This window comes from Mauremys reevesii, linkage group 6, assembly GCF_016161935.1.
Source record: "Mauremys reevesii isolate NIE-2019 linkage group 6, ASM1616193v1, whole genome shotgun sequence".
Lineage (NCBI taxonomy): Eukaryota > Metazoa > Chordata > Testudines > Geoemydidae > Mauremys > Mauremys reevesii.
This window is the reverse complement of record NC_052628.1, coordinates 117,923,222-117,983,134: the sequence shown is the minus strand read 5'-3', so window position 1 is coordinate 117,983,134 and position 59,913 is coordinate 117,923,222. Positions and strand designations below refer to the sequence as shown.

General features: G+C 53.5%; 2 protein-coding genes across 5 annotated transcripts; one reads left to right on the top strand and one right to left on the bottom strand.

Moving 5' to 3' along the window:
• Positions 1-9,318: 9,318 nt before the first annotated feature.
• LOC120407516 (ras-related protein Rab-17-like) lies at positions 9,319-54,990 on the bottom strand. 3 transcript variants are annotated; one of them, XM_039543139.1, is made up of 6 exons: positions 54,743-54,990; positions 53,246-53,371; positions 49,760-49,853; positions 47,157-47,301; positions 33,188-33,290; positions 9,319-9,364 (listed from the first exon to the last, which is right to left on the bottom strand). In XM_039543139.1, exons 1-4 carry the CDS (start codon positions 54,932-54,934, stop codon positions 47,282-47,284), a joined length of 432 nt encoding a protein of 143 aa, XP_039399073.1. In that variant the 5' UTR covers positions 54,935-54,990; the 3' UTR covers positions 9,319-9,364; positions 33,188-33,290; positions 47,157-47,281. The 3 variants fall into 3 exon arrangements, with proteins under 3 accessions (XP_039399073.1, XP_039399072.1, XP_039399071.1); XM_039543138.1 differs by lacking the exon at positions 9,319-9,364 and adding an exon at positions 29,966-31,705; XM_039543137.1 differs by lacking the exons at positions 9,319-9,364; positions 33,188-33,290 and adding an exon at positions 46,860-47,012.
• LOC120407517 (prolactin-releasing peptide-like) lies at positions 25,413-42,030 on the top strand. Of its 2 annotated transcripts, none has more exons than XM_039543142.1 (3): positions 25,413-25,455; positions 39,291-39,451; positions 41,478-42,030. In XM_039543142.1, exons 1-3 carry the CDS (start codon positions 25,448-25,450, stop codon positions 41,639-41,641), a joined length of 333 nt encoding a protein of 110 aa, XP_039399076.1. In that variant the 5' UTR covers positions 25,413-25,447; the 3' UTR covers positions 41,642-42,030. The 2 variants fall into 2 exon arrangements, with proteins under 2 accessions (XP_039399076.1, XP_039399075.1); XM_039543141.1 differs by lacking the exon at positions 25,413-25,455 and adding an exon at positions 33,968-34,909.
• Positions 54,991-59,913: the final 4,923 nt, after the last annotated feature.

Here is a 59,913-nt window from a genome sequence, read left to right as displayed (position 1 = left end):
AGAGGCACACGCTCCTTCCTAGAGAAACAGGAGGAACCCAGGGAATCAGCCCTTCTCTCTGATATGCTCTGAAATTCCTGGGGGGATTGTGCTCTCAGTGACTCCTTACATCCCACCAAGGATTTTAGTGGCAGGGAAGGGCGAGGATTCAGTCTCCTTTCTGGTGAACTCTTCAGGAATCAGGAGCTCTGGGAGGATGGGACCAATCTAGAGAGACCCTGACAAGTTGTGACCTGCAGGATACAAGCTGCGTCCTGGGGGAAAGAATCCCCTTCTAAAGCTCTGTGATCAATGACTCAGCTATTCTCTCTGTGCATAATGTCTCAGGCCCCTGGGGCTGGGGCGGGGGATGGGGCTCATTTGCAAAGCACCACCTGCCCATTCATCCTGACCTGCCTCCTTTCCCCACAGCATGTCAACCGCTGGATCGTGTCCAGGGTGCCCCAGGAGAGAGCCAGGGCCATTAAGAGCAGCACGGCCCTGCTGAGATTTGCAGTCACCCTCCCCGAGTTTGACGTAAGTGACCTCTGACCCCAGCTTCCTGACTCCAGGCGCAGGCGGGCTGGCTCCACCGGGCTGTAGGATCTGCTGCTGCAGGGGCTGTGGGTTCGCAGTGTTCCTCTTGGGGAGGCAGAGTCAGAGCAGGGAATGAGATAGGCTTGAGTCAAGTTCTTCTTGTCCTGGTCAAGTGTCGTCCCTGGGCCTTGAAGGGGATTGTCATAACTATAAAGGGAAGGGAACAGCCCTCCTGTGTACAATACTATCCAATCCCTCCTGGCCAGAGACACCAAAATCCTTTTCCCTGTAAAGGGTGAAGAAGCTCAGGTAATCTGGCTGACACCTGACCCAAAGGACCAATAAGGGGACAGGATACTTTCAAATCTTGGTGGGAGGGGGAGGCTTTTGTTTGTGTGCTCTTTGTGTTGGGGGTTGTTCGCTCTTGGGACTAAGAGGGACCAGCCATCAATCCAGGCTCTCCAAATCTTTCTGAACCAGTCTCTCATATTTCAAACTTGTAAGTACCAGCCAGGCAAGGCGTGTTAGGTTTCTCTTTGTTTTTTCAACTTGTAAATGTTCCTTTTTGCTAAGAGGATTTACCCTGTTTGCTGCAACTTTGAACCTAAGGCTAGAGGGGGTTCCTCTGGGCTCCTTGAATCTGATGACCCTGTAAAGTTATTTTCCATCCTGATTTTACAGAGATGATTTTTACCTTTCTTTCTTTAATGAAAAGCCTTCTTTTTAAGAACCTGATTGATTTTTCCTTGTTTTAAGATCCAAGGGTTTGGATCAGTGTTCACCAGGAAATTGGTGGAGGAGTCTCTCAAGGCTACCCAGGGAAGGGTTCTAGTATTTGGGAGGGAGATATTCTAGGGGGGAGGTCGACAGAGTTTCCCAAATAACTCTTAAATGCTTTGGGTGGTGGCAGAAAAACCAGATCTAAGCTGGTAATTAAGCTTAGAGGTTCTCATGCAGGTCCCCACATCTGTACCCTAGAGTTCGGAGTGGGAAGGAACCTTGACGGGGACCATGTTCAAGCCCCTGCTTGGCATCCCAAAGCAGCTCCTGGCTCCCTTGGCAGCAGAGCAAATGAAGGGTCTGTCTCAGGCTCCTCTCCCCCAGCATCTCCTGCAGAAGGAGCCTTCTGGCCCAGGGGGGACAGGGAGCTGACAGGAAAATGCTGATGGAGTCTCCTCTCCTCTCCCTTCCATTAGATCTCAGCAGAGTTCCCTAGGCTGGGTCAGCACGTGGCCCAGCTGGCTCTGTTTGTGAGTTACCCAGACCAGGACATCAGCCGGCAGGCCAGGGAGGGGACTTACCGGCTGTACCAGCTGCTGCTCGAACAGAGGGGTAAGGAACCCACTGGGACACGGAACCCATCAGGGGACTGAAAGGGACCACAGGTGGATAATGGGACCCCAGACAATTTCCCTCAGCCTGACACCAGCTGGAGAACAAGTCTCTCTCCGCCTCTGTTCTTCTCCACTCCACTGGGCAGCCACCAATGGGATTGGAAGGACACAGAAACTGCAACCAGAATGATCAAAGTGTCTCTCTCTCTCTCTCTCTTCCAGGGCTGAGCATACACGAGGTGGAGGATCTGTGGTGCCACAACTGGTACCAGGACAGCAGGCTCCTGGGCTATCAAAACACAGCCAGGGTGGGGGAGGTAAGGACACTGTGGCAGGGTAGGACACAGCTCAGGGAGTGGGGCTGGCTGGGGTCCCTGCAGTGGATGCCTCCTGGAGACAGGACAAGAGCCCACTCCTTATTTCCAGCTCAGAGTTCCTCACCCAGCACCCAGTGGGACAGGCTGGTGCTAAAGGTCCCACATTGGAACCTCGCTAGTTGCTGTGATTTGAGTGTCTTCCATGGAGCCGTTGCTACGTGGCATAAGGCGAATCCCCGGGTGGCTGAGTTAATAGAGGATTATGGCTCTGCGTGTCTCTCTGCTCCTTGTCGCCCTGGCTGATCCCCAAGTGTCTGAGAGAAGAGCACTGGGTCTGTCAGTCACTAGTGCTTGAGCAGACCCTTGTTTACTTCCCTGCACCCTGTAGAAGCAGAGAAAGGAGGTGGGGTTTGCCCAAGTCCATTGCCAGTCAGGAAGCAGAATGCCCCAAGCCGAGAACTGGGGAGGGGACACAGTGAGCTCCAGAGCCAATATGCACCACATGCGCCTCCTCATGTCTCCAGTCCTGGCCAGGGAATGGCAGAGTATCTGGACCTCAGCCACTGTGCCAAAGAAGCACATTGTCACTGACCCAAGTTGCGACTACTTGCTGCACAAGTAGAAAATCAAAGACCTCCCGGCCCCCTGTCTCACAACTGTGCTGAGAACATCCAAACCTTGGAACACACCATAACCCAGTGCCCCCAGATTGGAGTCAAAGGTGAAATGTGTGATTTTGATAACATCACAGAGGAGGCCTTGGAATGGCTCCTGGATCTCCAAGTGCATCTACAGAATGCTGCCCTATAGATGCCACGTGAGAGAGACTCTGTGAGCTTGTCCTGCCTCCCACAAGCTGAATTGCTGCAGCAGAAGAAAAGTTTCCTAGGAGTGTCTGTGATGGGGACTGGGACATGAGTCTCCTTATCCTGGTCAGGTTGCAGATTGGATTCCCTTTGGCAGAAACCAAGGAGCTGCCGAGGCCATAGCCAGCTACTAGAGAAATCACTAATTTGGGGGCAATAGACCTTTGGTCTGTCAGCTCCAACCCCTTCCCCCCCCCCCCACGCACACTCCTCTAGCCACTGAGGTGCAGGAGATCTCTCTGCTGGAAGCAATACAGGGTCCCCTATCATCTCGGTGCGCTGCACAGCAGAGTGGGCCCTGCTCACCCACATTAGAGATCTATTTCCAGCCCATCATGGCCCCTGCGATCAATTGCCCTCCAGAAAGAGACACTGGAGGCTTTGGTCCCTAAGCATCTGCCACCTTTTCATAAAGGTGCTTCCCTGAGCATCGGGACCCTGAAAGCCTCCTGGGGAATGAACGGCCTTGGCTACAGCAGCTCTCTTACCCTTCCTTTGGGGCACCGGACACTGAGGCCATTCTATCTCCAGGGCTTGGAGGCTGGCTCTGGGCAATCTGCTACAGCCTCCTGTCCTGTTGGTTTTAGGTCTTTGGAAAATTCTTCTCTGCGGGGCAGAGGAAATGCTTCCTCAAGACAGCCGTGCCAGCGATCTACAACCCCCTGCTGTGCATTAGCCAGGCTGGGCTTCTCCTCACATACGCCATCCTGGGGGAAGCCGAGCAACTGCTGGGGTACACGGTAAGCAGCTGCATTCGACTCAGGAGATTGGAGCGGGGCCCAGGCCTCATTCCCATCCTATCACCATTTGCTGGCCTGGGAGCAAGGAGCCTAGTGGGGACTTGTGGACTTCATGGACTTGTGTTCTTAGGACGTGATGCTCTGCTCTCACTCCTGGGAAGGGCAGGAGAGTCCCCTAAGTGCCCTGTGTGAACCTTTCCTGCCCCACAGAGCTGCACCTATTTCCCCATGGCCTAGTGTCCATGTCACCCCAGCCACCACCCAGAGTTGCTCCCATCACTGGCAGCCTGGGAGGCCAAGGACTGATGGGTGATGGCGACCGGCCAGGCAGTTCTGAGGCACATGGGTGGGGGAAGCTTGTCCTGCTGCTGGCAGGGCTGGACCCGCTCTAGAGAGAATGGGAGGATTCAGCCAGCAGGGGCTGCTGACCTGCCCCGTTCACCAGGGCTGCCATCCTCTGGCTTCAGCATTTGTCACTGGGGTGACTTGGGAAAGGTCTCAACCTCCCGCAGGCCACTTCACTGCTGTCAGAATCCCTCCTGCCCTACCTGGGTGGGAATGGAGGCAGGGGTGGAGGAGAGGTTCTACCAACAGGCGGTGTCCCCAGGTGGGTTGGAGGTGGAACAGCTGTCAGGGGCACTGAGGGGGAGGCGGCAGGAGCTAACCCTAAAGGAGGGGGGCTGGCACTGGAGGTCACTAGAGAGGACAAGAAGCCTCCATCCTGGGGATCAGGAGAGTGAATCCACCACTCAGACATGAGCAGCTGCTGGGTGGAAATGGTGCTGGTTCCAGGTGCCCTTAATCCTCCCTGATTCCTGGGCAGTGTCTCAGTCTCTGACATGTTCTCCTTCCCCTGCAGCTGGAGGACATCACCGCCAAGGTGATGGGTCAGCTCCGCAGCATCCGGCAGCTGCACCAGGTGCCTGAGGTGCTGCAAGGGCTGAGCCTCACCTGATGCCCTTAAAGGTCCCCCCTCAGCAACTCCCGCTCCCTGCTGCAGGTACTGCTCTGTCTCCCTGGAAATGGGGGGCTAGTGGAAGGGGAAATGGAGGCCCCTGTCACTGACAGAAACTCTCTCCCCTCTCTGTGGAGCAGGGTCCTTCCCTCTGACCCCAAACTTCCTTCATCTGGGGCATGAGCTCTTCCCCTCACTCCCTACCCCTCCCCTCTTTCCTTGCTCTCACCCCCATCCCATTCCCTGGGCTCCCAGGCAGAGCTCTCCCTGCCCCAGATGGCGCAGAAGCACCTTTGTGCCAGAGCTACATTTTCCATCTGCCCAACTGAAGCTCAGGAAGCTCCACATTTGAGGAGGTGAGGATGGGACAGAGGCTCAGGGCCTGCTTCACCTCTTGCCCTTAATTCTTCCTTTGGCCCTTCTGTGGGCTCTCAGAGGGTGACATGAACGGGAACCTCCTCCCCACCTGTCTGCTAGGCCCTGGGGTGTGTGACAGCCTCCCAGCTGGGCCACCTCAGGGAGCAGTGGGGACAGGTCACCTTGTCCTAGGAAACCAAGCAGTGCTAGTTCTCAGAGAGGCTGAGAGGGAGACCCCGCTCCCTCGTGGAGGTAAGAGCCATTGACTGCTTTGGGCAGATGGCAGTGGTGAGCTGGAGCCGGTTCGCAGGAACTGGATGTTAAATTTAGAAACCCTTTTAGAACCAGCTGTTCCAGGACAACCGGTTCTGAAAAAGCTTTTCCGTTTAACAAAAGCTCAGGCAGCCGTCCCCCCCGCCCCAGCTCACCTCCCCCTCCTCCCTGAACGCTCCGCCCTTCTTCTCCTCCCCCACCCCTGCTTCCCGCGAATCAGATGTTCGCTGGAAGCCTGAAACAAGCAGCAGGCAGGTAGGCTGGGGCTGGGGGGTGCGAGTACAGCTCCAGGGAGGCACAGCGCGGCCCTGTCTGGCCCCAGCCGAGTGCCCCAGCCCAGTCCCTGTCAAGCACCCCTGGCTCTGGCCCCAGTGGCTCCGGCCTGGCTCGGCCCCGTGGCGCCAGTGCTGGTCCCGGACGAGCGGCTCCGGCCCGGCCCAGCCCAGGGAGTCAGGCCCGCGCGCCGGTCCTGGTCCTGACTGACCAGCTCCGGCCTGGCTCGGCCCAGCCTGTGGAGTCGAGCCCCACTGCACCAGTCCCGGTCCTGGCCAAGCGGACCTGGCCCGGCCCGGCCCCAGGCAGTGTGGTAAGGGGGCAGGAAGCAGGGAGGGGGTTGGAAGAGGGCAGGGAGTTCGGTGGGTTGTGGGGTGGATAGGGGTTGGGGCGGTCAGAGGGCAGGGAACAGGGGGATCGAATGGGGGCAAGGGTTCCAGGGGGGCAGTCAGGAAGGAGCAGGGGTTAGATGAGACGATGGGGGGCAGTCGGGACAGAGAGAAGGGGTGGTTGGATGGGGCAGGCGTCCTGGGGGGCCATCAGGAATGAGAGGAGGGGTTGGATGGGATGGCAAGGGGGCAGTCAGGGGACAGGGAAGGGGGGTGGATGGGTCAGGGGTCCTGGGGGAGGGCGTCAAGGAACATGGGGGGCTGGATGGGGCATGACCCCCTGGGGGGGCACGGCCCCCTTGTGGGTGAGCAGGAGGGACACCCTTTGAACGGATGGGCTTGGACTTAGTGGGGCCTTTGGAGAAGAGTAGCTCCGGCCATAAGTATATCAGGTTGTGGTTGACTATGCCACACGGTATCCAGAGGTGGTACCACTATGGTCTGCCACGGCTCCAGTTATCGCCAATGAACTCTTGCAGATCTTCGCACGGGTCGGCTTGCTGCAGGAGACACTGACGGACATCATCATCTACAGTGCCAACTGGAAGGAACAGCTCCAGCTGTGGGCGCTGGGCAGAGCAGGACTCACCGCAAACCGAACCAAATGTCACCTGGGCCAGAAAGAACTGATCTACCCGGGCTATACGGTGGGCCAAGGGAAAATACGGCCTTTGGTATCTGAGCCACAAGCTGTTCTACCTAATAGGGAACCCCTTCTCCTTGGTAACAGACCACGCACCCCTCAGGTGGATTAACAGCATGAAGGACTCACACACACGGATCATGTGGTGGTACATGTCCCTCCAACCCTATTCCTTTCGAGTGTTACACCGGCCAGGAAAGGCTCATGCGGATGCAGATTTCTTTTCCCGAGATGGGGGTCGGAGGGTAGGGGAAGGGGAGGAGACGACCAAGGGTCAGGCTGCCCAGGGGACTGTCTTAAGGGGGAGAGTGTGTGATGGGGCAGAGCGGTCCTGCACTGGCATAGCAGGGGTTAACCCTTCCTCCCTGGCAGAGGAAGCCCCGCCCCAGAAGTTCTGCTGGGCATGCTCCAACTGGAGCTCAGATATAAAAGCCTGCACATCAGCTCAGTCTGGGCTGACCGCCAGAGGAAGGACACACGCTGTTAGCTCCTGCAGAGAGTGGCTGCGAGCCAGGATCCAGGCGTCAGCCCTGTCGAGGCTCCACCGGAGACTCTGACGGAGGACGACCCAGGGGAGGAACAGACCGGAGAACCCCTCGCCGCAGAAGCACTGCCATTCCCAGGGGAAAGTAGAGATAAACGGTGTTAATGCTGTATTACCACTCGGCGTGTTGCAGGCGGATCCCCGCTGAGCAAGCGGCAAGTAGAGCTTGCCGCTACCAGGGCCCTGGCTTAGGGCTCGGTGCAGAGGGTGGGCCCGAGTGCCCCTACCCCGCCACCCTGAACCGTGAAGGATTATATGGACTCTGGCTGTTAGGCCGTGCTACCCCATGTGTACAGGGGGATTATATGGACTCTGGCCACTAGGCCATGCTCCCCCGCCTGCAAGGGGGGATTTTATAGACTCTGCTCGCTAGGCCGCGCTACCCCACCTGCAAAGGAGGATTAAATGGACTTTGGCTGCAGGGGGGAGAGGGAGGCCAGGGGAGGGGGAGACCAGGGGAGGGGCTCTGACTACTGGAGGCCCGGATGTGAGTGGCTCAATCGGGCCTGGCCGCCGTTTCAGCTGAGTCACACTCTGCATTGGGTGGGGCCACCCAGAGGATTCAGGGGTCCCGGGGTCTTTGGCGGCGGGACCCGGAGCGGAAGGACCCCCCCACCGCTGAATTGCCGCTGAAGAGCCAGAGCAGAAGAAGCTCCGGGGGCCCAGGCCCAGCGAGAGTTTTCTGGGGCCCCCGGCGCGAGTGACAGACCCTTCTCCAGAGGCCCCCAAAAACTCTCGTGAGGGCCCCTGCGGGGCCCAGGGCCTGGGGCAAATTGCCCCACTTGCTCCCCCTCTGGGTGGCCCGGGCATTGGGAGGGAAATCACGGACCTTTAGATTTTTACAAATTCCTCCCCGACGGCTATTTAAAAACCAAAAAGCTGGACATGTCTTGGAAAATCCGGATGCATGGTAACCATATCATAGGGACTCCAGGATCTGAAGCTGATGCCAGCTATATGGTGAATCCTCCAACAAGGCACCAAACAGCTCTTCCACATGCTGCAAACTGGCCTCACTGGCTGACTATGTAGGAGAACAGAAACCCTTTGTTACCGCAGGAGAGTCTCTTCAATGCTGCACTCTTTGCATGGCTTTCAGAGGTCACCGTGAAACACGACTACCCTGCCCCTAGGAGTCTCTCAAGCAGCTGCCTGCGCACTCACTTGGCACCCACCAGTAATGGTCTCTGACAGTGGCATTGCAGAGGGAGCTTAGCAGACCGTCCCTTCTATGACTTCCTGAATTGCTGCCAGGACTGATTCTAAGAGAAGAGCGGATTTCTCCTCTGCGCTAGGGAGATTCTCATAGGAAAAGCAGCTGTGGTGCGGGATGGGGCAATACAAGCACTACCCCTGAGCCCTTGAATAGCAGCAACTAGGACTTTGGGAGCCAGGGGATTGGTGTGTCTTGCTGGGAGAGCAGAGCTGGAGAGCAGAAAAGGGCATTGGAGGAATTGTAGAAAAGTCAGTGTCATGGCCGGGTCATGAGCAGCCAGATCTAGTGCTCAGAGGCAGAGTCTACACTCAGAAGACAGGAGTCGAGAGTCAGCTGGGTCAGGATACTGGAAGAGCAGAAGCAAAAGATCAAATTGTGTTCAGACCCTCAAATCCGATGAGCCACAGCGAGTCACATGGTCCAGAAGACAGGGAGCCCGGTGAGCAGACAGCTTCTTGTTCCTGCTGTTGGTTTAAGGAGGTCCCGGGGGCCGATTAGCTGCTCTGGGACTCTGCCAATAGGCCTCAGGGATGGAGCCTCAAACTGGGTCTGGACTTTGTAAGTCGTAGGTAAGCAGTTTTTAGTAGGCTTCCAGATGGCCTGCTGGAGTGTGGCTGCTCCCATGAACCCTGCAGACCCGAGTGATCTTCTGAGTGATCTCTCCCCGCTCAAACCTCCAGCAGGAAACAGTCTCCAGGATCCCAGACACGTCCTCTGAGAATAAAAAAACAAAGTCATGATGACAACTAGGCTATGGAACAGGAAGCCCAAAGTGCCCAGAAGAGTGAATGGTTTTTACCTCCACGAGATACCTGGGATCTTCCATCTAAGCCTCAATCGACCCATGTTGCTTGGTTTGACAGGATGAGATCATGTGTCTCCACTGCTCTCTGAGCTGGGCTGGCTGCAGCATACGTCTGTGGAAGAGGCTGGGCCAGAGACTGGAAGAGAGATGTTGCAGTCAGGTCCAGGCACCCCAGAAAGAGAACAGAGGGTCTGAAACCGAAAGGCTAAGCAATCAAATCAGCAGATTCGACAGAGAATTTTTGTACCGTACAGGGACATCAAATAAGGTCTGTTAGGAAAGCGGAGATGTTAGTCTGGAAACTGCTAAGGCCACAATTGTGACTCTTATGATTCAGTTTGAGTCACTACAAAGTGTGTTTTGTTTTGTTTGTCTGTTTGAAATTTGTCTCTTTCTCTTGCTTAGTATCACTTAAATCTCTTCTTTGTTACTGTGCTTCCCAAAGCCCCTCAGTGTTGTGTGTGTGAGTGAAGTGTGAGTCTCCAGCCTACCTACCAGGCTGAGCTGTGCCCTGTTTCTTTGAAGGTAGCGAATAATTTCGGAGCGGTGCGGGGCACAGAGTCCACAGGCAGTTCACCAGACATCTCCTGTGAAGCCCAAAGAGAACAAAGGAGCAGGAGAGATTCAGGCCACACTAACCCATGAGAACTTCCCACAGAAGAGGCTGCACAGTGCGCCAGACACAGCCGGCAGGATCCTTCCCACAAGCTGGGCCATGTCCTTCCCCTCCCAGCCCCACAGCTTCTTCCCCACCCCAGCCTCAGTAACCCCTCCCATCTCCCTGGTCTCCCCACCCACTCGCCAGTACCAGGCTGTTTCCATAATGGAAGCAGCTTTGTACCAGAGTTCACTGGCCACTAGATCCGAGGCTGCTCTGTTTGTCCATGGGCGTAGCAGGTTCATTTCCCTTTGCAGGATCTCTGACAGGTCTTGCTGCTGCTCCCTCAAGATTACCAGCTGCATCTGCAGCTCTGCCTGCACTTCCTTCTGCTTCTGGGGAGTTTCTAGGAGCTGCTGGAGAAACCCCGAGCCCTGCTTTGCCTGCTTAACCAGTCCCTGGAACTCAAATGGGATTCCCACTTGCGGGGACGGACCTTCCTTCAGTATCCAAGACTTCCATGAGCCATCGCAGATGACGAGAGGAATTCATTTCTGCTGACGATGCCAATAATCAATGAATCTACTCATTGTTAGGTGCCCTCTGGTCCTTCATTGACGGTCACTCCAGCACCATGGCAGTCTCTCTGCCTGGTAATTCGGCCCTCTGGCCGGCTCACTACTTAGTCACCGCTTCTGGGGCTCAGTTTGTCACACAGTAAAAGTCCAAAAAGGTCTTCCCAGAGAAAAAAGTTCTTCTCCTCTCACTGGGGCTCTGGCTCAGCCTGCAGCCCCCTTGCTGGGCTTGGTAACCTCTCTGGGTGCATTTATGCCCCCCTTCTTTGGGGTCAGTAGAGGAACCCGGTCCCATCCTGAACCTGGTAGCAGCCCAGGGCTCTGTGCTCAACAGCTAGGTCTGCTCTTTTCTCTTTGCTGCAGGTTTCCCTGGGCACATCCTACCTCTCTTCTCAAGTTCCCTTCTAGGCTTTCCTTGCTGCTTTCAACTTCCTACCTAGTTCTCATTCCAGTGCATAGCCCAGCTAGGCTTTATCGCCGCTGCAGTCTGGTTCTTTCGGGGCCAATACATGGTCCCTCGGAGGTAGGACTCATTCTGTAATCAATTTGGCTAAGCCCCAGGCTGTGCCGCCCAGGGGAAAGCACTCTCCTTTCCCTGGTACAGACCTGCTCTGCCCAGGCCTGCTCTTCTTGGGTCGAGGTGAGTCTTGCCCACATGCTCAGGGTTTAGCTGATCACCATAGCTGGGCTTTTCACCTTCCTCTGCAGTACAGGGCCTGGTTCACTTGCTGGAGGAGTCTCTGCACCTTAAAGTCTTGAAACCATTATTTGAGGACTTGAGTAGTTCAGACATAGGTCAGGGGTTTATTACAAGAGTGGGTGGGTGAGCTTCTGTGGCCTGTATTGTGCAGGAGGTCAGACTAGATGATCATAAATGGTCCCCTCTGACCTTAAAGTCTAGGAGTCTGTAGTGGACCTGGCACCGCAGCGCCCCTTTGTGGCAGGTGCCGGAACGGTGCTGGGGCCTCGCGTCTCTCTAGTCTCAGTGTTTGCCTCTCTACGGGCCGTCTGTTACTGTCACTCGGTCTTACGCTCTTCCCTCCCCCAGTATTTGCAGTAGCGCGACCTCGTTGGCGGCATCTATAAGGGTGGGGTAGCACGGCCTAGCGGACAAAGTCCATATAATCCCTCTTTGCAGCAGGGTAGAACAGCCTAGCGGCCAACGTTCATATAATCCAGGCCTGCACAACATACGGCCCGCGGAGCCTCACTGTGCGGCCCGCGAGGGGATTCTAAATCCCCCGCACACGGAGCTCTGCGGGCAGCCCAGAGCCCTTTGAATCCCGGCTGCGGCCAGGAAGCAGAGAGCTCTGGGCTGCCGGCAACCGCGGGGAGCCCTTTGAATCTCAGCCGCGGCTGGGAGTCAGAGGGCTCTGGGCTGCCGGCAGCGGCGGGGAGCCCAGAGCCCTTTAAATCCCAGCCGCGGCCGGGAGTCAGAGGGCTCTGGGCTGCTGGCAGCCGCGGGGAGCCCAGAGCCCTTTAAATCCCAGCCGCGGCCGTGAGTCAGAGGGCTCTGGGCTGCCCGCAGCGGCGGGGAGCCCAGAGCCCTTTAAATCCCAGCCGCGGCCGGGAGTCAGAGGGCTCTGGGCTGCTGGCAGCCGCGGGGAGCCCAGAGCCCTTTAAATCCCAGCCGTGGCTGGGAGTCAGAGGGCTCTGGGCTGCTGGCAGCCGCGGGGAGCCCAGAGCCCTTTAAATCCCAGCCGTGGCCATGAATCAAAAGGCTCTAGGCTGCTGGCAGTGGCGGGGAGCCCAGAGACCTTTAAATCCCAGCCGCGGCCGGGAGTCAGAGGGCTCTGGGAGGCCAGAGCCCTTTAAATCCCAGCTGCGGCCGTGAGTCAGAGGGCTCTGGGCTGCTGGCAGCCGCGCGGAGGCCAGAGCCCTTTAAATCCCAGCTGCGGCCGTGAGTCAGAGGGCTCTGGGCTGCTGGCAGCCGCGCCAGAGCCAGAGCCCTTTAAATCCCAGCCGCGGCCGTGACTCAGAGGACTCTGGGCTGCTGGCAGCCGCGGGGAGGCCAGAGCCCTTTAAATCCCAGCCGCGGCCGTGAGTCAGAGGGCTCTGGGCTGCCCGCAGCGGCGGGGAGCCCAGAGCCCTTTAAATCCCAGCTGCGGCCGGGAGTCAGAGGGCTCTGGGCTGCTGGCAGCCGCGGGGAGCCCAGAGCCCTTTAAATCCCAGCCGTGGCTGGGAGTCAGAGGGCTCTGGGGCTGCCCGCAGCCGCAGGGAGTGCAGAGCCCTTTAAATCTCAGCCAGAGTTGGGAGTCAGAGGGCTCTGGGCTGCCCACAGATTCCCGGCTGCGGCTGGGATTTTAAGGGCTCAGGGCTCCCCGCGGCTGCCAGCAGCCCAGAGCGGTTTGAATCCCGGCACGCGACCACTGTTTGCACCCTCCCCGACTGCCCCCCAGAACCCCCACCCCCTATCTAACACCGCTGGTCCTTGTCCCCTGAGACTCCTCTCCTTGGACTCCTGCCCCCACCTGCACCCCCCGCACCCCACCCCCGATCTCCCTGCCGCTGCTCCTTGTCCCCCGCGTGCTCCCCCCCACGACCCCTGCTCCACCGGCCCCTTGGGACCCCAGCCCCTATCTAAGCCTCCTTTCTCCTCGTCCCCAACTGCCCCCTCCTGAGACCCCCCCCACCTTTCCCCGAGGACCCCACCCCTACCTATCCCCTGATAAACCCCTGGGACTCCCATGCCTATCCTACTGCTGCCTGTCCCCTGACTGCCCCTGAACCTCTGCCCCATCCAGCCCCACAGCTCCCTGTCCCTTGACTGCCCCCTGGAACTCCCTACCCCTTCTCCAACCTCCAGCCCACTTACTGTGCCACTCAGACCAGCGTGTCTGGCTCCATGCAGCTCCAGACACATTGCTGCCATACTCCCCCGTGGAGCCCACAGGCCCCAGCGCCTGCCTTCAGATTTGAACACCTCAGGATTCAGGAGTGCTCAAGCTCAGTTTGGGCAGCTGTTACTTCATTTCTCCCAAATCAAATATACTGATCCACTGTAACTTGCTGTAGAAAAAGCAGGATAAAATTGAGCAAGAAATGCTTATTAGGACTGGAATTGCTATTTTCAGCAGCCATTGCCTTTTTGTTTGTTTAAGGAAGACAGTGATATTGCATAGGCAAATTCCCCATAGAAAGAAAGAGTGGAACAAAAGAATAATAAAGGCACCTCAACTTTTCCTCATTTATGGAGGACAGTCTTATAATATGCATCCAGATATCCTCCAATCACACAAGCTGAAAATTGTTCCACTTTATTGCAGCTCTGTAACCATATGGGAACCAATCCTGTCTGTGTTTTGTGCACATCCAAAATTCCTGCTGAATGACCTGCCCTGGGAGCGTTACTAGTGACCCAGGGCTGGGGAGGCAGGAGGTGTGTGGGGGGGGGAGGCACTGGTGGGGGGAGCCCAGGGCTGGGGCAGCAGCAGGGTGGAGGGAGGGCACTGGTGGGGAGGAAAGGGGGAAGCCCAGCACTGGGGCGGCAGGGGGTGTGGGTCAGTGGGGGAAGAGCCCAGGATTGGGGCAGCAGGAGGGTACAGGGGGGAGCCCAGGGCTGGGATGGGGGGCAGCCAAGTTTTTTTTTTTTGCTTGGGGCAGCAAAACACCTAGAGCCGACCCTGCCGGGTTCCCCCAGCCGCCGGAGCCCTGGGCCCTTTAATTTGACCCTGAGGGCTCCCAGCCACCTCTTCAGCTGGGAGCCCCCGGTTGATTTAAAATAAAGTATCACTTCCCCACCCCCAACCTTCCTTTTTGGCCCACAGCAGTTTTGGTGGGGCGGCGCTGGGGAAGGAGGGTTTGTTTCCGCAGGGCTGGGCGGCCCTGGGGCAGGGTGTTTCTGCGGGGCCGTGAGGTTTCGGCCCTCGGCTGTTTTCTTTGGAGGAATGTGGCCCTCGCCGCTTTACGAGTTGTGCGGGCCTGATATAATCCCCCCTTTCAGGCGGGGTAGTGCGGCCAGAGTCCACATAATCCTTCACGGTTGGACTCGGGCCCACCTTCTCCTCTGAGCCCCAAGCCAGGGCCCTGATAGCTGCAAGCTCTACTTGCCGCTCGCTCAGCAGGGATCTGCCCGCAACACGCCGAGTGCTAATACAGCTTTAACACCGTTTATCTCTACTTTCCCCTGGGAATGGCAGTGCTTCTGCAGCGAGGGGTCCTCCGGTCTGTTCCGCCCCTGGGTCGTCCTCCGTCAGGGTCTCCGGTGGTGCCTCGGCAGGGCTGACGCCCGGATCCTGGCTCGCAGGCCCTCTCTCTGCAGGAGCTAACAGCGTGCGTCCTTCCCCTCCGGCGGTCAGCCCAGACTGAGCTGATGTGCAGGCTTTTATATCTGAGCTCCAGTTGGAGCATGCCCAGCAGAACTTCTGGGGCGGGGCTTCCTCTGCCAGGGAGGAAGGGTTAACCCCTGCTATACCAGTGTGGGTCCACTCTGCCCCGTCACACACCCTCCCCCTTAAGACAGTCGCCTGGGCCGGCTGACCCTTAGTCGTCTCCTCCCCTTCCCCCTACCCCCCTACCGCCCCACAACTTGGGAAAAGAAATCTGCATCCGCATGAGCCTTTCCCGGCCGGTGTAACACTCGGAAGGAATAGGGTTGGAGGGACATGTACCACCACATGATCCGTGTGTTTGAGTCCTTCATGCTGTTAATCCACCTGAGGGGTGCGTGTTCTATTACCAAGGAGAAGGAGGGCTTCGTAGAACTGCTTATAGTCATTCCTGTCCGCATATGCCTGTATTTCATCTGCTTTGGCGCTCAGCCACAAGTCCCGCATTTTGGGCAGTCGGTGCTGTACTGTTCTGCGAGCATGATAAAGGCTGTCTTCTTTGCCGCTGAGGATGGGTCGTTCTGATGTGCACGATGCAGGCGATGCTTCTCAGCAAGTAGGACCTGGATTTCTGCATCATTTTCGTCAAACCAGCCTTGCCGCCTGCGTGTGGAGGGCCCCAATACCTTCGATGCAGCTGTATGGACAGTGTTGCGGAATGGCTCCCAGTCTTTCTCAGCGTCATCCTCAATACGAAGATCAGCAAGCTCATTCTCTAGGTCTTCCGCTAGATTTTCAGCGATGCGGCTATTCTTCAGCTTCGACACGTTGATCCTTTTGAGAGCCTTACAGCCTTGTGGTCGTCTCTTCGGCATGATACGGAGCTTCATTTTGGATACTATGAACCTGTGATCCGTCCAACAGTCACCGCCGCACATAGCTTTTATAACCCTGACATCTTGTCTGTCCCTTCTCCTGATGACGACATAGTCGATCAGATGCCAGTGCTTGGAACAGGGATGCATCCACCAAGTCTTGTTGCGGGTACGGAGGCGGAAGACCGTATTGGTGATCAGAAGGTCATGTGCTGCACAAGTTTTCAGCAGTAACAGGCCATTGCTGTTACACTTTCCCACTCCATGTTTCCCGATGACTCCTTCCCAGGCTGCGGCATCGCATCCGACTCTTGCGTTAAAATCGCCAAGCAGGATCAGCTTGTCTCTGCGGTGCACTGATGATAACAGAGCACCTAGTTCTTCGTAGAATTTATCCTTCACATTCTCTGGGTTGGTCATTATGGGAGTGTATGTGCTGATCAAAGTAGCTTGTTTTCCTTTTTGAAGCGGAAGCTGCATTGTCATGAGTCGGTCATTCACACCCTTGGGGGAACTGGCAAGTTTCCGAACAAGATGATTCTTGATGGCGAAGCCAACTCCAGATTCGCGACGCTCATCACTGCTGCGGCCACTCCAGAAGAATGTATAGCCTCTGCCTGACTCGGACAGCTGTCCTTCATTAGCAAGGCGAGTTTCGCTAAGGGCTGCAATGTCAATGTTGTAGCGTGCGAGCTCTCTGGCGACAAGTGCTGTTCTTCTCTCCGGTCTGTCTGCCGTGATGTTGTCCAGTAGCGTGCGCACAGCCCATGTGCCAATGGGGATCGGTGTCACTCTAAGTTTTGTTTTTGTTCAACCTCTTTGATGGGATCCCCACCAGCCGCGGTATGCTGGCCAGGGTAAGGTGAAGCAGGCAATGTTTAGGGCACCTTTTCTAGCCAAGTGAGCAGTGCAGTCCTGAATAGGGCTGCTCAGTCGCTCAAGAAGATGCCGCGCTCCACTGCTGCTTCGGTCAGTGAGGAACGACCATTATACCTGAGCCGCCTGTGTGCAGGTCCGCGGCAACAGCTCCCAGTGTATCCACACCTGCTGCTTCGTCGCTTGCCCATCACCACAGGACTTGATATGTTATGATGTCGAGACTTGCGCGTGAATTGGATTAAAGTGAGGGAGAGTCTATGGTCCACAGTCTTCTGGGAGCTTTCCCCTCCTGAACTCTGATGGCACTGTGCTCCTTACAGAGAAGACGCAGATTCTCCAGAGATGGGCTGAACATTTTGAAGCAGTTCTCAACTGCCCCTCAGTCATCAATGATGAGGCCATTGACAAGATGCCCCAGGTTGCAGTCCATGACTCCATGGATGCTTCACCAAAAGAGGATGAAGTGAAGGAAGCCATCAACCAGCTGTCAAGTGGCAAAGCCCCAGGGTCAGATGCCATACCAGCAGAGGTGTACAAAGTCAGTGGACCCGTGCTGCTACGGAAAGTCACTGAGCTGTTTCAGTCCTTCTGGAAGCAGGGATCCATTCCACAGGAATTTAGAGATGTGTCCATGGTGCACCTCTATAAGAGGAAGGGCAATCGCCAGGTATGCAACAATCACCATGGAATCTCGCTGCTCTCTACAGCGTGGAAAATTCTTGCACGGGTTCTGTTGAACCGATTGATCACTCACCTGCAGCAGGGCTTACTGCCAGAATCACAGTGCGGCTTCCGCAAGGGACGTGGGATTATTGACATGATCTTCGCTGCGTGTCAGCTACAGGAGAAATGTCAAGAACAGAATTGTGAGCTCTACACAACTTTTGTGGACCTCACGAAAGCGTTCGACTCTGTCAGTCGCCAGGGCCTGTGGAGGATCATGTCGAAATTCAGCTGTCCAGACAGATTCATACCAATGGTACGTCAATTTCATCACGGTATGATGGCTCGTGTCCTGGATGACAGTGAAACATCTGAGGCCTTCCCAGTCACCAACGGCATCAAGCAAGGGTGTGTTTTAACACCCACTTTGTTCAGCATGATATTCTCTGCCACTCTGACTGATGCCTTTCAATACTGCACTGAAGGAGTAGGCCTGAAATACAGAACTGACAGGAAACTATTCAATCCGAGGCGACTGCGTGCCATTACCAAGGTGAAGGAAACTGTACTTGAGACTTTGTCTTTGCCGATGATTGTGCTCTGAATGCTAGTACAGAGCCACAAATGAAAGCCAATATGGACAAGTTTTCATCTGCATGTAACAACCGGTCTCACCGTTAGCATCAAGAAGACTGAGGTCATGCACCAGCCAGCTCCCCACGCTCCGTACTCAGAACCGTCCATCACTGTAAATGGACAGAGACTCCAGGCAGTGGAGCACTTCACATACCTGGGCAGTACCCTTTCCCAAGCAGTGTCAGTCGATGATGAAGTAAACGGCAGAATTGCTAAAGCCAGCTCTGCATTTGGCGATTGCGCTCCAACGTCTGGGAACGTCGAGGGATCAGCCTACCAACGAAGCTGATGGTCTACCGAGCAGTGGTGCTTCCAACTCTGCTGTAGGCCTGCGAGCCGTGGACTGTCTATCAGAGTCATGCACGAAGGCTCAATCATTTCCACATTTCCTGTCTGCGAAAGCTTCTAAAAATCAGATGGCAGGACAAAGTGCCCGATACTGAAGTCCTTACCAGAGCCAGTCTGCCGTCAGTTCACACACTGCTGATGAGAGCCCAGACCAGATGGGCCGGACATGTCGTGAGAATGTCAGAGGAGCGCATTTCTAAACAGCTCTTCTACGGAGAACTCACCAGGGAAAGCGCTCCCATGGAGGACAAAAGAAGCGGTTCAAGGACACGCTGAAGACCTCTCTGAACTCCCTGGAGATCAACACCGCCACATGGGAAACCCTCGCACTGAACCGTCCAGCATGGCGCAGCCTCATTCACACAGGCAGTAATACCTCTGAGGCGAGGCGTACTGCTGAGTCTGAAAGAAAGCGTGAGCTGCGCGAGTCCAGAGCTGCCCGCACATCATCGACAGTGCCATCGCATGTCTGTCCAACGTGTGGCAGGACGTTCCACGCCCGAATCGGACTGATCAGTCATCTCCGGACTCACAGAGTCCGGTCATCGAACGAATGAGTTGTTGAGGTCTTCATCGACAACGATGGACGAACATCACAGTACCTCAGCGCCACGAATGCCCATTTCACTCCCAGGGTCTCCCGCTCTGTGGTGGAATACCGGGTCTCTCTGGGGAACAGCTTGTGGCTCAGGTCCAAAATGGGTTGTTCTTCTCCTCCCACCTCTTGCAACAGTACGGCCCTGTAGTGAGGCGGCCTGGCTCCCGGCCGCACCCGAGAGGGAGGAGCCAGAACAGCTGCCACAGTGGGCGGAGCCACTGCCGCCTGTCCCCGCCCCCGGAAGTCAAGGGGCGGGACAGGAAGTATAAAAGCCCCGGCCCAGCGCTCAGTTGCAGCCCAGCGGCCGGAGAGGACAGACGCTCCTGACCGAGCTCTTGCTGGACCGAGCCTGCCCCAAGCCCGGTACCCTGAGGAGGACTGGCCGAGCCTTCCCCGAGCCTGGTACCCTGAGGAGGACTGGCCGAGCCTTCCCCGAGCCCGGTACCCTGAGGAGAACTGGCCGAGCCTGCCCCGAGCCCGTTACCCCGAGGAGCTGCCCAAGCGTCCCCCCGACCCGTGTCCTGAGGAGCAGCCTGACCTAGCCAGCCCTCAGCACGACGAGGAGCCCATGGTATGGGACCCCGCTGCGGACACCCGCGATGAGCAGGTACCCATGGAGGGGGAGATGGGAAGTAGCCCGGGGGTAGCTGACCCCAGTCTGGCTACTGCAGATTTCGAGCCGATGTCGGTGTGTTGCGGTCAGGACCCCACCGACACAGCAGCAGACTAACTGCTGCTGTTAGGGCCCCGGGCTGGGACACAGTGGAGTGGGTGGGCCTGTGTCCCCCCTGCCACCGCCTCACGGGTGGCAGTCTCCCCCTCACATCAGAGCTCAGACCCAGAAGTCTGGACTGACCTATTGTTGCTGCTCAGCTCCTGCTTCGAGGACCTGAGCCCTGAACTATTATTGCTGCTCAGCTCCTGCTTTAAGGACCTGAGCCCTGAACTATTGTTGTTGCTGCTCAGCTCCTGCTTTAAGGACCTGAGCCCTGAACTATTATTGCTGCTCAGCTCCTGCTTAAGGACCTGAGCCCTGAACTATTGTTGTTTGCTCAGCTCCTGCTTAAGTACCTGAGCCCTGAACTATTGTTGTTGCTGCTCAGCTCCTGCTTTAAGGACCTGAGCCCTGAAGTATTATTGCTGCTCAGCTCCTGCTTAAGGACCTGAGCCCTGAACTATTGTTGTTTGCTCAGCTCCTGCTTAAGGACCTGAGCCCTGAACTATTGTGGTTGCTGCTCAGCTCCTGCTTTAAGGACCTGAGCCCTGAACTATTATTGCTGCTCAGCTCCTGCTTAAGGACCTGAGCCCTGAACTATTATTGCTGCTCAGCTCCTGCTTTAAGGACCTGAGCCCTGAACTATTGTTGCTGCTCAGCTCCTGCTTAAGGACCTGAGCCCTGAACTATTGTTGTTTGCTCAGCTCCTGCTTAAGGAGCTGAGCATTGAACTATTGTTGTTTGCTCAGCTCCTGCTTAAGGAGCTGAGCATTGAACTATTGTTGTTTGCTCAGCTCCTGCTTAAGGACCTGAGCCCCTTGAACTACTGCTTATTGCCCCGCCCTGACTAAGGCTAGGGCTTTACTGACTCTGGGTGCTCAGCCCCTGCCTGAGGGTCTGAGCCTAGAACTGCTGTTTGCTGCCCCGCCCTGACTGAGGGCTTGGGCTTCGTTGACTGTTTATTTCTGCTCAGCCCTGCCTGAGGGTCTGAGCCCTTGGACCTTCGGAGACTGAACTGCTGATTTAGGCCGTGTAGTGACACGGCCTGGCTCCCGGCCACACCCGAGAGGGCCAAGCCCCCACACCGGACTCTTACACGTGGTGCCTTCTCTGAGGACCTCTCGCCCAGGATGTGGGCGCGAGCTCTTGACGCCGGTGAAAAGGGGGCCGCGGGAGAGAGGCCTCCCGCCAGAGAGATGGATCTGTCCCAGCTCCTGCCCTCATGACGGAGAGCCAGGAGCGACAACAGGCAGCCCGGTCGCAACAGCAGCAGCAGCTCGTCGAGCAGCTAGGTTCGCAACAACGGCAGCTCATTCAAGACCTGGTTACCCAGCACCAGGACTTCCAGCGGCAATGTGTCCAGCAGCTCGCAGCGGTGCTGACTCGACCGGGGGAACCCCATCCAGGAGATGCTGCAGGGGCCCCGCGGCCCAGCCCCCCAATTCGGCTGACGAAGATGGGGCCCGGCGACGACCCCGAAGCCTTTCTCGTCACATTGAAGCGGGTGGCCGTCGTCGCGGGCTGGGCCCAGGACCAATGGGCCACCATCCTGGCCCCATACTTAACGGGGACTGCTCAGACGGTCTATCGAGGCTTGTCTGTGGAGGCAGTCCAGGACTACAGCCAGGTGAAAGCCGCTATCCTAGACGCCCTGGATGTGAGTCCAGAGACCTACCGACAGCGGTTTAGAAGCCTGGCGTATCCTCCAGGGGCCCGACCTCGGATAGTGGCCCAGGAGCTTCGAGTGGTAGTATTGGAGCAGTTCGCCCATGTACTCCCGCCGCGAGGAAGAGCCTGGGTCCTCCGCCATAGGCCGGCGACAGTGGCCGCGGCCGTTACGTTAATGGAGGACTTCCTTGCGGCTGAAACCCCGCTGGGCTCGGCTGGCCGGACAGCCCCGCCCCGGACGGAACGCCCCAACCCAGAAAAGAAGGGGGCGCCCACCCTCACAGACGTACAAGTTTCCTCCCGTGGAGCGGAGGCCCGGACCCGTACCGCCACGTCCTCCGGGAGAGCCGCTCGGACCCCGGTTCCCGTGGCGAGAGGGGACTACCGGAACCTGCCTGGAGGTAACCCCGGGACCCGGTCACGGACGGGACGAGCAGACCTGGGGCCCTGTTTCTCCTGTGGAGAGTATGGCCATTTACAGTGGGACTGCCGAGGACTGGAGTGTACCTTTGGCCAGGTTTACTCAGGGGAAGGCCGTGCCCGGCGTTGGCAAGCGGCCAAGATCACCGTGCCCGTGGTCGTTGAGGGGCGCCCGACGGTGGCCCTCCTCGATTCAGGCTGCGGCCAGACACTGGTCTGCCAAACCATGGGCCCGCAGGCTTACAACCGCCTGGGGAACATTCAGCTGCAGTGTATCCACGGGGATATACGGCCCTACCCAAGTACCAGGGCCCAACTGACTATTGATGGGGTCACCCGGCTGATGACAGTGGGACTCGCTCCACGGCTGGCGTACCCGGTGATCCTGGGTCGGGACTGGCCCGAGTTCCCTGCCGTACTACGCCGCCACGCCGAGGGCAGCCCGCAGGTCACGCCAGCCTTGGAAGGGGAGGCCCCAGAGACTGAGGAAGACGAGGTGGAAGCCCCCGACCGCACCAACCCGATGGAAGGACGTGAAGATCCTCCCCCCGGAGTGGGGGAGGATCCCTCGGCGCCCACGGACTTTTGCCGGGATCAACGGGCCGACCGTACACTCACGCGGACATACGACCAGCTGGCCTCCCTGGATGGGACGGTCCTCGACCCCCATCAAGCGGCGCAGTGGCCGCACTTTGAATTGCGGCAGGAGCACCTGTATCGCGTCGAGAGGGACCCCCGCACGGGGGATACCAGGACACAACTCCTCGTGCCTCGGTGTCACCGCCGGGCGGTCATGAAACTGGCCCACGACATCCCTGCGGCCGGGCACCTCGGTCACGAGAAGACCCTGGCTCGGATCCTGGGGTGCTTCTTCTGGCCAGGGGTACACCAGGAGGTAAAGAATTATTGCAACTCTTGTCCGGAATGCCAGTTGGCTGCCCCAGCACGAACTCCCAAGGCACCGCTGGTCCCGATGCCTCTGATTGAGACCCCCTTTGAGCGGGTGGCCATGGACCTGGTGGGGCCCCTCCCTAAGAGCAGCGCAGTGTTCCAATACATTTTGGTGATAATGGACTATGCTACCAGGTTCCCCGAAGCAATCCCTCTCCGGACCATCACGGCCCGCACCATCGCAGCTGAGCTGGTGAAGGTCTTCGCCCGTGTCAGCCTGCCCCGGGAGATCCTCATGGATCAGGGGACCAACTTTACGTCACGGCTGCTCCAGCAGGTGTGTGAACTCTTGGGGATAAAGCAACTCTGGACGTCCGTTTACCATCCCCAGACAGATGGGCTGGTTGAAAGATTCAATCGGACGCTGAAAGAGCTGTTGCGTAGGTTCCCCCAGGAGGACCTTCGCCGATGGGACCAGCTCCTTCCACCCCTGCTCCTGGCGGTGCGGGAAGTCCCCCAGTCTTCAACCAAGTTCTCACCCTTTGAGTTGCTGTACGGTCGGCGACCTCGGGGCCTGCTGGATCTCATGAGGGAAACCTGGGAGCAAGCCCCATCGCCGTCCCAGGGCCTCTTAAAGTACGTACTCCAGCTTCAGGAGCGCCTTAAGCAGGCGGGGCCCTGGCGCAGGAGAACTTGAAAGCCACCCAAGACACGCAGGCCCAGACTTATAACTGGGACGCCCAGACTCGGGACTTTCATCCCGGAGACCGGGTATTACTCCTCCTTCCCTCCAGTGAATCGAAGATCCTGGCCCGGTGGCAAGGGCCATATGAGGTGGTTCGGAAGGTGGGCCCGGTTAATTATGAAATCAATCAGCCGGACCGGAAAAAGAAGACCCAACGGTACCATGTCAACCTCCTCAAGCCCTGGCAGGAACATGAAGGTCTCCTGATCAACCCCTACCCTCCAGAACCTGAGCTAGGACCCCAGGTAGCCCATACAGAGGACCCCGGGGAACCGCAGCTCGGGGAGACCCTAACAGACGACCAACTCAAGCAGACCCGGTGCCTCTTGCAAGCCTTTTCCCACACCTTTACGGGCCAACCGGGATACACCACCCTGGTATACCATAGGATCCAGACGGAGCCTGGGGTGGTGATCCGGGGCGCGACCAGGCCCTGCCGTATCACAGGAGGCAGGTCGTTGAGGAGGTGGTACGAGCTATGCTGGATCTAGGGGTGATTGAACCATCGCAACATGAGTGGCGCAGCCCTGTAGTGCTGGTACCGAAGCCCGACGGCTCACAGAGATTCTGTATCGACTTTAGGTGCGTTAATGCTATCTCCAAGTTCGATGCCTATCCCATGCCTCGGATAGATGAGCTGTTGGCCCGCTTAGGGGAGGCCCGCTATATCACCACCCTTGATCTAAGCAAAGGGTACTGGCAGATCCCCCTGGAACCAGCCTCCAGGGAGAAGACTGCGTTCGCCACACCCACTGGCCTATACCAGTTTACCCGGATGCCCTTCGGCCTCCATGGGGCTCCGGCCACCTTTCAACGCCTAATGGACCGCCTCCTCCAGCCACATCAGGACTACGAGGCCGCCTATCTAGATGACGTGGTCATTTACAGTCCTCGGTGGGAGAACCACCTAGAAAGGGTCGCAGCCGTCCTGAGGTCCCTGCGGAAGGCCGGGTTAACAGCCAACCCTAAGAAATGTCGCATCGGCTGAGAAGAGACCACGTACCTGGGGTATACTATCGGGCATGGACAGGTAAAACCTCTTGTCGGCAAGGTCCAGGCCATCGCAACCTGCCCCCCGCCAGCCACGAAGCGCCAGGTGTGCCAGTTTCTGGGGCTGGCAGGGTATTACAGACGATTTATTCCTCAATTCGCGGCAATTGCCGCCCCCTTACCGGGGCTCCTGACAAAGGATAGCCCGCGGCAGGTGAAATGGACCCGCGAGTGCGACGAGGCCTTTCAGACACTCAAAACGAGTCTCTGCAGCAAGCCGGACTTGTATAGTCCTGATTTCCACCGGACATTTGTTTTACAGACAGACGCCTCGGAAGTGGGACTCGGGGCCGTCCTTTCCCAAGAAGTAGAGGGGGAAGAGCATCCGGTTCTTTACATCAGCCGGAAGCTGTTCCCCCGAGAGAAAAACTACGCAGTGGTCGAAAAGGAAGCCCTCGCTGTGAAGTGGGCCTGTGAAGCCCTGAGGTATTACATCCTGGGAGCCCCCTTCACCTTGGTCACCGACCATTCCGCCCTCCAATGGTTGGCTCGCATGAAGGACCATAATATGCGGCTGCAGCGGTGGTACTTGGCCCTGCAGCCCTATGCCTTCACTGTGCGTCATCGGGCCGGGAAGGACCATGCTAACGCGGACTTCCTCTCCCGAGCCCTGATCCAGATCCAGCAACCCGAGAGGGAGGAGCCAGAACAGCTGCCACAGTGGGCGGAGCCACTGCCACCTGTCCCCGCCCCCCCGGAAGTCAAGGGGCGGGACAGGAAGTATAAAAGCCCTGGCCCAGCACTCAGTTGCAGCCCGGCGGCTGGAGAGGACAGACGCTCCTGACCGAGCTCCTACTGGACCGAGCCTGCCCCAAGCCCCGTACCCTGAGGAGGACTGGCCGAGCCTGCCCCGAGCCCCGTACCCTGAGGAGGACTGGCCGAGCCTGCCCCGAGCCCCGTACCCTGAGGAGGACTGGCCGAGCCTGCCCCGAGCCCCGTACCCTGAGGAGAACTGGCCGAGCCTGCCCCGAGCCCCGTACCCTGAGGAGAACTGGCCGAGCCTGCCCCGAGCCCCGTACCCTGAGGAGAACTGGCCGAGCCTGCCCCGAGCCCCGTATCCTGAGGAGGACTGGCCGAGCCTGCCCCGAGCCCGGTACTCTGAGGAGAACTGGCCGAGCCTGCCCCGAGCCCGGTACTCTGAGGAGAACTGGCCGAGCCTGCCCCGAGCCCATTACCCCGAGGAGCTGCCCGAGCATCCCCCCGACCCGTGTCCTGAGGAGCAGCCCGACCTAGTCAGCCCTGAGCACGACGAGGAGCCCATGGTCTGGGACCCCGCTGCGGACACCCGCGATGAGCAGGTACCCATGGAGGGGGAGATGGGAAGTAGCCCGGGGGTAGCTGACCCCAGTCTGGCTACTGCAGATTTCGAGCCGATGTCGGTGTGTTGCGGTCAGGACCCCACCGACACAGCAGCAGACTAACTGGGTCTGGGACACAGTGGAGTGGGTGGGCCTGTGTCCCCCCATGCCACCGCCTCACGGGTGGCAGTCTCCCCCTCACATCAGAGCTCAGACCCAGAAGTCTGGACTCACCTATTGTTGCTGCTCAGCTCCTGCTTTAAGGACCTGAGCCCTGAACTATTATTGCTGCTCAGCTCCTGCTTAAAGATCTGAGCCCTGAACTATTGTTTGCTCAGCTCCTGCTTAAGTAGCTGAGCCCCTTGAACTACTGTTTATTGCCCCGCCCTGACTAGGGCTAGGGCTTCGTTGACTGTTTATTTCTGCTCAGCCCTGCCTGAGGGTCTGAGCCCTTGGACCTTCGGAGACTGAACTGCTGATTTAGGCCGTGTAGTGATTTAGGCCTGGCTCCCGGCCACACCCGAGAGGGCCGAGCCCCCACACCGGACTCTTACATGCCCCCAACCCTACCTGCGAAGCATCTGTCTGGAGCATTTAAACCACTCCCCCGCCCATGGAGTGTCCTCTTTTTTGACAGTTCCAATATGGTAACCCTACCCTATGGGCCAAGCCTCCACTCCTGACAGTTCAGGCTAACCTCCCTTGGCTGCTTGGCCTGCCTGCCGAGACAGAGGACTCAGGGATTTCCATCAGGCTGCTCGGTTGCAAATGCAGCCCCCCAAAGAAGTGAAGAATGGAAGTGAAAGAGCAAAGCTGGACCATCCGCTGAGCTGCTGCAATCAAGTGAGCAGAGCCTGGGAGAGAAGAGGGAAAGCTCGAAGGTGGCTAGTGGCTGTAGGGAGCCAGGGGAGGAGAAATAAATAGTTAATGAGGAATCCTACGGGCTTTGTCTTGTGTGGTGAAGGGTTTCAAATGGGTCTAGTTATGATCATGTTACACTTGAAAATAGCTCGGGATGGCTGAAGGGCAGGTCTATAAAGGTAAGAGGTCACTCTAGGAGCTTCAAGTCTCAGATTCTGTCCCTACTGCCTGCTTGGATCAGCTGATCTCAACCCAACACGTCCCTCAGGTGGGAGCAGGGGCGAGCTCTTTTTCCGGAGTAGCCGCCAGAATAGGGACAGGATACATGTGGCCAAGGAACTAGAGAGGCCTGGGGGTCAATTGCAGAGTTGCCTGTTAATGCAGCTCTTCTGGGGGAGCACGGTAGGGGACTGTGCACACAGGAGCCCCATTTCAAATGGTAGGGGGGGGAGGGTAATTTAACCATGATTCCAGGGGCTACTTGCGCACCTGAAAACTCCAGTGTTTTGGCAGGGAAGTTAGCAATGAGCTGGCAGGAGCCCTGTATCTAATTCCTTATAAAAGAAAGAAAATTAAATCGATATTAGACCCACTGAGCTCTAATACTAACGTGGTCTGACATCTTGTGGAAAATCACTGTAGGGACACTGGTTAAAATGTGACTGTATATCCCTACTTTGTTACTAACTCTGTCGGGAGAGACCCTGCCAGGAGTCCTGGGTTCGATCCCAGCTCTAGGAGGGGACTGGGGTCTAGTGGGTTACAGTGGGGGGCAGATACAGCTCGGTTAGTTATAAGAACATCAGAATGGTCCGAGTGGTCAGATCAAAGGTCCACATAGTCCAGTATCCTGTCTTCAAACAGTACCAATAAGTCTCTGTTTCCTGGCCTGGGCGTTGAGGCTGCATTAGGGGAGGGAGCTTCCCTCTGGGGTTTAAAGCTGGTACCTGCCTCTTCTGATCCCTCCTCACCAAAAGCTTCTGGCCCCTTCATTGCTGTGTCTCTGCCGCTGGGGATGGAGCAGCCCAAGCAGCAGGGCCGGTGCAAGGAGATTTTGCGCCATAGGCAAAACTTCCACCTTGCAGCCCCCTCCCCCCACAACAGGAGCAGAGGGGCCCTGAGGGCAGACATGGGGCTGCAGGGGCAGAACTGAGGGAGGGGCTGGGGCAGAAGTGATGGGAGGGTTGAGGAGGAGAATTAACAGCCGGGCTGGGGACAGGCAGATGTGGGGGTGGCAGGAACACAGAATGAATTAGGATTTGGGGTTTGGGGGAGAAGCTGGAGGCTCCCCAGGAGCAGGGAGCCTGGGAGAGGGAGACCCAGAAACTGCAGTGTGTGACCTACAAGTCATGAGAGAAGGGAGGCTCTAGTGGGAAGCGGTTAGAGGGTGTGGAGGGTCAAGTACAGGGTAGGTTTACCCAAACCGGGGGAAAGAAATGAAAGAATAAAAGAGAAAAAATAAAGTAAAACCAGTGAAAGGGTAGAAGCCTGGAGAAAGTGGCGGGAAACTCAACTGAAGAGTGAAAGCCAAATGGTGCTGTGAGGGGAAATGCTCTGGGGCAGGCGGCAAGAGCGGAAGGGATCTCAAGCTGCAGTGGGGATTCAGGATCCAGATGCCCAGCAACTTTAATAGCTCTTAGGCATGGATGTCAGTCACGTCCATACTGACTGTTACCGGACCAGAATAGCCATGGTTGTTATGAAAGGAAAGGAATTGCTCCTTGGAAATTGATACTCTCACCACTGGAGCCTATTTAGTTGCACTTAGTATTGGGCAAATAACTGACTTTTTGCTTCACTGGCAGTTTTGCACACACACACAAAAATCAGCAAACCAAACAGAAAAATCATTATTGCAGACGGCAGGACTGGCCTCGCTGGCAGGAGCAATTTTAACTATTTCGACCCACTTTGATGCTAAGTAGGACCTGCTGTTTAGGTTTCTAACATGTCGCCATTTCTTATTAATTGCCCAAACATCTTCTCATTGTCTCTCTTGCTGAAGACAGATTTCCAAAGGCGGTCAATATCCCAGCCATGTCATTTTGTCCCTCCGCTACATACACGAACAGGCCTCCTTCTCCAGCATGTTTTCCGCTTGTTGGATAGAGACATTCACTTACTCAGCCAGTAGGTCTAACAGATCCTGATAACGGCAAAACACGCAGTGATTTCGTCACACTTGCCTCCAGTGCCGGACAATGCAGCTTCAGCTTCCGTTGGTTTCGCAAATGTATTGATCCCTTTTTGTTAAGCTTTTCTTAGACATTTCTCATTACCAGGTAGGGTGACCTGACGGCAAGTGTGAAAAATTGGGACGGGGGTAAGCGGTAATAGGTGCCTATATAAGACAAAGCCCGAAATATCGGGACTGTCCCTATAATATCAGGACATCTGGTCACCCTATTTCCATGTTAACTCCCCTCCCAGGTTTGGGGTTAGTTCAAATCAGTTGCTTCTAGCTTTGTAGCTACTTTATCTTTTATTGGCCTCACAAAGGTGGTTACTCTGTAGCACTAAGCATCACTACTCTGCCATACCTTAGACACGCAGCATTCTGCTAAAGATTAAGCTGTTCAATGCTATCAGAACAGATTCTTAAAAGTCCCAGCAGGCTCTGTCTCAGGGCTAAATGAGCTTCCTCCCCTGGACCAGCTGTTCTTACGGCATGTTACTCTCTTGGCTTTTGTCAGCCCAGGCTGATTTGCGGAGGAGGAAGGGGGGATACGCTGTTCACGGTGATGGGGTGTATGGGCCCCTCACTGATCCAGTATTGGACTAGGGTGCCCTGCCCCTCAACAGGTGCAGGGCCTGCTCCCAGCGGAGGAAGAATTTAAAGGACACCGGTAGCCGAGGAAGGGGGAATGAACTGCATGTGGCACCAGGCTACAAGGCTGGTGCTGAGAGCTTTGCCAGGAGCAGCAACAGCTTTGTGAGGGTTTCTCCAGCAGCAGGGACGGGATTCCTCCCCACCCCACCCCTTTGGGAGATGAAAGCCTGAGAGAGATGGACTGACTGAACTGGACACAGAGACAGAGGGCAATCTGCTAAGCCAGCGACCGTGCCCCAGACTGAGGAGCTCCAGATGGGTAGGAGGTGACAAAATTTGGGGCTGGTCAGTACCTGAACTGGACACTTTGAGAGCCCCTCAGGGAGCTGAGCTGACCCCAATGGAGTGGACGGGCCTGGGCCTAGGTTTGGGATGTAGGAACTGTACAGGCTTGTCGGCAGTAAAGAAATTGACACTGATACAAACTCCTAACATAGAAGCACCAAGTGGGATTTACACCATTGTAGCTTAATTCAGCAACCACATGCAGATACGTACCAGTGTGCACCTTGTGGAATGCGTCTGCACAACATACACTCCTGATGAGGTCCAGCTCCTTACATGGGAAATAATGGCCCACGTGGGGGAAAGATTAGCGTATTTCCAAGCTATCTGATTTGTCCAAATGAAGAAAATATTAGAATCCCAAGATAAAATAGGCGCCCTCATGAGTCATGAAAATCCCTTTCTTGATTTGATACAAATTAACATAATGGGTTATGGGGAGGGGAGCTGACGTGAAAATGCCCTGGCTTTGTCCAGGGCTGGCTTTGTCTGTGACATCAGCACTAAGGCAAGGCATAAAACAGGCAAACGGGCTCTTTGGCTCACAGAGTCCAATCATTGGAGGAAGGAAGCAGCATCGCACTCCAGAACTCCTGCTTGACACACAGTAAGTACTTTAGCATGTCTGTGTGCCAGCCACACACTCGCAGCCAGAGGTAAACTGGAAGGGGTTGGAACTGCACCTTATTTGAATCCACTGGTTTTTCCTCCACTCTTTGTTTGCTTGTGTGATGCGTTATCTTGGGGACGCAGCCAGGTGTTTTCATGCAGTGACCCTTGTGTGCTGTGGCAATGTGCTTGTTCGCATGTTTGAAGTTTTTGGTATGAGTTTTTCTGCACATGAATGTCTGTGTACTATCCATCCATGTGAGCAGTGTTACACGTTCAGCAAACAGTATTTCCCATAAAGTGCTCTTTGCTGAAAGTACATGAAGCCTGCAACGAAAGGCAAGTGTCCATACACAGTGCGAGCCTTTGAGCTTATATCCAAATGGCTTCTAATTCTGTTTTCCCGTGACTGAACTATAACCGCTACTACAATGTTGTTTGCATGGCAAAACAGGTATTTTCTGTCGATTGAGTTCAGAGCCTTAGAATTTTCAAAAGGCCTGCAAAGGAAAACTGACTTTGTCTGAGTCTGCTGCCGATGCTAAGAACATCTGAAACAATACCTCTCATCCCTTGTAGGTTGTACATGCTCGGTTAGCTCCTGAATTCCAGGCGGTTGAAGAAAACAACACTGGACATGTTAGGCATCTAGCCTGTGCATTTATACTCAGATATTAACCTCATCGTTTAAGACCCATGAAACCTCTAGTAAAACCCAATTGGAATAAAAAGTGGGGAAGCCAGAAAAGAGTAAAATTATGTGTTCAGTTTCTGATCGTATTATCACCCGCAAGGATGGTGATTGTGCATGAAGTTAGGCACCCGCAGCTGGGTGCGCTCGGTGTTAAAAACTGTGCCCTGTGTGTCTTAGGTCACACCTGCTTCCTTCGCTGACCCAGTTTTTGCATGAAGTTCCCACTGCAGATTGAGCCAGCTCTGGAAAAGCAAGGTGGAATCTCTTCTGTCTGTTGTATCAGCAGCAGAATTGCCAAATTCTGGACGTCCTGATGGCAGAATCTTTATTGCTGATGTAAAAAGCCCTTTGATTTTCAGAGCCTGGCTTGGATGTTCAGGTCTCGCACTTTTCAGGGGGAAATGGCCTTTTGATTGAACTGAGCACTCTGCTCAAGCTAGAACAGCCACAGGTGCCATCACTGTCATTGAGAGGTCAACTACATGACACTTGAGCCTCCCAGGAGCCGTAGGAACTAGAAATGGGCTGGGTGGGAATGCTGTTCTTCCACTGATACTCAGAGTTACCACCTAAACATCTGCACATTAACTGGTGTCCCCGGGCCATGTCCTGCAGCAGTGGGGTGTGGACTGCCCAAAAGTCTGTCTTTGTCCAAATGGGGCAATGGACAAATGCAGCAGAACCTGCAGCCAGATCCCACTCTCATTCCTAGTGCATCGGCTCCAGTGACCGTCTTTTAAATGTCCACACTCCACTTGAATGGTGAGGGCGATGCAGTGAGAGTGTGCCAGTTGCACGGGGAAGCACTGGTGAGGAGTTTTGACTCCCATGCCCGGTATGTTCGGCTGCATGGTTGCCATCAATTTAAACGAGAATGTAAGAAGCACGGTGGAAATTGTGCCATAAGGGGTGTGAAGAAGCCTCAGTGCTCAGAGTCCGTCTCTCCCAAGGTTCCAGAATGCATCTGTTATCTGTAGCACAGAATTTCACATTTTAAAATGGAATGCACCCAGCGGCGGGTGCATAACTTCATGTACAATTATCGCCGCATGCAGGAGAGAAACCGTGAGGGCTAAAAAGGAGGCGATCAATGGTGATACAGCCCAGGGGAAAAGAACAGGTGTGGATGGACAGAAGGTTCTCTAACGATTAGCACATTTCCTTCCGTTGGATATTTGCTGCTATAAGGTTCAAACTCAGCAGCCTGCTGGCAGCGCTATAACTGCAATCAGCTGGCCTTTCTGGTAAGAGATTGCCAAACAGAGTCACTTCGTTTCTACCTGGAGTCCCAGGGTGATTCCCAGCAAGGGGAAGGGCTATGTGACTTTGTCAGAGTAAATGACGCTGACAAATTGAAACCACACACCAGCTCGGTGGTGGGAGGCATCGGAGTAAACGCAAATCGAGCCTAGGACCGCCATCCACTGACGGCTCGGCCAGTTACAGGTGTGAGAGTCAGGGCTTGTGTGGCTCTGTCATGGGACTCATCCTGCTCTCCCAAAGGGGTGCTCCTGCAGTTCATAGGAATTAATGGTGTAGCCAGTGCTAGGTTGCTGGAACCATCAACCTAGCTACCACCTCTCAGGGAGGTGGATTAACTACACCGATGGGAGAATCTCTCACAACTGTGCTGCTGTAGCATTTCAAGTGCAGACAAGTCCTAAAGCACCTGACTTCCAGCCCTTCACTAAGGCACCTGAAACCCTTCTTAGGATGCCCGCTAAGGGCCTGCTGACATCCCTGGAAAGACTCCCAGTGGGCTTTGAGCTGGGCCCGAGAGCTCCAGTGTCTGCAGTGTCAGACGTAGGGGTGCAGGAGGAGTCAGTCTGACAGTTGTCTTTGGTGTCACTGGGAACTGCGTGGCTCCTTCCCCAGGCACAGCTTTCAGTAGGTAGCCGTCCCCACCGAACACCTTCATGGCATCATCCAATTACATGGATTTCCTAGCATGATTCAGACCAATAGTTTGCGGGTGTACAGCCCCGCCCACCCCCCAAGGATCTCAGCCTGCTTAACAAACATTCATTAGGCCTCAGAACCTGCTGCCAGGAAGTATTGTGATGCCTGTTTGACAGACAGGAAAGTGAGGACTAAAGAGAGTAAGGGCCTGGCAAGGGTCAGCGATAGAACCAGAACCAGAAATCTACCAGTTCTGGGCCCCAGCCCAATGGTCTCACCACTAGCCAATCCAGCTTCAAGTTCTGCTGGCCTTAGTCATGCACGTGGGCTCATTGGGCCAGAGCTTGGATCCCCTACAGCTTCCCCTATATTTTTCTAACCATTGCTTCATTAAATGACAGCCGGCCTTCCCCCCGCACCCCTCAGCACGAGTTTCCTTTTTATTCACACCAATAAGAAATGTCTTCCAAAACGCCCTCTCTGATGTGCTAGGGAAAGAATTAACAAGGTAGTAGGACTTCGCACTGAGACTGTAGGTTACAATGAACACTTACACTTGTGTTGACTCCTCACGCATGACTCCTTGGTCATTTATTTCCTAGGCTGAAGACATCTGTCTATTTCTGAACCACTTCAGTGTTTTAAGCAGGTCAGTAACTTGGATAGAAAATAACAATGAACAGAAGTAATAGACCAAGAAGCTTTTCAAAGCAATTCTTTTCTTACAATGTCTTATGGTCATTCACCAAGGAGTATACAAAAAGGAAGAGCAATCAGAGCTAGTCGGGAATGGTTTTTACTCAGTGTTTCTCATCAGAACATGCTGATTTATCAAAAACCAAAATTTCTCATGCAAAAGGGTCAGTTTTGATTAATTTCTTTACTTGACATTTTTTGAAAATGTTCAGAATGTTTCATTTTAGCATTTTTTGAAATGAAAAGTTCTGATTCCTAAACAACTTTTCATTTCAAAATTTCAGCTAGCGATAGTTAAAGAAATTAAGAGTCAAAACTGAAATAAAACACTTTGAAATGATCAAAATGAAACATTTTGATTGACCCAAACTGATTTTTTATTAAAATTTTCAGTTTAGGAAATTTTTGAGATTTTGACTTCTCATCCCGAGTCAGGATGGGGAAAAAATTTTGTTCCCATTTCCAGTAACCATGGCCAGAGGGGCAGGAGTTCACCCCTTGCTCCTAGAGAGGAAGGCAGAAAAATAAACAGCGGAGGGGGTAGGGAGGATGACAGGAGTATTTCATTTATAGGCAAAGCACTTTGTTGGTGCTTCATAAATATTACAGGAGTTGGGTGGGTGAGGTTGCAGGGCCTGCAATGTGCAGGAGGTCAGACTAGATGATCCTTTTGGCCTTAAAGTCTATGAGTCTACACACACTGGGAATTGACAGTCTGCTTAGGACAGTATAGTGGCTGCGGTTGTTCCTTGACTTCAAGCTTTTCCAGGTAGCACATCAGGAGATGGACGGAGGGGGAGAGTTGTTCTATGATCCTTAAGATCTTGACATGCCTCTAACTGTGCTCAGAGGAGGTGTCTTGGATTCTTTATGTGCCCACGGCCCTCAATCAGATCACAGCCCCTTTGTGGCAAACACACGGTAAAAGACAGACCAGGCCCCGATGAACTCGGTCTGAGGTCCTGACCCTGGCCACGCAATGCAGGGTTCTGGTCACACACAGCCGCTTGCAGGGTAAGGGCCCAACTTACGACAAGACACACCAGAGAAAGTCAAAAGCAATCGAACAAGCGTAGCAAACAATGTGAGGGAATGAGGTGATGGAACAATAGATAAGGTGACCGAAGGGTGCACAGCTGATGAATGTGCACTGTAGATGGGTCTGAGTCTTCTTACAAGTCCAAATAAATTTTGAGATGCAAACAAATGCACAAAATACTCTGTCAAGTATCAGAGGGGTAGCCGTGTTAGTCTGGTTCTGTAAAAGCAGCAAAGAATCCTGTGGCACCTTATAGACTAATAGACGTTTTGCAGCATGAGCTTTTGTGGGTGAATACCCACTTCTACTCTGTGCGATCCCCACTGTCCATTAATGAGCCATTAGCAGTTGTCACCACCAGTGGCTTCGTGACACACAAGTAGGCCTTGAGGAGAACGAGGCCTGGGGTGGCAGTTGTGAGGGCTAGTTGGGACAGGAACTCTCTGCACCTGGGAAGCATGGGAGAAGTGGACAGACAGGCCGACAAGGGCGGCATCGTCGGCAGAGTGGAGGCAGTAGGCCCAGACAAAAAGAAGCGCAGGTAAGGAGCCGAGCCATGAACGACATTAACAGTGAGAACAAGACGTTTAACCGACTGCAGGGAAGCAGGGTGACGTGGTCATAGCCATGGGCGCTGACTTACATGGGGCTCTGGGGCTTTAGCCCCATGAATAAATCCCAGGCAGGGGCTCTGCCCCACCAATGTCCGCCGCCGCCGCCAGGGCTGGAGAGCTTCCCCCCTCCCCTCCCCGCCGGGCCCCAGAGAGCTTAACTGCCTGAACGCAGGCAGCTGCATCTGCCTGTCTCAGTCTCTTCCTTGCCGCTCAGCAGTCAGCAGTGAGTGCAAGCTGCTGCTGACTGTACCATCTCCGAGTGAGGGGGAGGGGGAGGGGGGCCCACCGTGCTGGTGGCAGCCCTCTGCTCTGCCCCACCCTGGAGGCTGGAGGCTTAAACGCAGGCATGTCTCTCTCCCTTGCCTTGCCTGTTGCCTCTGCTGCTGTTGCTTGCTGGAGCACTGGCCGGGGGAGGGGAGGGGGCTGTGCCATGCTTGGCAGCCCTCCCCTCCCCTCCTACCTGTAGGAGATGCAAAGGGCACTTCCGGCCAGGACTCGGAGACTGACCTCACCCACCTGAGCAGGTCCTGGGCTTCCGTGAGTGTTTGACCCTATGATTCCCTCCCAGCCCCCACTCCTGCCCAACGCTGGGGAAGGGGCAGCCCCATGCCATCCCCTCCCACCGTCCCCCCCACCCACTGAAGCTACGGTGAGGGGCTGCAGGCTGCAGCAGGGGTCAGGGAGGCAGGAAGCCATATGTGAAGGCAGTGCCCCTCCCCTCCAGCATCCACCCACCACAGGGCAGATGGGGGAGGGGGATTCATAGACCTACCTGAGCAGCTGGGCTTAGGTGAATTTTATGACACCCTGCTCCCCTGCCCCATAGCCATCACCGTACAGACCCCACTTCTGCCCCATGCTGGGCAAGGGGCAGCCCCATCCACAGTGAAGTTATGGTGAGGGGCAGCAACATGGAAGGCTACCTGTGATGGCAACCCCCACCCCCTAGTACCCATCACAGGGGAGGTGAGTGGGCTTTCTGGACCTGAGGGGCCCTAGGAAGGAACATATGCAGTGACTGTGGTGCAGAGTGAGTGTGCTGTGGGGGGCAGGGGGGAGAGGAGGGGTCCCTCCCCTGGAGCTTGCTGCTGCCAGTGGTGGTGATGGGGAGTCCTCTCTGGCCCTAGCCCTGGGGCAGCCTGTCTGCACCCCAAGTTCCTCATCCTCAGCCCTGCCTCACCCCAAAGCCTGCACCCCCAGCACCGAGCACGCTCCTGCACTGTGAACCCCTCATCCCCAGCCCCACCCCAGAACCCTCACCTGAGGGGAAAAACATGCAACTTAAATTTGGTGGTCAGTTTGGAGTATCATTGTATTTAGCACAATATTTGATTATTTTACACCCTTCAAAGTATGTAACTGGTCATATACAGGTGTTTTCTCTGAGTACTGTCTGTGTGCCTCAGTTTCCCCAATGCATTTCTTAAGGCTCTAGATGGTGGGATAAGGGGGTGTGATTGTTGTAAAGCCCTAGAGGGCCAGTGTGATGCCGTTTGCACAGAGAATGGCCGACACCCTGTCTCCAGGCAACTGATGGCCTGGGCCACCCCCCTGCAAGGTGCCAACTGAAGGTGTTGGAGAACAAAGAGATCAGGTGGCCTCCTAATGCCTGGAAAAGAGACAAAGGCCGGAGGAGGGAGTGTCAGTGCCTGTGCGGACTTCCGGGAAGCGCATGGTGTGGAAGGGGATGCTGGGATGCTTTGGAACAACTCCATACAAAGCCAGTCAGGACTCTGGGGGAGCCTCCTCTCTGAGCATACTGTCTCCAGAGCAAGAAGCTTACACCTTCCTGGGTCTGACCTCGGAGCATTCAGCATGCCCTTCCACACCATGCACCTTCCGCAGCGAGTGTGCCCAGGCAGGTCCTGGGGCAACCAGAGGTCCCTGCACCCCAACTCCACAGTCAGACGTGACTCTCAGCCAGACAGTAAAACAGAAGGTTTATTAGATGACAGGAACACAGTCTAAAACAGAGCTTGTAGGTACAGAAAACAGGACCCCTCAGTCAGGTCCATCTTGGGGGGGTGGGGAGCCCAGACCCAAGTTCTGGGCCTCTCCCGATTTCCCCAGCCAGCTCCAAACTGACACTCCCTCATCTGGCCTTTGTGTCTCTTCCAGACAAGGAGGCCACCTGATCTCTTTGTCCCCAACACCGTCAGTTGGCACTTTGCAGGGGAAACTGAGGCACCCACACAGTATTCAGAGAAAACATTAAGAACATTCCCACTTTGTCACAACAGGTGCAACAAAATTTAATACTGTATATTAAAGCAGGCAAGTGCTGCTTCTGACTTTCCACTTTTAATTGACCCTTGTAATCTTGTAGTGCTGACGCATTGTAGCTTCATTTTATATCAGCTTACAGGGTGAGAGCGGGGGGGGGGGGGGACACCACCATTTTGGGCCCCACCAAAAATTATACGAACCTGCCGCCTATGGTCATAGCTACAAGGTCAGAAGACAAGCCCAGCCGTCAGACAGGAGGGAGGGGCTTGACCTGGCTGTCGGGGAGGCCTGGAAAGGAGGTTGCAGGATCGAGGCCAGAGATGACGAGGGCTCAGAGAGTTTTTATGGTCCTTGGTGCCTTCAAAATATGTAGCTTTTGGTGCAGGGCTCAATCATCTCCAGGGCAGAGTACTCTCAAAACTCTGGGCCCAGGACATTCACTCGCACCAACACCCCTGATGGAGGTAGCAAAGGTGATGGATCTCCCCAGTGGCTGCACTGCCAGGACTTCCAAAGCCAGCAGCTACTCGGCGGCTTTACGGATGGATGGGCAGCAGAAACGTATTAGCCCTGGCTGTGTTACATCTCTGCCATGAGCAATGCAAATGGCTGGGACAATGCTGGCCTGCCCACTGCCCCCTTTGCCCCCCCCCACCCCCCGCCTCTACCCCAGCCAGCTCCTTGGACCCATGTCACAGATGCAGTTACCAGCTCAAGGCATCGGTGCCTGTGTCACTCTGGTGGTACGGCTTGCAGCCCTTTCACTGCCCTTTGCTGCCCTAGAGTGTTGCTGCGGCCGAAGCGCCCCCTTGTGGCCAGGGATGCCTCTGCAGTGTGTTGCCTCTAGCAGCCCCTTATGGGCCCCTTAAGCACTCCAGAGAGTCTTGTACCCAAAGCCGCCAGGTCTCAGCCCTCTGGCTCCTTTGCTTGCCCTCCTGCTCCTTCCTCCCTCTCAGCCAGCCACACACCTGCCGCATCCTGCTGCCTCTTATATTAAATCACCTGCATCCGCTCAGGTGAGGCTCCTCTTGTACTCCGGCCTGGCTTAGCCCAGACTCCAGAACCCAGGCAAGCCGCCCTGTTACATGCCCACAGAGGAGACGCTCAGGTGTGCACCTGTGTGTGGTTTCACAGGTAAGTTTAGGTCTCAGGTTTAGTTGCAGCTCCAAAAAGGCAACTACTCACTCACTGCTTAGAGTGATGCCAACTCTCGAGATGTTTTATCCAGTTTTCGGAATCCAGAGATCGCACGAGAGTCTTGGCTTTCATCAAAAATGGTTTTTCGATCTACTGGCTGAGGAGAAAAGCTTGAAAATATAACCCAAGTGCACTGTAGCAGCTCAGAAACCAGACTGACAAATAAAAAGAAACATGTGTGTGTGTGTATATATATATATATATATATATATATATATATATATATTATGATCATAATCTCATGATTGGGGGGACCTGACTCATGACTTTTGAATGACTAAGGTGTGGTTGACAATGCTGATCATGCATCCGTTCCCACTGGTGCTTGGCAAAACACTTTCAGGGGAACCTTTTTTCCATTGGAAAATGCAGTTTTGTCAAAGTCCAACTATTTTGCGGGAATGTGTCAATTCTGACAACATTTTAGATGCATAAAGAACCAAAATGAACCGTTTTGACTTTCTGGTTTTGTTTCGATAATGTTGAAGTGGTTCATATTGATAGAGTCAAAACACAGCGTTTTGAATCTCCTCATTTTCATTTGTTTCGTTTTGACTTTTATATTAAACCGTTAATTGTAATGTATTTAAGATTGATGGTTTAATAGTGTGTATTGCTTTGACATTAACTAAACAAAACATTTTAATGGTTCCAAATTTAAAAAAATCTTGGAATTTTTTATTTTTGGGCAATTTCAGCTTTTCAGTCCAATTTGGAACAAAACCCGTTTCAAAACGTTGGCACTTCCATGTTTCCTCCAGTTTCCTGGGAACAGCTGTAATTCCTGTTATTCGGTGAGTGTCTCTCCAGAGAGGGTATTGATTTGCTCACCCCACCCCACCCAAGATGAGGTCTCATTAACTCTCCTGGTCTCTGTTTCTGCAGGCTGGACTCACACCTTGCTAAATTCCGGCACCAGCCACAAGCCTTGGGGGAGCTGAAGGGAATGAAACTGCTGGCTGCCTGCTTCATGTACCTGCTGCTCATCTGTCTGGCCCTGCCCAAAGCCGAATGCCGACTCCACGAGCGATCCATGGAAATCAGGAGTAAGTCCCTGTAACTGCAGCAGCCAGGCCAGCTCCTCAGCTGGTGCAGACTGGCGCAGAGCCACCCCAAATGGCTCTGCTGCCCCCCCCCCCCCGGTATCTCTGCCCTCCCCCGATAATTGGACCCAGCACAGAAGAGCCGAGGAGGTCGGTGACGGTATCAGTGGGTGGCATGGCAGGGTCAGTGTTTAATAGAGAGGCTTCTCCTGTCTCTCTCCCATGGTAGCCTATGTTCAGAGCCTGGTTTAGTCACAGGGTGGAGAGTCTCCAGAGCGCCCAGGCGTTGAACAGGGTGTAGTGCAGAGGTGCAGGAGCAGCGCTGTGCGCGTATGAAGTCTGCCCGCACTCAGAGCACCTCAAGCCACTCTGCCTCCTCCCTGTATCTCCCCGTGCACACTGACCGCAGCCGGGCATGGGCCTGGCATGGCAGGAGCAGGGTCTCCTTGCACGCACGCACACACCTGTGTAAGGACTTGTCCCAACCTGACCCCAAACACGTGGAGTTGTTCAAATGCAGCAAAAGTTTTTGAAAAGGCCTCTGGGTTAAGGCTGTCATTGCTAGTTACTGTGTGCTCGGGCCTGTGTAGCAGCGCCCTCTGCCGGTGAACGTGCAACATTGCGGGTCACTGCAAGGCTAGAGGCTGCAGCGTGAGATGGCTGAGCTTTCTGTCCTTTCATTATCTAGGCTTTGATCTTGTCCTTCCAGAATCCCCCTCTTGCTCCTCCCTCACCCAGCCACTCTGCTCTGGCTCAGTCCAGGAGCTGGACTGCAAAACGGTCCTTTAGAGACTTCAGACACTCTAAAACAATTCCTTACATCTTTTCACCCCCTTCCTCCCGCCCACCCCGAAGGCCGTTCTCCCCAGCAAGGCCTACAAAGGGCCAACAGACGGAGTTTCCTGGCCCAGCCGCGTTGCAGATTCCATGAGCCAGGAAAAGTCTAGAGGAACTTTCCAGACAGCAGAACTCAAAAACTTGCAGTTTTTAATCAGCCTGTCCAGCAAATCTCTTCCTACAACGTGTGTCACGGCAGCACCCGGTGGCACCCGACGCGATCAGGCCGCTCTGTGCTAAGCGCCAGGCACACCCCTGGCAGTAACAGCCCTTCCTGAATGAGTTTGCAATATAAACACACCAGACACAGGGGCGGTGACTTTCTCGAGGTGACAGGCAGGGTTAGAACCCAGCTCTCCTGACTCCCCAGCCCACCTGAATTAGCTTGGGCAATGGAGTTGCCTGGTGCTCTGGTGGTGGGGCAGCCTATACACACACCGGGCTGTCGGCAGTCTCAGGATGACAGGGCCCCACGTGCTCATAGCACAAAGCCCATGTTCTAACTGCCGCGAGGACGCACAGGTCGCATGTCAGCAAGTGAGTCACTGCAGAGCCAGAGAACTAAGCACATGGGCCAGATCCTCAGCGGCTGTGAATCAGCAGAGCCCCACTGATTTCAAAGGATCTGCTCCAAGCCAAGAATGTGGCCCTTGGTTCCCGTCACCCCAGCAGGGCCCTGTTTGCGCTGCGTGGCTCAGGGTGCCTGCTGTTGGTTTTTAGCGGTGGTTGTGAAAGGGGCTGGACGGCAGTCCCTGGAGAATCGAGTCCTGTGCTTCTCCATAGGCCTGGCACAACGGGAACCAGACAGGGGAAGAGGGTTGCACCCCATTCCCAGTGCCCTGAGTCACCCAGTCCTCTGTATGGCTACCCCCTTCCCTCCTGCATTACTGTGCAAAAGACATTGTCATTTTAAAATAAGCGAAGGCCACGCCACCTGCTCACCACCGGCAATGACAAGGCAGGTGCAACCACTGGCAAGTGTATGTTACAGGTTGGGGCCTGAGCCTGAGCCACAGAGGATATGAGCGATCACAGCCTAGAGCTTGGGAGCTTTAACTCCAGCTGGACCAGTCCATGGTTTTAGCTCGGGAAGTCCCTCCTTCTCCATCCCAAGCAGGTGGCTGTGACACATGCTCAGGAGAATTAGTCCTCAGCCTCACGTTCTAAAGACTTCCTGGCCTTTGCCTTCTAGACCCTGATATCGACCCTTCCTGGTACACGGGGTGTGGAATCAGACCCGTGGGATGGTTTGGCCGAAGGAGAGCTGTCGTGGAGAGCTCCCGGAAGTCGGGCTATGGACACAGGCAAGCTTGCTTCCCTCTAGAACAAAGCAGTGAATCCCTTCAAGATGAATGAAATGGCCAAGACAAAGAATGAATTTGAATGATGATAAGAAAAGACCCTTCTCCTCTCTCCCTTCCACATCCCAGCCTCTCTTCTAGGCACATGAAAATGTTTGGTTTCATTTCAATGTAAAGTATCTTTGTGGCTATAAATGATAGAAACCAAAGAGCAGTTGCTAACTCCAGTATTTTTGCAGACAATTTCCCTCTTGTCTGTTTTTTCTTTTTCTCTCCCCTGTTCCCCATTTGTCCCCATCTCTGGCTTTTGCTCTTAAATCTAACATGATTTGTGCCAGAAAATTGCTGGGGGAAAGAAATACAAATTCCCATGTTAATTATCTTCCTAGAACATGGGCTCTTTTATACAAACCAAAAAAATAATTAAAAAAATTGAGAAACCGAGCCCGGCACGTGTCTGCTGTGACTTGAAACGTATCAGACTTGTCTCAACTCTCCTGGGCCGTAGGATCTTTAGAACCGAGTGGCGTCACTTTCCCCTGAGATTGAGTCTCTCTTCCTGAACAATTTCTCTTCCACACAATAAAGTCTTTTGACGTGATCACCGGGCAGAGGAGCCAGCGTTTTAGTCTGGATTCTGAATCCATCTGAAAGCAGGTGGAATATAACTGGCCCTACTCCCCTGACCAATGTGTCATGCCAGCAGGAGTAATACGCTGGCGAATCAAGATGACCATTTCAGCAGGCCCCACACAGCTGGCTTTGCAGCAGTCCAGATGGCAGCCATCTTGCCATTGTGCATCTGTGCAGTTCCACCCACCTCCTAGGACAACAAACACTTATTGCTCTGCTGAGGCCTGAGCTGGCGTCTCTAATTCCCAGCTCTGTTAGTCACTCACTGCGGGCCACCCCTGCCGCTCTGCATGAGATTTGCCTATTAGTCAGGTCAGACCAGATGATCTAATGGTCCCTTCTGGCTTAAAAGTCTAGAAGATGCTGAATTAGGGTGACCAGACAGCAAGTGTGAACAATCGGGACGGGGATGGGGGTAATAGGAGCCTATATAAGAAAAAGCCCCAAATATCGGGACTGTCCCTATAAAATCGGGACATCTGGTCACCCTCTGCTGAATCCACGTAGGCCTGACTTCCCCCTTCCACCAAACTGCCATGTCCAATGTCCCTGCTCTCCTTTTAAACACTGCATGCCTGCTGCCCCGCACTGAGCTGGCTGGGCTGAGCTCCCCGCTGCTATCCTGCCGTCCGCGGCCCACCGGCAGCCAGCCCGGAGTGCCAGGCTGCGCTACGGTACTTGAGAAACACTGCGGAGTAGGCCAGATCCGCTGCGGGTGAAACTCGGCCTAGCGCCCATTGGCTTCAGTGGGGCTGCAAGCGCCTCTGGAAAAGGGGGATACGAGTCACGCACCACGTTTGGCAGTGGGAGCAATACGCAGCTGCTAGCACAGAATCAGAAATGAGGGTTGCCAGGTGTGCGGTTTCTGACCAGAAAGTCCAGCTGAAAAGGAACCTGGCGTGTTCGGTCAGACGTAGTGACCGGACACTAACAGCCTGGTTACTGCGGGCGGGGGGGTAGTGGCAGCCTGTTACCCAGCCCTGAAGTGGCGGCTCCCGCGGCAGCAGGCACCAGCTTGGGCGGCAGGCAGCCCCTTTGCAGAGCCTGGCTTGTGGGGCTGTGGCAGGAGACAGCGTGCGGGACCCCTGGCGAGTGGGGGAAGGGGCTCTCAGCAGGCACAGAACGTTCCCCAGGAGGGAAGGAACACGAGCTGCCCCCCCAGCCGGCCGGCGCTTCCCCTGGCTGCGCTCTCAGGCGGCTCCGGGGCAGAGAGGGCTGGAGCGGGCGAGGAAGGGGGCTGCTGGGCAGGCAGCACAGAAGGAGGCAGGAGGCTGCTCTGTCCTCTGGGGGAGCAACTTGGGTGCTGAGAGCTGCCCACTGGCCTCTGCTTCTAATGACCATGGAGAGCCCCACCGTGCAGCCTGCGGGGAAACAAAAGCCCAGGGAGAAAGCCCAGCCCTGAGCTCCTGCAGCATGAACAGCCGCTGCTGGGGAAAGCAGCAACTGCTACATAATTAGGGGCCCGGATTCTCCTTTCTCCCCCCCAGGGTAACTCAGGAGTCACTCCACTGAAGCGGGTGGGGGAAATTCTCCACCTCCAAAAGTGACACAAGCCTTGCGCACAGTGAGGCTGCTGGGCAGGAAGCAAATGGAACGACAGCCCAGGGGCTGAGAAGGCTTCTGGAGTGTGTCAGCGCTGGGGTGAATGTGTCCCACGCTCAATCAGATGGAAAAGGGTTAATGTTCTGCAAAGGGAGCCAGGCCCCAGAGGCCCTGCTCAGCCTGCCAATTAGAGGCAGCCAGCTTCCAGCTGGGCTTAGCAGGGCAGGTATTTAAGCAGGAAGAGGCAGCAGCCTAGGAGTTCCTAAGAGGAAAGCCCCTGAGACAAACCCCTGGATTCTCTGTGTGACCCAGAGCCCAGCCAGTGATCTGCTCCTGCTGGAGGGTGGCCTGTCTCCTAAAGACCCTTTCAGATAAGCCTCTCCATTCCCTTTTGGTTTTGAGCTGCCTGGGATGTGGGTGATGGATTGTGCCTGACAGGTCTATGCTGGAGGCAGGGCTGATTCACTTCCCAGAGCCAGATCAGTGCATAGACAAACTATAGACCCAGGCCTAAAGCTTCAGTGCCTGGGATCCCACTTCTGACCCTCCTGGCTGCAGGGCAGTGGATGGAAAATGTGACCTGAGACTAACCAACGTGGCGATGTCTGCCTGGGGTCTGGCCCTCCTTGAAAGGCTTTGCCCCATGGATTATTCCAGACTCTCCCGCCGCCGCAGAAACAAGCTGTCCCAGTAACAGTGCAGTTCTGCTGTGTATCTGCACTCCAGGCTTGGTGCAGGCACAGGTGTGTTACACAGGGGTCACCCCCCCGATCCAGCCATGCTGGCAGAAGGCTGTAGTGATGACCTGGCTTGAGCCAGCGGATGGCCAGAAACAGCCACCCTGAGAGGTGTGAACTGCCCCATGCCTCTAAATGTGTCTTTACAACAAAACCCACTGCAAGGGGGGCTAATGTGCCACCCAAGCAGGAGGAAGAGAGAAGCATGCTTAGTCCACCATCGAAACAGATCCACCCTGGCTCCTTGAGAAAATACACCAGGGGGATGGGGGCGCCTGACATGCCTGTGTGACACATCCAGGACCAAGCCTGCACACTGCTAGGAGCTGTCCTGGCCTCAACACAGGTGATGGGAGGTTCCTCTTTCTCCATGTGGTGCTAAGTGCACTTGTCTGTAATACTTGAGTTGATGGCTGATGCTAATAGCAAGGTGGCCCCCCTTGCTGTATCTCAACACAGGCCAGTGATGGCCTCTGAATTCCCTATACCCTGACATAGGGAAGCAAGCTGGGAAGTTTTCCGTACTGTCTGTCTAGAGGAGAAGCTCGTATACAATTGACACCTTTGCAAAGCAATGAAGCTCAAAACCAGCTGCAAGATGCAGCACCTCAGTGTAGGAGTGTGGCCGTTTGTCAGTAACTAATTGCGGTGAACCCACCACAGTGCAAGCAAAGTTGCTAGGTTCAGCCCCAGCTGAGTCAATGTGGCATACTTCAGCCATGGAACTCTGTAACGGTTCCCCTGGGCTGAGTCTGTCTGGGGTGGGATGATGTGTATAAGCAACAGCAGGAGTTTAGCGGTGAGATCATGTGACGTGCTGTAAGCACATGTGCACAGGAGGATGACTTCACCCTCCTGAAATAGCAGAGACTGGCTGGTGGCTGCTACAGCTGCAGTGAAATGAGCCCCTGCACTTCCCAAATGTGGGGTCATTGAACCAATTCACTGAGTCTTGAGCACTGGTTATAGCAAATGCCCTGTAGACCCTCAGCTGTGACCCCTTCCAGGGGTGTTTTCTCGCTGCATGTGCAGTGCTCCTATTGACAGTACATCTCACCCTGGCTTTATCTTGCAACGTTGGCTGCAGTGTAAATACTGTAGCTCAGATGGTAAAATGGCTTCAGTTAAAGTCCGTTTTCACAAGCTCATGATCCTGTGCCTTTTCAGATCAAGCTTTCCATGCTTGGTCTCCACTGGAACTTAGGTAAAAAATTCAGTAAACCTGAGCAAAGTCCCTTCAGCTCTTTCGTGCTCCTCAGACATAAGTGAATCAACTCCCTCCCGCCACACACCATTAAAACTACTGCCTCTCTTCAGAGGGACAATTCCCAAGTATCAGAGGGGGAGCCGTGTTAGTCTGGATCTGTAAAAGCGGCAAAGAGTCCTGTGGCACCTTATAGACTAAGAGACGTATTGGAGCATGAGCTTTGTGGATGAATACATCATACATTCGGCGAAGTGGGTATTCACCCACGAGAGCTCATGCTCCAATACGTCTGTTAGTCTATAAGGAGCCACAGGACTCTTTGCTGAATTCACAAGTAGATGATCTTTGAATCTTGACATGCCCTTAGCATTGAGGCATCGGTGATCAGTTCACAACTAAGTGTGCTGAAATTAACAAGGTTAGATATGTTAGTAAACTGGTTACCTGACAAGCGCAAGACAAAATTTGATTTTTTTTGCGTAGTCTGCAACAGAAAAAGTTTGCTGGGCTTGGGTAGCATCCTGGCAAACCCTTTTTGTGTAGATGCAGCACCACTGTGCCAGCTGGAGTTTCTAGTGTGGACGTGGCCTAAGTGAGAAGGTCTGATTCTCTTATTTACACCAATGTAAGTTAACGCCGTTCGCTTTAGTGTTGCAAGTGTGTAAGTTTGAGCAGAATCAGGCCCTGGTTTATTTCTATAAATCTATACTATTGAAGTATTGCCAATCCCAGGTACTCAATTGAGAAATCAGCCCCCATCTCCTCCCAGAAATTCATGAGACTTTTAAATAATGTTCAGAGTCTCCTTATTTACAATCTGGTTTCTGGACCTTCAGGGTGTGCTTGTTTCATGTTCTCAGTTTTTTCCACAACCAGGAGGGCCAGAAAATGTTAGTTTTGGATTTGTTGTTTGTTTAAAGATTCCCAAGTGATCATTTGACTCCAGCAGCTGAAGCTTTAAGAAACGCCCCAAAAATCACAAGACTCATGACAAAATCATGAGTTCTTAAGGCAATATTAAATTCGAGCTGCATGTTCTGGCTATTCCATGTCTTGCATTTAAGATTTGGTGACCTTAATGTTAACAGCCTCTGTAAAAGTTTTATAGAATTTGCAAAGGTGAAGGGGGGGGAGAGAGAGAGAGAGATTACTCCTCCTTTTTGCTGTTTTTATTTGTGAAGCTATTTTGCACTGTATTCTTGTATAATGATAACACTGAGCAAACACAAGCGAGAGGAGACTTGCAGCGCTTTTCAGGTTCCTTGCATTGGGCAATATCTCCTCTCGTACAGTTCTTCAATCGAACACTGACAATAATGAAAAATAAAAGCAATAATCACGGTCTGACACACCAGCTGCCCCCTAGAACCATGCTGCCTGCACACAATACATAGGGCGAGCCTCCCTTCCCCCCTTCCCCCCTCCCCAATAAAAACACACTTGATGGTAACCTTAGGTCAGTCTGCCATTTCCTTTAGTTCATGCAACACTTCTTAGTGTGATTGCTTGGCTCTCGCAGGTCCACGCGTGACTTCTTCCAGGGCTGAGGCTGAGGGGCTGGTTCCTTCTGTTGTTCCTATTTCAATAACTCGGGAGCTGTGAAGAAACTCAGAATAAGAAATTCTCGGTCCTTCTCTGCTGAGCTATTGTAACATTTTGTGCTACATACTCGGACCCTGCTCTGACTTTGTTAGGGCAACTTTCCATCCGCTAATGGAGCAGCTACGGGTTCCCCTGCTGTGTCCCCCTCCCATCAGCAGTGGGCTGGGGTGTGGCCCAATCCCCAACCAGCAGAATGGTTCCTGGTGGTGAAACTTAGAGCAGCCCCAGGGCTCTTTCAATTTATGCCAAGGACTGACCCACAACAAGCGAGAGAGGAAAAGGAACCTTAGGAGCCACTTTCTCCATCCCTCATGTGCTTTTTGGCTAGGCCTGGGGATCTGCCCCTCTAAATTTATTAAGATTTAAAATATCTAAATATGAGCAACAGGGGATGGATCACTTGATGATTACCTGTTCTGTTCATTCCCTTTGGGACGCCTGGCAGTGGCCACTGTCAGAAGACTGGATACTGGACTAGATGGACCTTTGGTCTGACCCGGTATGTTCTTATTTATAATGTTGATTTAAGTTAAGTTTACATTTTAACTTTATTAACTTCCTATTTTTTTACCTTGAGACCCATATGGTTCTTGGCCTAGGACTCCTGCATTTACTATTTAACAAACTTCCATCCACAATTTTCCTCATGCTCCTTTGTTCTTTCTGGAAAATGGTCCCTCCCTCAGGACTCTCCCATACACCTCTTCATTCCCCACCCTAGAACATCTACAGATTCCACCGCACCTGCATCATGGACATCCCCCTAAAAACATCCCAGGACAGCAAATGTTGTATTGCACCAAGTTGTCTGTAGGAAATCCCATTATCAGATAGAATGGTGGTGATGATGTGCAAATCACATCTCTATAAGCTTTAGTGAAATTCTTTTTAAAAGGAAGTAGAAGTAGGAGACCCTAACTTGAAACTGGCATAAGATGGGTGCTAGGTGACTCATGAATTGTCACTCTCAAACTGCTAGCATTCTTAAGGACCAAGAATATCTATGGGGTAGTAAATGCTTATTATTGGTTCATGATATGCTGTAGGTGGAATCTGTTGCTGCCGTTGTGTCCTATTATTCTAGAGCTTTCTCCAAGCGGTTTCATTAATAGGAACAAACATGAGAAGACTCTAGTGCCATCTCACGGACTGCCAAGGTAATGGCAGCGGTTTGCCATTTGTGCACTAGTGCAGGGTCAAGCGGGAGGCATACCCCACGTTTGAATCCCCATATGGCAATACAGGGTCAGCTGGCTAACGTCTGTGGGGTAAGCTACGTATCAGAGGCCCAGGAGGCGAAGTGGGATGGGTGGGACAGAGCCCCAGGGTTCCAGGCCTGGGCCAGTCCAGTGGAGCGAGGCTGACTCAGTCTAGCTGAGCCTCTGGCTCTGTTGCCTAGCCCGTGGTTCTCAACCAGCGATATGCAGAGGGCTTCCAGGGGGAACATCAGCTCATCTAGATATTTGCCTACGTTTCCAACAGGCCACATTAAAAAGCAGTAGCTAAGTCAGTACAAACTCCAATTTTATACAGACAATGACTTGTTTATGCTGCTCTGTGCGCTATACACTGAAATGTAAGTACAATATTTATATTCTAATTAATGATGGTAAAAGAGAAAGTAAGCAATTTTTAGTAGTTGTGTGCTGCGACACAGCTGTATATTTGATTTTACAAGCAAGTAGTTTTTAAGCGAGGTGAAACTTGGGAGTGCATAAGACAAATCAGGCTCCTGAAAGGGGACAGTGATCTGGAAAGGTTGAGAGCCACTGTCCTAGCCGGTTCGAGGGCTTTATTCTAACCCCTAAGGAAGAAGGATGCAGGGATCTTGTTTTGCAGCCTGGGTGAGGCCTCTGATCTCTGGCCTGAGGGATGAAGGAAACATGGCTTGGTTTGTCTGGGGATCATAACTGGGGCCAAGGGGAATGGGTCTCGGAGAGAAGAGCTCCTCTGGGAGTGACAGTGAGGAATCTGGGGAGTGGGGAGAAATTCCCACTTCCCCATTGCTAGGGCCAGTGGCTGGTGTTCCAAAGGGTGGGTGAACCTCCTCCCCATTCAGCGCTCAGCAGGTTCCACCCTCACCCCGGCGGCAAAGGCAGAACCACTCCAGAAGTTTGCTTGTCTCAGAAGTTGGGGGGGGGGCAGCCTGTCTGTGTTTGCAATGGGAAGCCACTGCTCTGGATCTGTCTCGCTCGCTCTTGGCAGCTGTGAGGCTTGACAGGCCAGAGTGTACCAGTCACCTCTTGTCTAGGCCTACAGGCAAGGCACTGCTGCAGTCACAGTAAAGACTTTCCAGTTCCTGGACCTCTTCAGGTCAAGTGACTCAACCCTAATTGCCCCTGAGCAACTGGGAGCAGACAAGCGGTGCAGTGCTATCGCTCACAAGGCAGAGAGCTGGCACAGACCTCTCTAGTGCTGTTACCTGTCCAGCGGCTTCTCACTTGGAACTTACCTATGGCCATAAGCACCTCGGTCACTTGGTGGTTGGATTTTGCCAACGTTTCCATGTAGATTAAGCTTTCACTCTTTGCAAACTCCTCCGCCTCCTAGTTGGGCGGGGAAGGTACAAAACCAGGGTTATTTCAAAGTAGGCGTAGGTGTGTTCTGCACGGTAATCACATCCAGCTTGGGAAATGTCCTGGAAAGTGGTGGAAATAAGGGCTCCATTTACAAGGTATTGGCTCTTGTCCTTAGGCCTGGCAGGGAGGCACAGCTCCTCCCTGTATGATCAGACACCTCAGGCGTTACAGGGCCCTGCCCAGTGTGGACAGGGCTGCAGGGTGCCAACCTGGAGAAGCAATCTCGGAATGGACACAAACACTAGTGTAGCAGGGCAAGTTGCGGTTCTTCTGACTAGTGGCTGAGAAGTAGGAAGAGGAGCATGCAGAAATCTCCAGCTATTTGCAAGGGTGGCTCTGGAACAAATCTCCAAGCCGGATGCTGCAAACTGCCTTAGGGCCTCGTACCCCCGTCGTTAGCTCCAGCGCTTGCACTGTCAGACTAATGATGTACAAGGAGCCTTAAGGCTCAGAACTCATCTGCATGGTGCATTAGTCTGCACTGGAGTGGGACACATTCCAGTGTGTTGCGCACTAACAGGCCTGTGCGTGCTGCAGTGATGCACACTAGGGAACTCTCCGTGCATGCCAGCAGGTCCTTATGGGCCAGTTAGTGCACAACACACAAGTGCACCCTAGACCTTGCCCCCCCCCCCGCTCGTGCAGACAAGCTCTTAGTTTACACTGACTTTAGTTCCCCACCTTTCTGAAGAGCAGCGTGTCCGGTGATAGAGCCACCGTTGCATTCCAGCAGATTCTGCTGCGAAGCCTAAAGCTTCCTATTTCCCCAGCTCACGCTCCTTCTGTTCCAGGCACACGGTTGCAGCCGAACTGTTTAGGCAACACTTGTTTTCTCTCTTGCACAGCTCAAGGCATTGCAGCCGCTCTCTGACTGGAACCTGTTAAAACTCCCTGGCTCACCGGGTTTGGATGCACTAGCCTTGCAGACGGCTTGGTTTGGACTGGACATATTCAGAGCGAGATCTTGTCCAAAGTGGAGGGGGGGGGGTGAAAAGAAAGGTGTCAATACATTAATACCACAGGGTCAAAGCAGGAGCACAACTGCAACCATAGATGCACTAACAGGCTCTCCTGGGCTGAGATTTAAAGCTTCTTAGGGAGCTTCCTGTTTCCTGCTGCTTCCCTGAACCCGCTTGAGGAGAACAGGCAGTCAACTGACATAATAGGAGCCAGTTAGGCCTTAAGATGCTGATATCTTCCCTCACTCAGGCCCTGCTACCAGCCTGCTTATTTGTCCCCTTCAACTGAGTGTTGAGAGCCACTCTAGCTGGCACAGAACAGCAGTCATGAGTGAAAGAAGAAAACGCCCCTCTGGGGCAGCATTCAGAAAAAGAAAGAAAGCAAAGGAAGCTTTTGTATCTAAGCAGGAAGGAGCTCTCCTGAGATACATAGACACAAATGTTCACCGTGAGCCTTCCGGCCCCAGTGATGATGTGAGTGGTGAGGAGATGCCTGATCTTCCAGTTAGTCAGAGTGCAGGTGACCTGGCAGCTACTGCAGCATCCATATCTCCCATCTCAAATGGATGTAACCAAGCACATTCCTGAAGAAAAGCGTAGATCAGAGAAGAGTGTGGTGGAGGCACAAGAAGCAGCTGCTGCTGAGTTTAGTTCCTTAAGTCTAGATGATCCAGGACTGTGGACCCACTTGAGCAGTAGCCTGAGGCACTTCCTTGTTCTGCATGGGCCACAGCAAGTGAAACTTCATGTTCCCCAAAGACAATGAAAATAGAAGTTTCCATCCAACACATTACTGGTGTGAAATCCCCAATGGTGACAAAGTGGAGAGGCCACGGCTTATGTACTCAGAAACCCAGAATGCTGCATACTGTTTTTGTTGCAAACTCTTCCAGTCTAATGTTCCAGCCACATTGGGTTCTACAGAAACAAAGGACTGGAAACATCTGGCAAGAAATCTGGCATGCCATGAGAAGGCAGCAAATCACCAGAGAGCATTGCATAGGTGGAAAGAGCTTGAGATGAGACTAAGGTTAAAGGCCACCCTAGATGATCAGCATCAAGAGAAGATTGCATCAGAGTCTCTGTACTGGCAAAATGTTCTGAAAATGCTTCCGACCCAAAACCTAGCACTTCAGATCAGCTGTCTGGGCCAAACAATGGAAACTTCCTTAAAACTGTGGCGCTAATGGCTGAGTTTGATGCTGTACTCCAGGAGCATCTAAGAAGAGTCACCACTCAAGAAATGTACATACACCACTACCTTGGAAAAACCATTCAAAATGAGATCATATAGTTACTGGTAACAAAAATCAAACAGAAGATTGTGGCAGATTTGAAGTCAGCAAGGTATTACTAAAAGAACAGGCGTACTTGTGGCACCTTGGAGACTAACAAATTGATTTGAGCATAAGCTTTTGTGGGCTACAGCCCACTTCATCGGATGCATGCAGTGGAAAATACAAGAGGAAGCTATATATACACAGAGAACCTGAAACAATGGGTGTTACCATACACACTCTAATGAGAGTGATCAGTTAAGGTGAGCCTTTACCAGCAGGAGAGGGGAAAAAGAATTTGTAGTGGTACTCAAAATGGTCCATTTGCAGCAGTTGACTTCTGGGCTGCACACCTAACATCAGCCATATGCAATAAATGACTTTAATGGTGCATTTTGTAACAAGAGAAGAACCTAGTGAAAATGTCCTTGCAATGGTGACGGTCAGAGAGCATTTTCTAGAATTTATTGACATTGATGATACTACAGGAGCTGGTATGACAAATGTGCTTCTTAAAAGCTGGAAGATACAGGAATTGCGATAGCTGACATGAGAGGTCAGGGCTACGATCATGGTGCCAACGTGAGAGGAAAGAACAGAGGAGTGCAGACACGGATCCGAGAGTTAAACCCTCGAGCTTCTTTTGTCCCATGCAGTTCTCATTCACTGAACTTGGTGGTCAGTGATGCAGCATCAGCTTCTAGTGAGGCTGCTGAATTTTTTAAATATAATTCAAAGCATCTATGTATTTTTCTCTGCATTGACTCGTCGATGGCAAGTTTTGAAGCAACATCTGGGAACATTCTGTCTGACATGGAAACCTACCGATGCACACTCTGAACCCTCTGAACAAACCCACCAAAGCTCAGAAAAGTCTCGAAGATCCAAGAAAGTTAGCAGCTGAAACAGATGGCAAAATGGGATTTATGACCTCTAACATCACTGGCAGCCAGTGGGGCCTTGCTATATTGCTCACTGCTAGGAGAATGGCGTTCACATAAACATTTACTTATAAACTGTTCAGTGTGAAAGTCTGAAGTGCAGCACTTGGGAAACACGCTGCCGTGGTGTTTTTGAAAGAGAGAATCTGCCAAGTGCTGAGATTTTACTGCAGTGCACTTACCTCAAAGGTGAATTCCCGCTGAGCAGCAAGATCTATCTTATTGCCGACTAAAACAATCACGAGCTCATCGGGAAGAAATTCCTTCTCTAATTCCCTCAACCATAGCTTTGCTCTCGCAAAAGTTGCCTGGAAAGGTGAGAGAGAGAGACACACACACACCGACATTAAACCAACAGATACTCAGCAGCTGTCACATGGCCCAAAGGAGATTGGCAGGTGAGGGGTAAAATGGTAGAAACAAATGGGTAATGCACTTGACAGATAGTGATGCTAGGAGCACTACTCAGCATGGAACCAGCTCTAAATATACTTGCTTCCCCAAAGCCAAGGATGACTTCTCCTCCATCAGACATGACCCAACCACCATGGATCCCCAGTGGGTCGTAGGCCAGCCTACAGGTGATGGGCTGAGGTGATTGGGCTCTCTTGTGATGGGGCAAGGATTCTTAGAAGCTTGGTCTACCTCTTCAATAAAGCTCTGTTACTGTGAGATGTTACTCGTCAGCAGCCTATGGTCTCCTCCTTCTGTAACTACCATGGCAGTAATACAGACATATGGCCCTCGGTGTTGCGGTTCCTGTGTGTTGCATATTACTAGTAAAAGGGAAAAAACCTTCATAACGTAGTGGGAGATCATGCGACATGTCCCCCTGGAACAGTCCATCAGAAACAGACATTAGTGTAACTCATTTTATCTCTCTCTAAGTCAGGGCTTGGCAACCTTTCAGAAGTGCTGTGCCGAGTCTTCATTTATTCAATCTAAGATAACTTTTAGTGTGCCAGTCATACATTTTAATGTTTTTAGAAGGTCTCTTTCTATAAGTCTCTAATATATAAACTAAACTATTGTTGTCTGTAAAGTAAATAAGATTTTTAAAATGTTTAAGAAGCTTCATTTAAAATTAAATTAAAATGCAGGGCCCCCGGACCAGTGACCAAGACGCGGGCATTGTGAGTGCCACTGAAAATGAGCGTGCGTGCCACCTTCGGCACCCTTGCCATAGGTTGCCTACCTCTGCTCTAAGTGGTGTCGGGGCCACTAGATGGGACAGGACACCACACCCAGGTGTGGGGTTACATGAGGGGAACAAAGAGCACTTAGTGATGCTCCCTCATTACCTACTTGGCTGGTGAGCTGGACTGGGCTGGGAGGCAGGGGTAGACAGAGAAATCTTGGCTTTGAGGGGGAAAGCGTGAGCATTTATTGTCCACTGTCAGTGAAATGTCTGTACCAGTTCCTTGCATGTCTTCACCCACCTTTACCAGAAGAGAAGGATAAACCTGCCCATGATGTGTAGCCCTTACGTGATGTGTGCAGGAAAAAGCAGTCTTGGTTGAAATGTCTGGAGGCGTGTTGGGAGCGACCCTACACTAGAACTATTGCAGCCTACCAGCGGCGTGGCTGCATGATCAAGATTCAGTTGGGATATTTTAGAAAGATAAAGGCAAACCCTTCTGGAGGAGAGAGGCAGGAGAACAAGCCATCGCTGCTCTTACCTTTCTGGCTATGTCAAATACAAGAAGGGCAGCATTCGCCCCTCTGTAATAAAGATGGCAAACACCATGGTACTTCTCCTGTCCTGCAGTGTCCCAGATCACAAGCTTGATCGTGGCAGTCTCTAAACATACCAGCTGGGTAAAGAAAGAACCTGGAAGCGCAGAGATGGGACAGCTCCTTGAGAAAGCCATAGCATGCACCTTAATTAATGTTAACCTTCATCTCGGTGATCTGTGTGAAAGATGGGTGTCGAGATTGGGTTGGAAAGGGCTGCAGGGGGAGGGAGGATGAGAGAGAGAATTAAAACACCCCCCCCCCCCAAAAGCAATGTAACAAACAGGCTGGTGAACTGGTCTTACCCAATCACAGCCCGGTAGTGCACCAATGCACATCAGCAGGGTGTAGCTGGGAGATGGGGAGGGGAAGAGGAATGAGAACAATGGTTCTTGCTCAATCCATCAATATTAGTGGCATTAGCAAGCTTTGGTTTTGCAGCTGTCTAGCTGGAGGAAATGTGATGGCAGGGTGGGAATTAGGAGTCTTGAGTTCTAATCCAGCTGTACAGTGCCTGGCCCCTGTTGGGTGCTGCTGTAACAGAAATACTGCTGTCTCCCCGACACTGATTTGCATGACCTTGGGCAAGTCACTTAAGACTCGCGTGGGCCCCTAAGCACAGCCCTGATTATACAGAAGCAGCGCTGTCCCAGGAGTAGCCCCGGGGAGGTGCTCAGATGCTTCTGAGCTACAACTGCTTGTTCTTGCTCTTAGCCCATGCCAGCAAACCTGCCCCACCCCCAAACTGGCAGGGCTCTGCTGGCCAGTGGGCGGGGGTGACACCAAGGCCATGCCTGCTCCCCTCTCTCCCTGCTCTAGGGAAGTGAGAGGTGCACGTTTGCTCCTGCACACCTGGCCCAGAGGCGTAAAGGGGGGCAGAGGCCTTTGCTCTCCCATACTCCCCCAGGCAAATGTGTGGGCCAAGTCCCAGCCTAGCCCCTAACCTTTCTGTCTCAGCTTGCCCAGATGGAAAATGGGTCTAATTAAAATCCACCTCCCTGGAGTGCTGCGAAAGCCAGCAAATGTCTGCAAAATGTTTGAAGATCCTTGGTCTGAAAATGCTATAGCAGCTCAAATGTGCGGCTGTGCACAGTAGACAGGCAGAAGCCATCGGTTAAGGGCCAGATTGTCTGACAAATACATGGGCTTGAGGTAAAGGAGGCAGTACAGAGCCAAAGCTCTCCAGAGAGCCCTGGGAGGGACAGAAGCTTTCTCTGAGTGGCAAGTAATGTAGGCGAATGACACCACACTCCTTGGTGTAGGCACTGTGACTGCCTGGTGTGTGTGGCAGCGTGGGAGACCCCTTGGGCCCTCCATCCCCACTCTCCTGGCAAAGGTCGGGGCCCTTCTTTAAAACAGGAAGAAAAGGGTCTTTCTGCCTATTTCTGACGTAAAGACACCGAGCCAGATCCTTGCTTATGTAAATTGGCCTTGCCTCCATTGAAGTCAACATCTAACAGGTGGGGATCAGTCCCATGAACATCAATGGCCTCCCTAGCTCATACCAGGGTCTGTAAGCTTGCAAAACTTCCTAAAGAGACTTAACCGACCTTGGGTTGACATCTCAATAAAAACTAAAGCCATGTTTTCCACCAATGTTGCCTACTGAGATGAATGTTTTGCTTCTGATGATGGGGCGCGTAGCAGAACTGGGTGAATAATGGTGGTTTGGTTTTGTTGTTGGCAATTTGAAAAGTCAAAACAAAATTGATTGCAAGTCCAACACCACATGAAATGTTTCAAAGATTTTGACTCTACGAGAGAGAAATTTTATTCTGGGTCAAATGAAACATTTATTTTAACTTTGACCATTCTAAATAATTTTTTTAAAATAAGACTAAAGGAATTTTTGAAAGTCATTTCAAACCAAAAAATGAAACATTGTGATTTTTTTTAAAAAACAATTCAGTGAAACTACCATGAACTCACAAGGTGGGTGAGATAAGATCTTATCTCGACCAACCTCTGTTGGGGAAGCGACACACTTTCATGCTACACAGAGCTCTTCTTCAGGTCTGAGGAAGGAACCGGAGTGTTACAGCTAAATCCTCTGCTTCCTACCCAGACCCGAAGAGCTCTGTAAAGCTCAAAAGCTTGTCCCCTCTAGGGTGACCAGACAGCAAGTGTGAAAAATCGGAATGGGGTGGAGGGTAACAGGCACCTAGATAAGATAAAGCCCCAAATATTGGGACTGTCCCTGTAAAATTGAGACATCTGGTCACCCTAGTCCTCTCGACCAACAGAAATTGGTCCAATAAAACACCTACCTTGTCTCTTCAATATTCTGGGACCAACCTGGCTACATGAACACTGTTACCATGAACTCCTAAAATATGGTCGTGTCCCTGGATCTGCAGCTTTTTCAGAAAAAATGTTCAGCTGAAATTTCACCTAGTTCTAGTGAGTGGGTGTCTGTTGAAACAGCAGGAAAATGTCAAAGGCAGGTTTGCTGATCACATTGGAGAGTCTAGATGGGCTGCTTTGACTAGAGTGACTGGAGGCGATATCATGGGCAGAGCTGCTGGGAGTCTGGGAAGATAGCCTTTTAAATGTCATCCGTTGGAGGCTCCGTTGTCATCGTCCTCTGTCACAAACAGGGCAGAACAGAGTGTTACGTCTGTTTTCTGACACCCAGGAATTATACAAGGGTGGTTCCAACCCAAACCCACTAGATCGGACTCTGAGCGCAGTTCCTGGGATTCCAGGATGCGCCTGTGTCAGTTTGTGCAGCGAGTAAGAACGTGGTGCAATGTCGCAGTGAGCGCTGGGACTGGGACTGGCACCCATCCAGAGATAATACAGTGCGATTGGTAGTATTTCTGTGGGGGCAGCTGGGAGAGCCAGGACTAGGGGGAGAGCACGGAGAGAACGCAGAGGGAAAATCTATAACATTGAATAGTAAATGGTGAACACTCTCTTGGGTTACTCAGAACTGGCAGGTGTAGACCAAAACGCTCCGCTGAGGTGACCTATTTAAATGCTGCACTACCTGCAATGAACCGCTAGCTGTCACTCTGACTCCACAATGAACACAGCTGTGTTGCTGGTCCCCTGTTCATGATTTCCTGTCTCCAATCTACCCCAGCAGAGAAATGTGTCCTGCCTGGGGCTGAGCCTCCTGCCAGTGAACTCCAAGGCCCTTTGCCACTGGTGTCGGTGGAGCAGGAGATGCTGAGGCCTGACTTTTTCAGACGTGCTTCTTAGGTTGGTGCCTAAAGATCCAGCTCTGAAGAGCAGCGTCAGACAAGGCCCAGCTTTTAAAATGGGCACATCAGCCTGCACAGCTTGTGCCGCCTTACCCAGACTTTTCCGGATCTCGCCGTTGTCAGTCCTGTGCCTGAGCTGAGAAACCAAACTAACCCCGCTCACGGGCTGTACCGTTGGGGTCTGTTGGGTCACGTTCCGTTAGCTGCCAGAGCTGCCAGCTGGAGCCCCTAACCCTGCCTGCTGGTGGCGTCCTGCTGCTGCTCTGCTGGGCCTGAGAGCTTAAGCAAAACCAAGCGTCACGCTAGCGTCGCTCCGCTGACTTCAGCAGAGACACTCCTGCTACAAGGAGATGCAGATCAGGCCCTTTGTGTTGCACCAAAGGATTAGTTCATTGCTGCCACTCACTCACATCCCACAGTGGGCACGGATTCCCTGACGTCCTTTTTCACATGGCGGAAGGCTGTGCTTGACTTTCCCACGGCCGCGCTCCCCAGCAGAACCACCTTGGAGATGTAGGCTTGCTCCGTGGACGGCCCCGCCCCCACCTGCTGCGTTCTTCTCGGGGCCATATTCTGCAAAGAAGAGAGAACCCTGTTCAAAAGGCATTGACAGTGCGCTCCAAGGCCCTCGGATGATTAGCTGCGTACACTCTAAAGAGTTAGGCCCAAGTCCTCGATTTCCCACTCAGCGTAGCAGGAGACGTGGCTCCAGTTTAACCCTGATATTCTGTGATTCTATCTGCTATTCTATGATGCTGTATGATTTAGTTGGGAATTGGTCCTGCTTTGAGCAGGGGGTTGGACTAGCTGAGCTCCTGAGATCCCTGCCAACCCTGATATTCTATGATCCTTCCTGCACCCCCGTTCCAATCATTCAAGCTCAACATGCTTAAAAGAATCCTAATGGGAGTCTAACCCTACGGGTACATGTACAGTACAGGGGGGCTGTACCAACAGAGCTCTGTCACTGTATTGGCCAGTATGACGCCGTGGTATAGACACAGCCCACACCAACAGAAATGGGGTTTCCTTTAGTGTAGGCCACCACTTCCCCGACAGACAGGCGCTTCAGCGATGGAAGCCTTCTTCTGTCAACACAGGTGCATCCACCGTGCAGGTTAGGTTGCCATGGCAATGTCACGCAGGAGTGTGGCCAACCACAGGGCAACGTGCTGACCTAACTCAGGTGTAGACCAAGTCTCATCCATAGACTCATCAACAGTCTGAGCTGCTGTGGCCACAGTCACAATGTCAGGTGGCCTCTCGTAGCAGCACTGTGAACTCCAGAGTCCAGATCCTAAATACTGGTCATAGCGCTCCAACCTGTTTCCCCCCCAATACCTGACCTCCTGAGAGAGCTCTTCCATCAATACACTGGCTTGGGCTCTTGGAACCAACTTGATACAGGTGGTCCCAAAGCTTCCAGCGCTAGGCTCACAAGGGGCAGTCCAGATGCACAGCCCTGAATCCGTCGGACTTGTTCCTTACCAAGAAACCTCACTGGCCCTATCCCTGTGGTTCTCAGGAGTCTCAAAGGCCAGGTGAGGCTGGCTATGGTGGGAGGCCTGGGGGTAGGGGGTGGGGAACCATCAGTGGCTGAACTTTCAACCCTAACAAATAGGTTCTCTTGAAGTCAGTTTCTAGTGCTTGGTGTTATGAAGATGGGCCACATTTTCAAGGCTATATTCAGTCTCTGGTCTGGCTCAGCTCAGTGCACCAACTGAGTGTGGGGGGGAGGGGTGTGCAAAGAGGTCATTCCTGCAGCTGGGGGTCCTGTCCTGCACTTTAGGAGCGGAGGGTTGCTTAGAGTTCTTGCTGATTGGCCATATAGGGTCTGGGCATTTCGCTACAGCAATAAATTAGCACAGAAGTCTTAGCAAACTGTATTTCACCCCTCTAATGTTGGTCGA

Coding starts and splice junctions, on each gene's coding strand:
- LOC120407517 (XM_039543141.1), top strand. CDS start 34,827: ATGGGAGAAGTGGACAGACAGGCCGACAAGGGCGGCATCGTCGGCAGA. Junction 34,910..39,290: donor CCAGACAAAAAGAAGCGCAG/GTAAGGAGCCGA, acceptor CTGTTTCTGCAG/GCTGGACTCACACCTTGCTA. Junction 39,452..41,477: donor GCGATCCATGGAAATCAGGA/GTAAGTCCCTGT, acceptor TTTGCCTTCTAG/ACCCTGATATCGACCCTTCC.
- LOC120407516 (XM_039543139.1), bottom strand. CDS start 54,934: ATGGCTTTCTCAAGGAGCTGTCCCATCTCTGCGCTTCCAGGTTCTTTC. Junction 53,372..54,742: donor TATTTGACATAGCCAGAAAG/GTAAGAGCAGCG, acceptor TCACCTTTCCAG/GCAACTTTTGCGAGAGCAAA. Junction 47,302..49,759: donor CGAGGTGCTTATGGCCATAG/GTAAGTTCCAAG, acceptor GTTTCTTCACAG/CTCCCGAGTTATTGAAATAG.